The sequence below is a fragment of the Bubalus kerabau genome, chromosome 5 (assembly GCF_029407905.1).
Source record: "Bubalus kerabau isolate K-KA32 ecotype Philippines breed swamp buffalo chromosome 5, PCC_UOA_SB_1v2, whole genome shotgun sequence".
Taxonomy (NCBI): Eukaryota; Metazoa; Chordata; class Mammalia; order Artiodactyla; family Bovidae; genus Bubalus; species Bubalus kerabau.
Genome location: NC_073628.1, coordinates 83,523,484 through 83,594,905, shown reverse-complemented (window position 1 = coordinate 83,594,905; position 71,422 = coordinate 83,523,484). Strand labels below are relative to the sequence as shown.

Below are 71,422 nucleotides of genomic sequence, written 5' to 3'. Positions count from 1 at the left end.
AAATTACTCTCATTTTTATCCAATATAACCAAATTAAGGCTAGCTTGTTTGCAAAATAGATCTGTTCTCACTAATTTTGGTCTGATGATTTATATAACCATAATTCATCATAGACTTTTTATTTTGTTGAAACATTTATAGTCTCAGACTGAATTTTTAAAATAAAACAAGGATGGGAAACTCACACCAAAGGCTTATCACAGATTTTTCCTAACAAATCTAGGTGAATTCTTCCCTTTTTAAGGTCTCAAAAATTCCTTGAGATTTTTGTACCTGTTAGTGAGATAACCTTCCTAACTCAATCGATAAACTTACTGGAAACCTAAGAGTTTCAAATCTCTGGAGGAGTCAGATAGAGAGAAAATATAATTGTTTTGCTTATAACATATAATTTTACCAAATTATTGTCATAATTAGTTTGAGAGGAAGGTTTTCCCTACTCCTGGAAAACACAGGTTTAAAACCTGTAATTTTTCAGATAGAAACCATAAAAGTTATAAACATATTCGCTGGTTCATTCAGTCCTTTGTTAACTTTTGTGAAGTCATCAGGTTTTCCATTATAACACCAGGACATATCAGAATGTTAAGAACTCCACATAATTTCTAGGATATCTGTATTAGTGATTTTATCATACATTATAACATTAGTGGATTTATTACTCATTTGATAATCTTTTCCATGTAATTTAACCAACCAAATAAACACAGTTTAATATCTCTATTTGGGATGTTTCAGGGGCCCTCTGAAGCACCCCAAAGTTAGCTAGAGGTCAAAAGAATTTCAAAAGAATTCGATTTAGGGAGTTTTATCGAAAAGACAGCATATTTAAAAGCAGAGACATTACTTTGCCAACAAAGGTTCGTCTAGTCAAGGCTATGGTTTTTCCTGTGGTCATGTATGGATGTGAGAGTTGGACTGTGAAGAAGGCTGAGCACCGAAGAATTGATGCTTTTGAACTGTGGTGTTGGAGAAGACTCTTGAGAGTCCCTTGGACTGCAAGGAGATCCAACCAGTCCATTCTGAAGGAGATCAGCCCTGGGATTTCTCTGGAAGGAATGATGCTGAAGCTGAAACTCCAGTACTTTGGCCACCCATGCGAAGAGTTGACTCATTGGAAAAGTCTCTGATGCTGGGAGGGATTGGGGGCAGGAGGAGAAGGGGACGACAGAGGATGAGATGGCTGGATGGCATCACTGACTCGATGGATGTGAGTCTGAGTGAACTCTGGGAGTTGGTGATGGACAGGGAGGCCTGGCGTGCTGCGATTCATGGGGTCGCAAAGAGTCGGACACGACTGAGCAACTGATCTGATCTGATAGAAAAGATCAATTAAAAGGGTTTAGAACATTTGGTCAGATTTAGCCAATGTTGATGGGTGTATCGTTTAGCTTGTTGATGTGTCACAATGGGCGTAAATACCAAGGCTCAAGGTCTAGTGAAAGTCAGCTCTGCCATATTGCACCTAGTTGGCTCTAACTAGTTTTCTTATGTTGTAGCCATGCGTTCCGGGAAACAAACTCACTCAGAAGGACAATGCAGATAGTGGAGTTCAGTTTATTACACCGGTGGCCCAAGGCAGAGTATCCTCTTAGCCAAGTTTTTGTGAAAACCTTATATACCCTATGGAGAAGGAAATGGCAACCCACTCCAGTATTCTTGCCTGGAAAATCCCATGGATGGAAGAGCCTGGTAGGCTACAGTCCATGGGGTCGCAAAGAGTCCGGACATGACTGAACGACTTTACTTCACTTTTTTTTTCACTTTATATACCCTAAGTGTACTTGCTCAAACCCACCTCCCCAAATTCCTTGAAACTAGTCTGGACAAGGTCAAAGAGAGATACGATCAAAGTTAACCCATGATTCATGTGTTACAAGACTAGATAAACAGTGGACATTTATCAATAGGACTGTGGTCATATCCCGATAAACATAATGAAATTTACGACTTTGTTCTGTTACAGAGATAACTAGCATATTCTTTTAGGCAACGGATAGTCCAAGTACAAGTCCTGAGGCTCTTTTATCCAGGGGGTCTGGTTTCCCATTGGTATGCTGCTTCTATAGACATGGGGCACAAAGTTCAGAGTCCATTGGGAGGGTGACCATGTGTGTAGCCTAATGTTCGCAGCCTGGCCTAAGATGGAGTCCAGCTCTGTCTGTTTCCTCCTTCACTTATGGCTGTGTAATTCCTAACAAAATCCATTTATCTAACTAATTGTAATCCAATTCTAGAAAATCCTGATCATGCATAACACTTTTTAGTATTTTTTCATATATATATATATATATATTTTTTTTTTTTTTACTGAAAACACATTTCCTACTTTAGCAATGAAGAACTAACTTTTATATTAGCATTTTATAGATTGGTGAGCATAAATACCAGTGATAATTTCTAAAACCCCTGCTTTCTTAGAACATTTTAGGATGGCACCAAACATTATTCATTTATAGTCCCAAATCTCTTTGTTTCTCTGTAAAAGGAAATTAGCGTTTAGTAGTAAATGTTTCAAAATCTTATTTTATTTGGAAATTACCTAACTATGCTACAGACTTCCAACACTTTGTTTAGCGCAACCCTTAGAAATTCAAGTTATGTCCATCTGGAGAGACTATTTTAGACAGATATTTCTAAAGAATAATTATTCTTAATAGAGTTTATCCAAAAGCTCATATCTCATTTACATTTTTTTTAGAAGTTTCTTCACTCGAGGTAGTTTCCTTGTTGACAAACTTGTAACAGATATGATAATATTTAACTTATATTAAACCTAGGTACAATGAGAATATTCTACTTAATTACTCTAAGACATGTTTATAATTAGATAGGTCAACAAACAAACATTAATATCATACCCAGCTGTGGATGTGACCGGTGATAGAAGCAAGGTCCGATGCTGTAAAGAGCAATATTGCATAGGAACCTGGAATGTCAGGTCCATGAATCAAGGCAAATTGGAAGTGGTCAAACAAGAGATGGCAAGAGTGAATGTCGACATTCTAGGAATCGGAGAACTCAAATGGACTGGAATGGGTGAATTTAACTCAGATGACCATTATATCTACTACTGCAGGCAGGAATCCCTCAGTAGAAATGGAGGGGCCATCATGGTCAACAAAAGAGTCCGAAAGGCAGTACTTGGATGCAATCTCAAAAACGACAGAATGATCTCTGTTCGTTTCCAAGGCAAACCATTCAATGTCACAGTTATCCAAGTCTATGTCCCAACCAATAATGCTGAAGAAGCTGAAGTTGAACAGTTCTATGAAGACCTACAAGACCTTTTAGAACTAACACCCAAAAAAGATGTCTTTTTCATTATAGGGGACTGGAATGCAAAAGTAGGAAGTCAAGAAACACCTGGAGTAACAGGCAAATTTGGCCTTGGAATACAGAATGAAGCAGGGCAAAGACCGACAGTTTTGCCAAGAAAATGTACTGGTCATAACAAACACCCTCTTCCAACAACACAAGAGAAGACTCTATACATGGACATCACCAGATGGTCAACACCGAAATCGGATTGATTATATTCTTTGCAGCCAAAGATGGAGAAGCTTTATACAGTCAGCAAAAACAAGACCAGGAGCTGACTGTGGCTCAGATCATGAACTCCTTATTGCCAAATTCAGACTGAAATTGAAGAAAGTAGGGAAAACCACTAGACCATTCAGGTATGACCTAAATCAAATCCCTTATGATTATACAGTGGAAGTGAGAAATAGATTTAAGGGCCTAGATCTGATAGATAGAGTGCCTGATGAACTATGGACTGAGGTTCGTGACATTGTACAGGAGACAGGGATCAAGACCATCCCCATGGAAAAGAAATGCAAAAAAGCAAAATGGCTGTCTGGGGAGGCCTTACAAATAGCTGTGAAAAGAAGAGAAGCGAAAAGCAAAGGAGAAAAGGAAAAATATAAACATCTGAATGCAGAGTTCCAAAGAACAGCAAGAAGAGATAAGAAAGCCTTCTTCAGCGATCAATGCAAAGAAATAGAGGAAAACAACAGAATGGGAAAGACTAGGGATCTCTTCAAGAAAATCAGAGATACCAAGGGAACATTTCATGCAAAGATGGGCTCGATAAAGGACAGAAATGGTATGGACCTAACAGAAGCAGAAGATATTAAGAAGAGATGGCAAGAATACACAGAAGAACTATACAAAAAAGATCTTCACGACCCAGATAATCACGATGGTGTGATCACTGACCTAGAGCCAGACATCCTGGAATGTGAAGTCAAGTGGGCCTTAGAAAGCATCACTACGAACAAAGCTAGTGGAGGTGATGGAATTTCAGTTGAGCTCTTCCAAATCCTGAAAGATGATGCTGTGAAAGTGCTGCACTCAATATGCCAGCAAATTTGGAAAATTCAGCAGTGGCCACAGGACTGGAAAAGGTCAGTTTTCATTCCAATCCCAAAGAAAGGCAATGCCAAAGAATGTTCCAACTACCGCACAATTGCACTCATCTCACACGCTAGTAAAGTAATGCTCAAAATTCTCCAAGCCAGGCTTCAGCAATACATGAACCGTGAACTTCCTGATGTTCAAGCTGGTTTTAGAAAAGGCAGAGGAACCAGAGATCAAATTGCCAACATCCGCTGGATCATGGAAAAAGCAAGAAAGTTCCAGAAAAACATCTATTTCTGCTTTATTGACTATGCCAAAGCCTTTGACTGTGTGGATCACAATCAACTGTGGAAAATTCTGAAAGAGATGGGAATACCAGACCACCTGACCTTCCTCTTGAGAAATTTGTATGCAGGTCAGGAAGCAACAGTTAGAACTGGACATGGAACAACAGACTGGTTCCAAATAGGAAAAGGAGTACATGAAGGCTGTATATTGTCACCCTGTTTATTTAACTTATATGCAGAGTACATCATGAGAAACGCTGGACTGGAAGAAACACAAGCTGGAATCAAGATTGCCGGGAGAAATATCAATAACCTCAGATATGCAGATGACACCACCCTTATGGCAGAAAGTGAAGAGGAACTCAGAAGCCTCTTGATGAAAGTGAAAGCAGAGACTGAAAAAGTTGGCTTAAAGCTCAACATTCAGAAAATGAAGATCATGGCATCCGGTCCCACCACTTCATGGGAAATAGATGGGGAAACAGTGGAAACAGTGTCAGACTTTATTTTTCTGGGTTCCAAAATCACTGCAGATGGTGACTGCAGCCATGAAATTAAAAGACGCTTACTCCTTGGAAGGAAAGTTATGACCAACCTAGATAGCATATTCAAAAGCAGAGACATTACTTTGCCAACAAAGGTCTGGCTAGTCAAGGCTAGGGTTTTTCCTGTGGTCATGTATGGACGTGAGAGTTGGACTGTGAAGAAGGCTGAGCACCGAAGAACTGATGGTTTTAAACTGTGGTGTTGGAGAAGACTCTTGAGAGTCCCTTGGACTGCAAGGAGATCCAACCAGTCCATTCTGAAGGAGATCAGCCCTAGGATTTCCTTGGAAGGATGATGCTAAAGCTGAAACTCCAGTACTTTGGCCACCTCATGCGAAGAGTTGACTCATTGGAAAAGTCTCTGATGCTGGGAGGGATTGGGGGCAGGAGGAGAAGGGGACGACAGAGGATGAGATGGCTGGATGGCATCACTGACTCAATGGATGTGAGTCTGAGTGGACTCTGGGAGTTGGTGATGGACAAGGAGGCCTGGCGTGCTGCGATTCATGGGGTCGCAAAGAGTCGGAGATGACTGAGTGACTGATCTGATCTGATCTGATTTAATATTGAATATTTCCCAGTGCACATTAACCTGGAATTTATTATTTAATTATTTGATTTGTAAGCACTTACTTTTCTTTAAGCCAATTAAATAGAGCTCATTTATAAATTAACCTCAAAAATATTATCCAGAGACAAAGTCATACCAAGACATATTTAGACAGACACAATGCAAGATCTAGCTTCATTTTCTAAGCTTAGTCATGAATTAGATATTACAATATAAAATTTACTAGTTTATAAAAAACAGTTGGAATAAATAAAACTTTTCAAGGCTGTTTCCCATTTTTCCTCTGTCTCAGGGGTTAGAGATAGTCTAGATAAGTGTTTCTGAGAACAGAGCCAGAGCCCTGGTCTCAAGGCACAGGGAAAGAAAATCAAGTGCTAACAAAATGGCAGCAGGTCTAAACTAAATGGTGGCCAGACAAAGCAAAATGGCCATCAAAAATCACAACACAGAACACAGAGTTAAAACACATATAGACCTGGCAGTCCTCTTCAGACACTCCCTTAAATACAAGAATACAGTCTCTCAGAAAATCTCCTATAAAGACACAGAACTTTAGATCCAAGTACTAACAGAGTAAAGGAACATATCTCAGGTCTTCAAACATTTCAAAGGGAGGAAAGGAAGCCAGGTTGAAAGAAGAGGGAGGAGGCAGGAGAGGAGGGTGAAAGGGGTGGCCTTACAGACATCTCCTGCCACCTGCAGATACCCAGGTGTTATGGGACTTTACCCTGGGCTTCCAGAGAAGGGAGGACTGGAACTCGGCCCTACCAGAAATCTGCCCAGAACAGAACCAGAATTCGAGTTCTCTGCCAAGTGGAGGTGATCAGTCTCCAATCCTCAGCTCAGGCTGAGGCCCTTAGACCAGATTCCTGTGTCCAGGACCAGTGGACTAGAAAAAAGGGGAAAGATAAGAAGGATTAAGGAGAGGAAAGAGAGAGGGCAGGGGAGAGAAGTCAATAAAATCTCTTATTCCTTACTGGTCGGGGCACTCTGGCCAGTTGTACGCATCAGGAGGAGACCAGGGACAAAAGGGTCCCATTTGCAGTCACTGGGTCTGGTCCATTGGCAGGCAAGCTGGCTCCTGAGTACCCCAAGTGGTCAGGATATCAGTCGCAGAGAAGAAGAGTCCCACCAGAGTTGCCATTTGTTACAGGAAGGGGGACCCCTTCCAGGGCCCGAAACTAGGCTCTTGTCTAACACTTGGAAATGAATTGTCCGAGGAGACATATGTGCTGACAAAGCAAGAGATTTTATTGGGAAAGGGCACCTGAGTGGAGAGCAGTAGGGTAAGCTCTGCCACATGGCTCACAGTCTCAGGTTTTATGATGATGGGATTAGTTTCCAGGTTGTCTTTAGCCAATCATTCTGACTCAGAGTCCTTCTTGGTGGTGCACACCTTGTTCAGCCAAGATGGATGCCAGAGAGAAGGATTCTGGGAGGTGGTTGGACATGTGGTGTCTCCTTTTGATCTTTCCTGAACTCTTTTGGTTGGTGGTGGCTTATTAGTTCCTTACCAGGACTTCCTGTCGTAAAACAACTCATGCAAATGGTTACTATGGTGCCTGGCCAGGGTGGGCGGTTTCAATCAGTGTGTTTCCCCTAACATTAGGACAAATGAACCTACTATCCAGAGACAGACCAGGAAGGCCTTGAGACTGAAGAAATGAAGCACGGCCCACTTTGTTGGGACAGCTAGAGAGGAACAGGGGGTGGGACTGTGGGGTTGAGAAGGGAGGAATGGCAGGAACAGCTGAGCCCATCTGACTGGTGGATGAGAGGATCAGAGGAGAGGTGAGGTGGGCAATCTTGGAATCTTAGAGAACACCCCGCTTTCTTTCTGGGCTTCTCTGTCCCTTCAGATGGAGTAAAGGGATAGAGTAGGCACCCAAGAAGACAGGTACCAGACAAGGAGAGTGTATGTCTGTGGTTGAATAGAAGCATCATCCTCTGACCATTCCTGAGGGTGTGTCCTAAGTGGCTGGGTGGTGAGGAGGTCCTGTCCCGTTCTGTCCCATCCCATCCCATCCTATCTCATCTATTCAATACCTGCGCCCAGGGCTTCCCTGGTGACTCAGCTGGTAAAAAAATCTGTCCGCGACGTGGGAGACCTGGGTTTGATCCCTGGGTTGGGACGATCCCCTGGAGAAGGGAACAGCTACCCACTCCAGTATTCTGGCCTGGAGAATTCCATGGATTATATGGTCCATGGAGGTGCAAAGAGTTGGACACAACTGAGTGACTTTCACTTGTTATTTGTTGTTATAAACACTTGCTTCCAAAGGAAATTCACAGGCATCAAACATAATGGTCATGAGAGCCACAGCAGGGGCCACTGCACAAACAAAATGGATCTTTAGTCAGCAAGGTCATCATAAGAAAATAAAATCTGAGTGACTGAGCATCTGTACAATGGACTACTAAGTAGTCACCAAAATCTTATTTTAAATAACTTTCCAGTAACTTTGGAAAATATTTATTGTATATCTAGCAGAGAAATTTCAAAACCATATGTGTATCATTCATTTCCAATGATGGAAAAGGTCTGTATGCACAGAAAATAATGTGTAAGGAAATGTACCAAAAATGCCTGCAAGAAACGATCCTTAGGAAGTATGACTATGGGTGATTTTGACTTCTTACTTTTATTTTTTTGTATTTTCCAACTTTTTCTCAATATGCATGTATTATTTGCTAATCAGAGAGAGTTACCAATGAGGCAGTTCTTCGCATCAGGTGGCCAAAGTATTAGAATTTCAGCTTCAGCATCAGTCCTTCCAATGAATATTCAGGACTGATTTCCTTTAGGATGGACTGGCTGGATTTCCTTGCAGTCCAAGGGACTCTCAAGAGTCTTCTCCAACACCACAGTTCAAAAGCATCACTTCTCTTAGATTTACTAGTGATGAAAAAGTAAACATCACATTTGTGAAGCTTTTGAAAGCAAGTAGCATGGTCGGGGGATACCTTAGTCAGGTCCTAAGGAGCCTTAGAAGGAAAGTTATGACCAACCTAGACAGCATATTAAAAAGCAGAGACATTACTTTGCCAACAAAGGTCCGTCTAGTCAAGGCTATGGTTTTTCCAGTAGTCATGTATGGATGTGAGAGTTGGACTGTGAAGAAAGCTGAGCTTTTGAACTGTGGTGTTGGAGAAGACTCTTGAGAGTCCCTTGGCCTGTAAGGAGATCCAACCAGTCCATTCTAAAGGAGATCAGTCCTGGGTGTTCATTGGAAGGAATGATGCTAAAGCTGAAACTCCAGTCCTTTGGCCACCTCATGCGAAGAGTTGACTCATTGGAAAAGACCCTGATGCTGGGAGGCGGGGGAAGGAGAAGAAGGGGACGACAGAGGATGAGATGGCTGGATGGCATCACCGACTCGATGGACGTGAGCTTGAGTGAACTCCGGGAGTTGGTGATGGACAGGGAGGCCTGGCGTGCTGCAATTCATGGGGTCGCAAAGAGTCGGACACGACTGAGCGACTGAACTGAAGGAGCCCATCATTTCCTAAACAGAGGAACTGGTTCTGTTTGCGATCCTCGTTAAGAAAGACCAATCGCGTAAACCATGTAAGTTTAAGTAAATAACCAGGGCTTCCCCACCGCCTCCCCGCGCGTGCCGAGACGGTGCGGGCGGTAGCAGGGGAACTCCCAGCACCAACCTAGATAATCCCCGGGCGCACCGAGAAGCCTGGTTTGTAGCCCACGGGCCTCCACGCTCCAGTCTAAAGCCTCACCGGGAGCGTCACATTCGTCCCCTCAAATCAGCAACCTGGAGAGTTTCTCTAGCCTTCGAAAGGCGGCTGACGGACAGCGTCAGAAATAATGTAAGCCGACCTCCCCGCCGGCCTCAGCCTAGGGCCGTGCCCGGGTGCCAGCGGCAATCTCCGCCCGCAGGTGGGGGCGGGGCTCCGGGGACACCCAGGGCGGGGGCGTCCGCGACGCTTAGATCCGGGCTTCGCGCGCTGGGACGGAGCTTCCGCCAACTAATCCCGTGTCAGAAGGCGTGCACACGTCCCCGTCCCGGCCGCGGATTGGTCCCCCTGGCAGGGCGGGGCCGTTTGGAACCCTGCGGCGTCGTAGGTGAGCGTGAGAGAGGCGGGGTTGTAGAATAGAGGCCGGAAGTTGCGAGTGTTTCGCGGGATCTGGCTCCTCGTCGTCCGGCCGGCTACGCTCTCGGTTTTCCACGTTTCTCTCAGGGCCCCTCTGAGCGGACTCCTGCGGCCGCCGGGCAGACGCGGAGCCCGGATAACCATGAGCGTGGGTTTCATCGGCGCCGGCCAGCTGGCCTGCGCCTTGGCGCGGGGCTTCACGGCCGCAGGTAAGCGCCTGAAGGCGGGAGGCGGGTGCGCGGAAGGTCCCCAGCTTAGCTTGTGACCGCCCTCCGCCGCACGAACGTGAGGGAATGAAGAAAGGGGAACTTGCGTCTGCTAGGGAATTAAGGATTCCTGAACCCCTAATAAGGGATTAAGGGGTAGGGGGTCACCAGCGACCGTCTCCACAACGGTCGGAGTGGTGTGCGTTTTGACTCTGCTCTCCCAGGGAAAACATGGGAACCGGGTGGGCCATGATCCCCAATTGAAAAGCCCTGTCTTCTGTAGGCATCCTGTCGGCTCACAAAATAATAGCCAGCTCCCCGGAAATGGACCTGCCCACGGTGTCCGCTCTCAGGGTAGGTGCGGCATGAGGGTTTGGGGAAGGGGGCGGAGACCCAGGAGAAGGGTGGCCTGATGAGCTGAACCCCTGTGCTGTTCCGTGGCCGGCGCTGACCTCCCCGCCAGGAGCATCATTATCCTGCATCTTTCCTCGGGGAGCTCAGGGCGGTGCGAGCAGCCAGGCAGACCGACTTGGGTTCCAATCCAGACACAAGGTTAGTTGAGATTTTGATGTGTGGAAAGCACCTAGCACATAGTAGGTACCCAATAAAATATTCACTTTGCTTCATCCACTAGCTCAGTTAAGGTACTTAGCTGAGGGACTTAAGGTATTTAGCTGCTCTGAGCCTCAGTTTCCACATTTATAAAATGAAGCCCACAGTAGTCACTTTGCTGAGCTATTCTGAGGCATAAATGAGCATGTTGGGAAAGAACCTGGCAAGTTACTTTTTCCTCTTTCTAAACAAAGAATATCCCAAGTCTTCACGCAAAACCTGAGCAGTGTGGGAGCGAATGGCTAACGAGGCAGGCGGCAGGTAACAGGCAGTGTCTGGGCCTGGGATGGCAGGGGTTGTCATCACGGGAGGGCCTTGTTTCTTAGTGTGAAGTCTTAGAGGGGTGTCCTCCATTACACCCCTGGACCACACAGAGACCAGGCACCCTGATGAACAAGTGTCCAGGCTTGGGCTAGAGCCCTGCTTCTGACCATTGGCACCAGCATTTCACCTTTTCCTTTACCTGTGCCATTTTTCAACCACGGAGACATCTTACCTGGCAGAGGGGTGCCTTGGGTGCCAGAGAACTGGTGGGGATGGGGGACAGCGATTTCCTGTTTGCCATGGGGAAGCTTGTCCATGTCCAGCACTCACTTGCCCAGTAGCAACACTGGAAAACTTCGAGGCAATGGGGGTAGGGGCAAACTCTGAGGGGAACAGGGCAGGGAATTCCAGGCTGCCCTTGGCCACGTGAGCTTGGAGGGGTTCAGCTGCTCCTTGAGAGGGCCAGGGCTCGTGAGGCTGCCACACAGTGTGAGCCTGGTGGTCTCCTCCTGCAGAAGATGGGTGTGAACCTGACCCGGAGCAACAAGGAGACAGTCAGGCACAGTGATGTCCTGTTCCTGGCCGTGAAGCCACACATCATCCCCTTCATCCTGGACGAGATCGGGGCTGACGTCCAGGCCAGGCACATCGTGGTGTCCTGTGCGGCTGGCGTCACCATCAGCTCGGTGGAAAAGGTGTCCATCTCAGCCCCGGCGCCCCTGTTGGTGGGAGGAGAGGGTGGGTGCTGGTGGGACTGGCAGTTCACTCGGCCCTCTGCCTCCACCCCAGAAGCTGATGGCATTCCAGCCAGCACCCAAGGTGATCCGCTGCATGACCAACACACCTGTGTTGGTGCGGGAGGGCGCGACAGTGTATGCCACGGGCACCCACGCCCTGGTGGAGGACGGGCAGCTCCTGGAGCAGCTCATGAGCAGCGTGGGCTTCTGCACGGAGGTGGAGGAGGACCTGATCGACGCCGTCACAGGGCTCAGCGGCAGCGGGCCTGCCTATGTGAGGCCCTCATACGCTCCCTCAGCCCTCTGGGGACCCTGGGATGCAAGATGGGCTGGCAGGCAAGCCTGGGCTAGGGGTGTCGCCCCCCCTCTTGGGCGAGGCTGTCTGGTGGAGGAGGTTGACCCTTGGAGCTAGTCGTCAGGAAAAGACCCTAGTGTGTGCCCCTGAGTACCTGCAGCCCCGGGGCTCAGTGAGTGTCTTCACAGGCGTTCATGGCCCTGGACGCGTTGGCCGACGGTGGGGTGAAGATGGGCCTGCCGCGGCGCCTGGCCGTCCGACTGGGGGCCCAGGCCTTGCTGGTTAGTATCTTCTCCCTGCGTGTTCTGGACCCTGGTGTGGGGATGGGATGGGATTCTTAGGGCTCTCTGAGCCAGGGCAGGGCTTGGTGGGGAAGCTGGGATAGGGATTGGGGAGGAGTGGGTGTGGAGAAGCTCATCCCAAGGGGCACCAGCAGTTTTCTCCTCTAATGGCCCTTCCTGCCCTAGGGAGCTGCCAAGATGCTGCTGGACTCAGAACAGCATCCCGGCCAGCTCAAGGACAATGTGTGCTCCCCTGGGGGGGCCACCATCCACGCCCTGCACTTCCTAGAGAGCGGGGGCTTCCGCTCCCTGCTCATCAACGCGGTTGAGGCCTCCTGTATCCGAACACGGTGGGTCGTTCTCCTTTTCCGCCCAGGCCCTCCACTTGGAGCCAGCCCCATGTGGGCTGTCAGTGTCTTACATGATCTGCCTTCTGTGGTCCCATTAGCAGTGCCAGAGTCTGTGCTCTGTTAATAACCCACTTATTAGACTCTGCTAGCTTAAGGGTTTGCAGGTCTTACTTCATGTAATTCTTAACACAGTTATGATAACTGAGGTTTAACTTTGATTTCCAGATGAGGAAGTTGAGGTTTAGAGATAACAGCTTTCCCAAAGTCAAACAGCTAGTAAGTGATGGAGGTAGGATTAGACTTCAAGTCTTTGACCCCCAATTCTGTGATTTTTTTTTTCCCCACTCTCTCTCTCCCTAGCTGATCACAGATACCACTTGAAACTCTGCATCCGTGTAGTAAGCCATACTTAGTTAAATAGCACTTCTGAGAAGCTTAGGGGAGTGTTTGGTTTGGGGTTCTAAGTTCAGGTGGTATCAAGTCAACAAGGGTTGGGGTTAAGTGGATGGGGAGACCTTGTGTATCTAGCTCTAGCTCCTTCAACCTCTTGGGGTTTTGTCTGCAGAGAGCTGCAGTCCATGGCTGACCAAGAGAAGATCTCCCCAGCTGCCCTCAAGAAGACCCTCCTGGACAGAGTGAAGCTGGAATCCCCCACAGTGACCACACTGACCCCAACCAGCTCAGGGAAGCTCCTCACGAGAAGCCCAGTCCCAGGAGGCAAGAAGGACTAAGGCAGCTTGGGTCTGCCCTCCCCTGTGTCAAGAGCCCTTGGCTGCGGGGGCCATGCAGGGCGAGCTGACAGAGGCTCAGTCAGCTTCAGGTCCTCATGATAAACCTCCTTCCGTCTGTTAGACCCAGCAGCGCTGGTTTCCCCTCCTGTCTCGTGTTAGAAGATGCTCTGAAGGGGTGGCTGGAAACCAGGTGCAGCCCTGCAGACCTCACACAGTTGGAGGAGAGGGCGGCTGGAATTCCACTCAGAGCCCCAGCTGCGTAGGCAGGCCTGGAGACCTTCAGTGGCTGATCCCTTCAACTGGGGTCCTCCCACTGGAGCCCACAGCAGGGTCACTTTGTTGCTTAGTCAAGGTGTACGAAACATGACAAGGACTTTTTGAATTGGTAAAAGGGAAAGAAGTGAGTGACTTAGAATTATCACAATCAGAAGTGCACATCTTAGACTGTGTTATAGTTAACTCTTGCTTCACAGGTATACCACTGAAAATGTGTTATTCAATGTTGCTAAGTTTGGCTGCTTTAATAAAGTTTTATTTTTTATTACTTTGCTTTTCTTATGCTTAATCTCAAATCATCATCTTAGATCGAACTCGAGTTTCTTGCCAGGTGTTCCTGGCTTCAGCAGGAGGGCCCTATGTATAGGCAGGAGTAGGGATGAGAAGAAATAAGGGGCCAGGCCCTGACAGCTGAATGGCACTTTGCTCCAGCCCAGCCCCTAGGGTCAGGCGGGCCAATGCTCATTCCCACTTTGTGGGGGCGGGGAGCGGGCGGCATCCCAGACAGAGGAGGAAGCTGCCTGCCTTGCAGTGGGCCAAGCACTGCATTAGATCCAGACCAGTGCCCTCCAAGGGAGGAACTATTCTTTTCCTCACTTTATAGAAGATACTGAGGCCTAGAGGGGATAAGCGACTTAACCCCAGTTGAGTTGCTGGTCAGTCCTGTGGTTTCCCTGTTCAGGCTGTGTGCCTGGTGCTTTTCCCCAGCAGCACCTGCCTGTGGCTTTGGCTTCAGCAGAAGCTCTGAGTTCACGTCTTAATTTCCACCAGTTTTAACTAGGTGATCATGGTGAAGTTACTGAGTATCTCTGACCACAGGATTTCATCCCTGTAAATACAGAGGTCATCCTTCAAAAGGTTCTGGTGAGTATGAAATGAGACCGTGTGGAATGACTTAGCAAAAACATTTAGAACATGTGGACCCTGGTGCTGGTGGAGCTCGTCCTTTGCTCTCCAGTGAAGAGGGAGGGCAGCTGGGCTCCAACTCCGAACCTGTGAGCCCATGGGGCCAAAGTGACAAGTACAACAACACTGGAAACTGTCATCTTGAAGCGCCTCATTATACAGCAGCCCCTTTGCAAACCCTCTACATAAAGTTTCATGGCTTTAGGTGCTAGACTGTTTTAAGAGTAAGAGGTTAAATAAGTGGCCCCTAAAGATGTTAATAGATATTTCACCAAAGAAGATTTACAGATGGCAAATAAGTGTGTGAAGAGATGCTCAACACCATTAGTTATGAAAGTCAAGTGTTAATTGCTCAGTCATGCTCAACTCTGTGACCCCACGGACTGTAGCCCACCATACTCCTCTGTCCATAGACTCTGCAGACAAGCATACTGGAGTGGATTGCCATTTTCAATCAAAGCCCAGTGAGATAACACTTCACACCCACTAGTGTGGCACTTCATTAAAAAGGATAATGACAAATGTTGTCAAGGATATGGAGAAGTTAGAACTCGTGTGTATCTCTGGTGGGGATGTAAAGTGGTGCAGTAACTTTATAAGACAGTTTGGTAGTTTCTCAAAAAGTTAAACATAGAGTGGCCAGGCAATTCCACTTGTAGGTACCAATCTGAGAGAAGAAAATGTATCCACACAAAAGCTTACACATAGATATGGCAGCATTACTCAAAACAGCCAAGAATCGAAAATAAGCCAAATGTCAAAAAACCGATGAAAGGATAAACTGTGTAATACACACAGGGTATTATTAAATAATAAATGGGAAATACACATGCTACAGGCCTTCCCAGGTGGCTCAGTGGTAAAGAATCCACCTGCCAATGCAGGAGACACAGGTTCAATCCCTGGGTGGGAAAGATCGCCTGGAGGACAGCATGGCAACCCACTCCAGTATTCTTGCCTGGGAAATCCCATGGACAGAGAAGCCTGGAGGGCCACAGTCCATGGGATACCAAGGGGTCAGACACAACTGAACCAACTAAGAATGCACGCAAAATCAGATTATGGCGATGGTTGCACAGACCTGTACATTGTTGTCAAATTGTACACTTAAAGTGATGAATTTTATGGTATGTAAGTTATGCTTCGTAAAGCTTTAAAAAAAGGAAATATGTTTCCCTAGTTTAATTAGCTAGGAAGTGGTACCAGGACTCAAGTCCATGTCTGATACCAAATTCTGTCCTTTCTGCACCAAGCCTGCTGACAAGCTGTCTTAGGTGACAGGATACTGTCCCCTCATCTCCTCCACCCCCTGCAGGGTCACCCCCTTCCCAGGCCTAAATCCACCAACATACATTTACTGAGGACCTCCTAACCACCAGGCCCCAGTCATGCCTTGGTATGAGTCCACCTGGCTCAGGTGAGTCCTCACCTGCTCAGGAACCCCCCGCCCTTTGCTTCTGATCTTTGACCAGGTATGTACGGTCAGGACTAGGTTTCACTCAGGATGTCTGTGGCCCCAGTCCTCCAGGGCATGAGTAAAGAGGGCCTCTCTAGGGAAACAGTTCCAGTCACCTTTCTGCAGGGCCTCAGGCCTGCCTCCTCAGTTGCCCGCCTTCTTATAGGGCTGACCGGCCAGGGACGGGAGATGCAGGCAGGCAGAGCCAGGGGCCGGCAGCTCCCAGTGGACACCCTGGCCAGAAGGTCCAGAGCGTGTGGCCTGAGCCACGAGGAGAAAACCCAGATGCCCCCTGCAAGCCTTTTAGGAGTAGGAGCTGGTGTTGGAGGTCAGCACAGCCTTTCAAGAAGCGTGCTGAATGCCCTCTGTGCCGAGTGCCCTGTGAGGCCGGGGTGTGCCCTAGTCAGTGAGACTCAGTTCTTGTTCTGAATTGCACAAGGGCTGAGGACAGATGTGGACACAGGGAGGAGAAGTGGAAAACATGAGAAGGCAGAGGAAGAGGCAGCATGGAGACAGGTAAAGAGTGAGGAAGGGGCCAACCAACCCTCTGCCCACACCAAGCCCTCCCTGTTCCCCCAACTAAACTCTGGGAGCAGCCAGGCCTAGAGCAGGTGCAACCCCATTTCATAACTGGCTTCTCTCAGGACACCAACCCCCAAGCACTCCCGCATCTATTGTCTCAGTTTTGCTCTCCTGTGAAATGGGGGCATGAACCTCTGGCCCAGATGTTAGCAACAGTTACTTTGGGGAAGTGGGATTGAGGTTACTTTCTTGCTTAATTTCTTTCTTTATTTTGCTTTAGATTGTTGCTTACGACAAGCAGGCAGGATCTCCATGGTTGAAAGACTGAAAAATGTTTTCACCAATCCCCACCGGCAGGCCGTTTGTGGGACACAAACATAGCCTCCTTCATCCTTGTTCCCATGTGACCGTCAGTTACTAAGCAACTCTCTGGGGAGGCACACAGGAGAGCCTGCCTGGGCCTCTTCCCTCAGTGTTCCCGTGGTATAGACAGGCCTTCCTCTGTATCTAACTAAGTTCCTAAAGCCTTAACTTGTGCTTGGTTTCACCAATAAACCAGAACGTAGGCAGAATGGATATCGTGTCAATGTGAGATCAGGAGTGTTCTGAAAATAAACTGCACCTCTTTTCAAGGTCCACCCCAGAGTGGATGGTGTGCTACCTTTATGTAAGAGGTGGGAAGGGAACTTTGTTGGTGGTCCAGTGGCTAAGCCTCTGAGCTCCCAATGCAGGAGGCTGGATTTGATCCCTGTTCCGGGAATTAGATCCCATGTACCATAACTAAGAGTTTGCATGCTGCAACTAAGAGTGGTGCAGCCAAATAGATAAATAAATTTTAAAAATGAAAGTGGGGATACAAAATTGGGTGAGGAAATCCTCAAAGGCTACACAGACACCAAGAAGCGGGGTACTGGGGGACAGAGGGAAGGAAGCAGATGGGGGCAGGTGTGGGAGTAAGGTATCTCATTATAATCCTCTCTGTACCGTACTGATTTAGGAATCCTATGAAGATGTCAATAGTCACGAAATACATCCTGCAAACCTTCAGGGGCTGCCAGGCTTCCCCGGCTGTGCAGTGCTCTAGCATGACACATCTCCCCGAGGTGGGCAGTCAGGGCTGGCACTACCGGAGTGCCCCACTCTCGTCTTAAACTGCATCCAGGAACACTCTGGGCATGAGCATGTCCTCCTTGGCAAAGGTAGACAGATGGGTCTTCTGGGCATCAGTCTCTTTCTTCCACCTCAGCCCACCTTCTGGGTCTCGAGCCCTCAGGATGGGCTGGAGCCTGGCTCTAGGCTCCTGTGAAACCTCTGACTCCTCTCTAATGACACCACGTCCGTCGCGTGATAATCATCTGTTTTCCTGTCTGGTTCCCCCGCCAGTTTGGGTGCTTCCAGCGGTCGGGGGCCGGCTGGGCTATAGACCATCCCTCCTGGTCCTAGAGCTTGACATTCAGTAAACGCAGCTGAATGAATGCCTGCAGTCATAATGAATGAACAACATCTCTCCTGCTTAAATATGTTTCGGCTGTATAGCACAGGGAACTATAGTCAATATCTTGTAATAACTTACAGTGGAAAATAATTTTTTAAAATAATATACATGTGTATGTATAACTGAATCACTTTGCTGTGCACCTAAAACGCTGTAAGTCAACTATACTTCAATAATATATATATATATATATATTTAAAAAATGTCAGTTTGGGCTATTTCTTGCTGTGCCTCCTGAGACATCTGGTTTACTGAGGTGAAAGCCCCATGCAGCTCACAGCCTGTCTTTGGATCTGGTAATCCACTGCTTGTTGGGTTACCACTTCCTCTTATTCAATCAGTGAGTGTTTACTGAGCACGTGTGAGATGCTCTGCTCATGCCTGATTGGCTGGGATGTGAGGGACACAGTGAATTTCTATCCTCACCACTCTGTCTTGAGGGCATCTCAGTTAGTGTACCCTGTCCCTCCCCCAGGGCTACCTGAGAGCTTTTTCAGCACGAGGACACCTCAAAGGTATCAGCCATTTCATATTGCTTTGGAGTCCTTTAGGTAAGAGGGAAGCACCTCAGGAATGTTTAAGTAAAAAGGGACAGGAATGGAAATCAATTTCCTAACAGTTTTCAATAGGACTTCCCTGGTGGCTTAGACAGTAAAGAGTCCTCCTACAGTACAGAAGACGCAAGTGATATTGGTTTGATCCCTAGGTCAGGAAGATTGCCTGGAGAAGGGGATGGCAACCCACTCCAGTATTCTTGCTGGAGAACTCCATAGACAGAGGAGCCTGGCAGGCTACAGTCCACGGGGTTGCAAAGAGTAGGGCACGACTGAGAGACTAACACACTTTCTACATGGATAAATGCTCTCTTCCTTGAAAAAAGAACCAGAAATGCACTCAGTGGGCTGCAGCAGTAATACTTTTGATGAGACATCAGAGACTTTTCCTATCAATCGAGGTACGTCAGTAGCGGTGACCTGGAGATGCTGAGAAACCTCTGCACCTCTCAGTTTCCGGTCACCCTGAATCAAAGGTCTGGGTTCTAATCTTCACTGGCCAGATGACCTCATGCAAGTCATTCATCTGCTTTGATTTCAATTGATTATTATCCATTAAAATGGAAAAATAACACTAATGGTCTGCGCTTCTCCCAGGGTGGTCTCTGCTTCGGGTAAAGCCTTAGTGAAGCCTGAGTCACAGCACAGCCCGGTGGCACCTTGGCAGATGACAGCATTGCCCTGACATGGAGGTCTGTGTCCCGCCCCCCACCTCTCACCCCCAACGTCCTCCTCTCCCTCCCACCTTGCCCCTTTCTGCAACCCCACAAGGCAAGGTTTCCCCTTTCCTGAGAAGAGAAGCCTGGTCAACATTTCTTGTCAAGCAGCATTTTATTTATAACCTAAAACAGAAACTTCCTTAATAAACTAACATATTTTCTTCCTAAGTGCCAGGCACTCTATTATATGTGCAATACAAGTGATCTCATTTAATCTTTAAATGAATAATTATGATGTAGTTACTATTTCCCCATCTTACTTATGGTAACACTGAGGTTTAGAGCTGGTATGAACAAAGCCAATGAAGGGAAAAGCCTGGATGCTAGAAACCGAGATCCTTTTTTCTGAAACACTGAACTGTCCTGCCTCAGCCGGGCATGGCTGCCCTCACTGACTGACCTAGATGAGGGGTCTTCCTGCCAGAACACAAGGGATGACCAGAAAACTAGGCTGGGTAGGGATGCAGGCAGGGGATAAAGTCCCTGGCAGGTGCCTGGGAAAGGAACCCAGAACACAGCAGGGTCAGGACTAGCCTCATTACAGCCTTCACTGGGGATGAGGATCTTGTTTTGAGGGTACCAAGCCATTGGGAGACCCTCTCAGAAAAGTAAACATTTTAATTTTTCATTTTAGTATGGAAACTAATCTGTCATTTTGAATTAAGAGAAAGGAAATGAGCAATTAGTTATTTATGGCTTCCTTTTCCAAAGCCATTGCCCACCTCTCCCCCAGAAGGCTCCCCTTGCCCAACACACGTAGGCCTGTCCCCAGGAAGCCCCGCCATACCCCCCTGTTCACACCACCTCCTCTCCTGCAGATGCCTCCCGTCCCCCCGGGTCTTCTGCCCCATCTCCTTCCCCTGCTCCCAGGCTTCATGGGTCCTTAGCATCCTGGACCCCACTCTGTTCGTACTTCGCTTATGAACACACTACTTTGCTTGTTAGTGGTGCTATTGAGCTGACAAGGTGCTGTCACCCATCACGTCCAATAGGATTCTCACAGGATCTTGGGAGGCAGGTAGGGAGGTTATGGGCACCCCCATCTCAAACAGTAAGAGCTAAGGCAACGGGGGACTCCGAGGCCAGAATTGCAGCTATTGGATTCCACGTCCTCTTTCCAGTTTTCCCCCACTCATTTCACAGACGGGTTCTCAGCGACAGTAGGTAGGTGGCTCCTAAAGATATCCTTTACAAGGTAGGCCCAGGAGGAAGCTTGTCCTGGCTGCCCAGACCCGTCCCAACCGCTCAGCTACCTAGGAGAGGCTCCCAGCGCCACTAGAGGGCGCCAGACGCCAGCCGCTGAGCACCCAGGCTGTGTGATTCCTGCTGTAAAAGCCGGAGCGCCTGTGCCCTGGGGAAAAACCGGTCAGAGGCACGGATTCAGCTTGGTGCGTTGCGTGCTGGCTGCAGTATATGATTTCGTGTATTCACGTAACAAAGCAGCTTAGTATTGGTACGGAGGGAAGCATCTGCATCTTCTGCTGGGCAGCCTTAGCCCTCTTCCCCAGAGAAATGTTTAGAAAAGAAACTTTCTTTTTCTAAACATTTCTTTCAAGGCTCAGTAACTCATTCCTTTACCTACCAAATACTAATCTGTTGTATGAATGCATCACAGTTTATTCACTTACTGAAGGACAACTTGATTCCTTCCAATTTTGGGCAATTATGAATAAAGTTGCTCTGAACATCTGGGTGGAAGCTTTCATGTTTTCAGTGCATTTGGATAATTAACTAGGAGTGTGATTGCTGTATGACATGATAGGTAGCCTATATTTAGCTTCATAAGAAGCCCATGAAGTGCTTGTACCGTTTTACATTCCAACAACAGTTAATAAATTGAGTTCCTTTTGCTCTGTATCTTCACCAATATTTGGGATTTTCTGTTTATTGGAGTTTAACCACTCGGATAATTGGCGTAGTGGTATCTGCTTTTAAAAGAAATGAATTTTTCATTCTTTCTTACTTTACTTTAGACCTTATTTTTGTATTTATTTGTTTATTTAGTAGTGTAGCTGTAGTGTAGTACCTGAAAACTTTAATCCTAGAACCTGGTTTCTTAGGTTCAAATTCCAACTCTACCTTTTACTCCTTGGTGACATAGGTTAGCTATTTAACATGTGTTTCAGTAACTTTATGGGTTTCCACAGTAAAGAGCTCAGATGCTAAAGAATCCACCTGCAGTGTACAAGACCTGGGTTTGTACCCTGGGTCTGGAAGATCCCCTGGAGAAGGGAATGGCAGCCCACTCCAGTATTCTTTGGTGAATCCACTATACAGAGGTTTTAGTCCATGGGGTCACCAAGAGTTGGACAGGAATAAGTGACTTTCACTTTTTTCAGTAGCCTGAATGATAAGATATACCTCACAGAGTTGTTACAGTAATTAGGTTTAGATTATTCTGGAACATAAAAATAGCAATGAGTATCTGGCCTGTCCTAAACTCTTTTATTATTTAATTGTATAAAATAACTTCATTTTTTGTCGAGAGGAAGCCATTTAGAAGGTAAATAATTCCAAATATAGGTAGAATAATGGTAATTATTTTAATTTTAAATTAATTTTAAGGAAAACTTTCACATACTGAGAACATTCCTCCATTGCTGCAGCATTACCATATTCAGTTATGACTCCACTATTTAAATTGTAATTCAGTCACTTCACAGTTGTAGGTCTTTTCACAAACCTTCAATATATTGAGAAGGGCAGCCTAAAGAGTTCTTATTTATTTAATGAAGGGGAAAAGGATACATTTTAACCCCCACTATTTTGTAATTTTGTTTGATCATGGCTTTGACTTGATGAAACTGAGTTCAGTATAATAAATGAAATTGCAAGTTCAAGGTTTTGATCCTATATTTATTGTTAAATTCTAGCAATCAGAATCCAGCAACACATTAAAAAGATCATACACCATGACCAAGTGGGCTTTATCCCAGGGATGCAACGATTCGTCAATATCTGCAAATCAATGTAACACACCCCAACATTGCAGCTCAACAGACAGGAGGGTCATAGGTCTCTATCATTGAAAGCTGACGTGAGAAATATGTGATGCCAGGTACTCACTAATGGATTTAATTATGATACAAATACCATAATAAGTGAAGGAGTAGGAAATCTCGCGTGTTGCAGTCCATGGAGTCACAAAGAGTCCGACATGACTTAGTGGCTGAACAACAGGAAACTGTATTTTAATAAGTTTTCCTCAGTTTTACTCTGGCTAATGCGCTTGCAAATAGGAATACGCACATATCTGTATGTGTTCAGGGGTCTGGGTGTCTCAGGGGGATCCCAAGCTGATAGCAGTCTGGCATGACTTCTAGCCCCTCACACTGTTACCATTACAAGATTAGTCATTATAATATATACTCTCATATCATTGAGCAAAACATCCAAAAGCTTTGATTTGTTGTCATTGTCGTATTTGTCCTTCATTAAAATGTAGAATTGTAAAGTATGTATTAATAAAAGATATTATCAAGAATGATGAGGGATTATTTTTACTGCTTCGTTTATTCAGAGTTTCTTCATGAATAAACCACAATGTAAAATGATTAGCAGTGCATGTCTACCAGATCAAAAGATTTTCTTTTGTTTATTTTTGCCTTTCTATCAAGAGTTAATAAGCAAGAACTAGGACTTGACGAAAAGGGCCTTAAGAGTCCCCACAGTTTGTATAAACTTCAGACATTTTTAAAAACTAATTTGTCTTGGAGTACAGTTGCTTTACAATGTTGTGTTAGATTCTGCTGCACAGCAAAGTGAATCAGTTACATTTATACACTCATTTTTGACTCTCTCTCTCTCTCTCTCTCTCTCTCTCTCTATATATATATATATATATATATATATCAATTATAGAGTATTGACAGAGGAGCCTGATGGATTACAGTCAATGGGGTCACAAAGATTTGGGCACGACTGATTGACTAAGCACAGCACATAGAGTATTGAATAGAGTTCCCTGTGTTGTATACTAGAGCCTTATTAGTTGTCTACTTTGTATATAAGTGTATAACTATAAATCCCAATCTCCCAATTTATTCCAGACACTTTTTCTTGATCTCCTTGTTCTTTGACCATCTACTTCAGAAGGTGTGTCAATTCCTTCTCTACCATGATGGTATGTGAACATTTTACAACCCAGGAATGTCTTTCTCGAGAACCTGTGAGCCCGCCTTCCTAAAAGTGATCATCTGAAAAATGGGTCCCTTTATCCCAGTCTGTGTAGAAAGGCGGAAGCTTCATTTCCACAAGTGCCAATGACTAAGCACAGATGGGAACCTTGAGGCTGAGGGCCTGTGTTATGTTCTCATTAGCTCACTCAGTGTTTACAAATCCCCCTATCCCAGTCACTTGTTTCAGGGGAGTTGAGTTCAATCTTTCTCCTTCCAGTAGTCTTGACCTTTATCACAATGTCTTGAATAAAGTTTTCCTTGCCTATTTAACTCTTTCCAGTGCAATGTTTTTGGGAGGATCTGTGGCTCCTTTCTACTAACTAAATAGCTAAAGAAAACTCTTACTCTCAAAACCCATAATGATAGGTGCTTCAGTCAGTTAGGGGTGCAGTAACAGAATACCTTGGATGAGGGTGCTTATACAATAATTATTTGTTTCTCATAGTCTGAAGGTTGAGAGTCAGGATTCAGCACGGTCAGGTTCTGGTGAATGTGTCTTCCTTAGATTTTGCCACCTTCTCATTTATCTTCATGTGGCAGAAAGAAAGGACGAGCTTTATTCCTCTTTTTAGAAAGATGATAATGTCATGGGGACTCCACCCTCATGATGTAATTACCTCCCAAAGGCCCCACCTCCTGGGACCATCTCACTGGAGGTTAGGGTTTCAACATATAAATTTATGTGGGGACAGAGAGATTTAGTCCATAACAATAATAGCTCACACTACTTATAGTCAGCAGAATTTAGTTAGGATGTTCGAGGTACTATGCGCTTAACAGAGTGATATTCTCTAAGTTGGTCCCATTTCCTTGTTTTACATAATTTATCCTGTTTAATTATTAGAAATATTCACCAACTTTTATAAATAGTTCTTGAATCAACTGTAGGAAAACTTGCAAATAGTCCAATATGTTGCTTGGTCAAAGAAATACAAATAGACTTGGCAAATTGGAGCTGTAGTAAAACTCAGTGAATTCTCCATCATTGAAATCATTAATAGGACATACCAAATTTAATCACAAATTCTTTTAAAGTTCTTTAACTAACATGAATTGAACGTGCCCCTCTTTTCTCAGAAAACAACTGCAAGTTCATTATCTGATGAATAGACACATTGTAAATGAAATTTGTTAAAATGACTTAATCGTTGATATACCACCATTATCACTTCCAAAATGTTTTCAGGTTTTTGAGACATAAATGATCACATGTGCTTTACAAAACACTCAGTTCCATTTATGACTTCATCAGGATATTTCTACTCTATATCATTTCTGGGGGAAATTTTCTATCATTACCCTAAAAAATTAATTAGTCCATTTTGACAAACATCTTTAGAAATATTTAGAATTGTTTAATAGAAAAGTTGTCTTTAAACACCTACTGTTATTTTCCTAGTTATTAAAATATTTTTAAAGGAGTACTTGGCCCTTAATAAAAATATTAGTCATACCATCCTTCCCCTTTTCCTTCTCACAACCAAAATAACAAAAATATTTAAATTACTGATGTTTTTGAAAATAAATGTCTTCATGATAGAAGTAAAAGTAACCATAGTACAAAGACAGTGATGAGACTTCCTTTGTGGCCCAGGGGTTCAGAATCTGCCTGCCAGTGCAGAGGACATGGATCTGATCCCTGGTCTGGGAAGATCCCACATGCCGCTGAGCAACTAGCCCGTGCACCACAGCTACTCACCCAGGACCCTAGAGCCTGCGAGTTACAGCTACTGAAGCCTGTGCACCTAGAGCCTACGCTCCACAACAAGAGACAGGTCCCTACTCAGGACAGCTAGAGACAAGACAAGCATGACAAGGAAGACCTAGCATAGACAAAAACAAATAAACAAAAATTAAAAAAAAAATTAAAGATAGTGATAAATTGAAAACATGCTTGCAACACACAACAAAAACATTCATTTTTGTGAGAAGAATTTACAGGGATCCAAATAAAGAGTACAAGTGGATACATTAGGTGTGAAACTTAATTTTGTTTATAAGATTAAATCTTAGGCTTTGTTTCTTCTAGGAAAGCCTGGGGATTCAGAAGGAGTAGAAATGGGTAGAGGAGGCTGTACTAGGGGAGGGGTGGGCGCACAGTCAATATTGTAAGACCTTCAGTGGGACCCTTAGCCTAGGGTTAGAGGTCATGCTCCACCAACAGGAAACCTGTCAGCAGTCCTCACCAGAGTTTGATGAGTCTGGGACAGAGGCCTGTCCATGCACTATCCAACCCTCAGGCCTCAGGGCAGATGGGTGAGATGGGGGCCCAGGACAGTCTGGGGACTGTGTCCCACAGAGTCCCAGAGCCCTTGCCATGGGTGCCCACAGGCCAGATCCAGGCCACAAAGCAGCTGAAGTGAAAGTGAAAGTCGCTCAGTAGTGTCTGACTCTTTGCGACCCCATGGACTATACAGTCCATGGCATTCTCCAGGCCAGAATGCTGGATTGGGTAGCCTTTCCCTTCTGCAGGGGTTCTTCCCAACACAAAGCAGTGAACCTCTCCCCAGTCCCTGCCTCCATGACCTATAAGCTGCAGAGGACGATCTGGGCATGGTCCCCAGAGCCCTGGGCAGCTGGAGGATATGACCCTGGCTACTAAGGACAGAGTTTCCCAGCTCCTGTTCTCCATTCATGTTTCCACACTTGGTCCAGCATTGATTGGTTGTCCACCCCCAGGAGGTGGCAGGAGGTTAGGTTGGTGTGCAAGGATCTTACACATCATTTCAGGCTTGCCTCTGTGGTTGGGACTTCTTTCAAAGAGAGTAATTGTTGTGAACTAAAGATTAACCCAGTTGGAAATTGCTACAAGTGTGTCTCTGCAGCTTAAATGAAGAGCCTGAGGCCCGGCTGAGTCCTAGGCGCCAGGACCCAGACAGATGAAAGTTGGATGGGGTCTGGGACTTGGCTCTGAGGTGCTGCCCGCTGAGACCTGCCCCCTCAGCCAGGGCCAGGCACTGGACATAGGACCCCGACTGGGTGCCGGATACCCTGCACGCCCAGGACCCCCTCCTCCTGGCCTGGGCCTGGACCCCAGAGGTAGAGGGTGGTGCCTGGGACCTGATGCTTGCTTTTCAGAACTGAGAGTAGCATTTGTTTGGGGGGGAGGTTTACAGCAACATTAGGGCTTCCCTCTTGGCTCCATCGGTAAAGAACCTGTCTGCAGTGCAGGGGACCTGGGTTTGATTCTTGGGTTGGGAAGGTCCCCTGGAGAAGGAAATGGCAACCCACTCCACTATTCTTGCCTGGAGAATCCCATGGACAGAGGAGCGTGGCAGGCTACAGTCCATGGGGCCGCAAGAGTCAGACTTGACTCAGTGACTAAACCACCACCGCTACCACAAGAACATCATGACCTGACCATGACCTGACCTCAAGAGCAAAGACTCTGACCCCAGAAGTAGCCAGGCCACTCCCTCAGCGTTCCTAGAAAAGTGCTTTGCTGAACGTTTTCTGGGTGCTCAGCTTTTTTTGCTTGTCTGTCTTTTCTCCTTGTGTGGCCCTGCAGTAAGGCTTTCTCTCCTCACTGTGTGTTAGGAGCACAAACTTGTGATCAGTACCAAGATGATATTCTCATCAATAACAGAATCTCTTTATTCTCAATGTGCTAGATTTGTCCCTCCTCACCCCGAAATGTTCACTATCAGCTATACTTGGGGACAGAACATTTTAATTCATATAAATTATTTTCATAATCAGAGAGGAATGTGTGAGCCTGAGATTCAATTTTTGAAATAAAATGGTTACTCTGAAAAGCCAAACTTGTCCATGAAATGACAGTAGCAGTTGGACAGTGGTAGTTGGACTCATCCTGTGCAGAGTCCAGTTAATTCTGAAGGTTCTGTGATGTGTGGTCGCCATGGTAATGTGGTGATACACATTCCGCATTCAGTGTGTTTTCGAGCTGAGAGCTTCATGTATGGTGGCAAAGAGAAATGGGTAACCTGAATTGTTTGGGAGGTAAGTTCCCACTGATCCTCTGAAGGCTGCTCCTTCAAATGGGCTGGTTAATCTTTACTGATGAACTTTCCTCATCTTTTTTTTATTATTTTTCTTTTCCATCACTCTAACTTATCTACAGAGTTATAACTGTGTTTTATAGTTTTGTATTATTCCTTAAATTATATTTTGATTCTCCTGTCAGCTGGCTGCCTTAAATATCTTCCTAGATTTCCAATTTCCCAATGCCAGTTTTGTACACCAGAAACAGATGAAAAGAACTAACAGAGGAGAACCATGATGTCTCCCCAACATCAGACATTATAGTAATGGGAATTACATCTCAACTCTTCTCAAATGCTGCTGCCCAAATCTACAAACACTAGCAGTGTAAATCTAGAGACTTAAAAAGGAAAGAAACTGGAATTTACTGGTGGGATTCCCATGGGTGGATGTGGGCTGGATCATTGTTTGTCTGTTGCCAAGGAGTTTAGTGAGATGGCATAGTGCTATTGGGTTGGTAGGAATAACATTTGGTCACTGAGGGAAGAAGAGCCTGTCTGTTGATCCTCAAGGAGAATCTAGGGTTACGGTCTCCAGGCTGTGAGGATGGAGATGATTTTCAAAAAGAATATGGGGCTCTGTTGTCTTCCACTACAGGGTCTAGAGCATGATGAGAAGTTGATAGAGTCAGAATTTTAGTGGAGAAAGATTGAACTCCTGCCCATTCTTAGCTAGCACTTGGTCCAGGCTGCTCAAATAAGTGTTCAGATCAGCTGTGAGACTTGGAGCATCTCAGACTTAGTTAAGCCACCAAAGGCCAGCACAGAGCCCACCTCCCAAGTTAACTCACATTAACTGCTCATCCAGACTTGCTCAAGTTAAAGGGAAGTTAATTCTTGGTAGAACCATCATGTGGCCTTTGGTTTAGACGGTTCTGAGCTCTGAGCCAACTTGTTGGCCAAACAGACCGCTGGTCACTTAGCACAGTGAACTGGGCTTTGGGAAGGCTGCTCGTGAGACAGTTGAGTGTGTGAAGAAGCTTTGGAGGATGGACAGACTTGGAATCCTGTGGTCTTTCTGAGGGGCTTTGCTCAGAGGAAACTTGTATTTTGGATCAGGAACTGAGATATAGGCATGAGTGGTAGAAGGAGGATTTGAGCTCTTTTTAAGGCTGAGGCATCTTCTTCAGGGCATCAGCTCTTATCCACAGAAAACTAGGGGCAGGATAATTTGAGTTGGAGGTAGGGTTGAGGTCCTGGGTAAGGGGTTTTAGCACAGGTCTCAGGGGTGCAGGCATCTGTGTCCTCAGGGAACCATCTACAATCCTGCCCCAGGTTCACTATTTATTATTGTGTGACCCTTGGAAAATCACTTCCTCTCTCTAAATTTCAACACCATCTAATGTAACATATGGATTACAGCCCACACTTTGTCCACCCTTCCTCTTGAACAGGGCTGAGTGTCCGAAGAGGTGCTAATAGATACTCTCCATGCGCTCTAAAAACTTGTTTTGGTGAAAAAGCTAAGGAATAAGCTTCCATCCCCACTTATTGGAGCCATCAAAATGTCCTCTCTGCTTTCAACCACTACTGAAGGTCCATCTTATTCTTGCCATCATTCAAGGTTGAACACTTAACAGAGAAATTATGAAGCACCAGTCATTTACTTTTGTATTTATTTATTTATCTGTCTGTCTATCATTTATTTATTTGGCTGGATCGGGTCTTAGTTTGGCATGTGGGATCTTCATCACATTGTGCAGATCTTTCGTTGCAGGGCACTGACTCTCTACTTGTGGTGCTTGACCTCAGTAGTTGCAACATGTGGGCTTAATTGCTCAGAGGCATGTGGAACCAGAGTTTGCCCACCAGAAATCAAACCCCATCCCCTGCGTTGAGAGGCAGATTCTTACCCACTGGACTGCCCGGGAAGTCCCTCGTTTATTTTTCTAATATTTTACCTGTATTTAATCATTCTTGGCCTCATAATACTAAAAATAGGCCATGTTAACATTTCTCCAACTCAGGACAGGGAACTGAGGCAAAGAGGGATCCATATGTCTTTCCCAAGTACCTGCTTCTCCTAAATGTGATTTGAATCCAGTCCATCAGGCATGGTAACCATGCTTTGCTGAGCTTCTAGATCTCAGTTAAATAGAGATATTTGCACACACAGCCAGTCTGTTGGATGTTTTCAGTGCACATCAAAATGCAGAACTTCCTAAGTCCACCTTGGATTCAGGAGGCCTTGCGAGGCATCTGGTGAGGAAGGGGACCAGAGGATTGAATTATGGATCAATTATTATTAGTTCCTGGGTGGTCCTCTGCCGGCAACATGTCGACAGCTCTCATCATTTCACAGGAAGTCTCATCCAGGAGGAGAGAAGGAACACCCCTCAAATGTCAAGAAAATCAAGAAGCAGCTGGTTGAAGAGAGTTTCGTTTTGGCCACATAATAGGGTGCACCCTATAACTGACTCAACTGAAGGTACTGTGGAAATTTTCTCATGAAGTTCATTCAAGAATGAAAATTGTAGTATGTTCAGGGCCTGATATTTAAGAAAAAAAAACCACCAGAAATATTAAGCAATGTCCTTTTATTTCATGTGTTCAAATGGAAACTATATCAGTTGGTACTGCTTTAACTATGAAAGGAAAGATGCATTTTAAATTCAACATTTGGTACATGCTTAAAAGTGGAAATGGTCTCTAGCTATGGTTTGGACATTAGCTAATGTTTTAACACTAGCTGTGATGTGTTCCCCCCGAAGTCATGTTTCAGGATTTCTTTAAATCATTAGACTTTATTTAAAGCAGGATTACATTGACATAAAAGTTGTATGGATTAGACAGAAAATTCCAATATCATATCACTTCAGTTTCGGCTATCAAATTCTACTCGCAGATAACATATCTATGCTACATTTTTTACAATTAGTGAGAAAATATATTTTTAGTAATTCAAAGTCTAACATTGTTAGTTCACCTAACATTCACACTGTGTATTGTTATATTCAGTGATATTTTAAATATGCACATTTAAATTATAGGACCATACAGAAATCTACACACTAATGTTCACAGTGTATTATTAGTACTTAAATACTAGAAACAACCCAAAGACCATCATGTGATGAATGGATAAATGAAATGTGGTTATGTACGCAGAATGGAATACTATCCCGCCATAAAAATGAATTCAAGATTGAAATATGCTATAAAATGGATGGACGATTAATACAAACATTTATTATAGTTAGTGAAATAAGGCAGGCACAGAAAGACAAATATTGCATGATTCCACTGGGTTAAGGTACACAGAATAGGCTAACTCATGGAAGCTGGAAATGGAAATTACCAAAGTGAGGAGGCAATGGAGAAGGTGGATTATGACTTAAAGGGTACAGAGGTTATATTGGATCTGATGAAAAAGATGTAGATGGTGTTGATAGGTACATTAAATTGTGAATATAGAAAAATCAAGATTGCCGCAAGAAATATCAATAACCTCAGATATGCAGATGAGACCACCCTTATGGCAGAAACTGAAGAAGAACTAAAGAGTCTCTTGAGGCGAGTGAAAAAGTTGGCTTAAGGCTCAACATTCAGAAACTAAGATCATGGCATCCGGTCCCAGCACTTCCTGGGAAATAGATGGGGAAACAGTGGCTGACTTTATTTTTCTGGGCTCCAAAATCACTGCAGATGGTGATTGCAGCCATGAAATTAAAAGACGCTTACTCCTTGGAAGGAAAGTTATGACCAACCTAGAGAGCATATTAAACAACAGAGACATTACTTTGTCAACAAAGGTCCGTCTAGTCAAGGCTATGGTTTTTCCAGTAGTAATGTATGGATGTGGTAGTTTGAGTATAAAGAAAGCTGAGCACCAAAGACTTGATGCTTTTGAACTTTGGTTTTGGAGAAGACTTTGAACAGTCTCCTGGACTTGAAGGAGATTCGACCATTCCAACCTAAAAGAGATCAGTCCTGGGTGTTCATTGGAAGGACTGATGTTGAAGCAGAAACTCCAATACTTTGGCCACCTTATGTGAAGAGCCGAGCCACTTGAAAAGACCCTGATGCTGGGAAAGATTGAGGGCAGGAGGAAATGGGAATGACAGAAGATGAGACAGTTGGATGGCATCACTGACTCAATGGACATGGGTTTGGGTGGACTCTGGGATTTAGTGATGGACAAGGAGGCCTGGTGTGCTGTGATTCATGGGGGTCACAAAGAGTTGGACACGACTGAGCAACTGAACTGAACTGATGGAACTTTGTAATTCTTAAAAATTATGAGAAGAATAAATACAATTTATTTTTGATGACAATGCTGAGTCCCTAGTATATTTCTGTGAGCCCATGGACAGCAGCACACCAGGCTGACCTGTCTTTCACTATCTTCCTGAGTTTGCTCAAATTCCTGACCATTGAGTTGATAATGCTATCCAGACATCTCATCCTCTGTGGCCCCTTCTTTTCCTCCTGCCCTCAGTCTTTCCCAGCATCAGGGGCTTTTTGAGTGAGCCTGTTCTTTACATCAGGCAGCCAAAGTATTGAAGTTTCAGCATCAGTCCTTCCAATGAATATTCATGATTGATTTCCTTTATGATTAACTGGTTTGATCTCCTTGCTGTCCAAGGAACTCACAAGAGTCTCTTCAGCACCACTATTCTAAAGCATTAATTCTTTGGCACTCAGCCTTCTTAACGGTCCAAGTCTCACAAATGTACATGACTACGGAAGCCTAGTGTGATTTTTAGTGCTTCCCTCTGTCAGACCGAGTTTCAAGGCGATCAGGTTCCCCTTAGCCAGAAAGCTTAAGGCTCTTTGACTCATTTCTGAAACGTTCATCTCCTTTGCCTTCCTCCAGCCATGAGAAAGGTTGGCCAACAGATTTCAGCCCACACTTATTAACCACCCGTATCCACACACTCCCCCGATGTGTCCACATTAACAAGGTCTTCCCAATAAGCATCACAAATGTCCTGACAATTCCTCTATGTCCTCCTAGAGCTCCCTGAGGACCAGCCTGAGGAGCTACCCATTTCAACGCTGGAGGAAGAGGCTCTGCCCAACTCCATAGTAAGTGCCTCCGATTCATCTGAGATAAAAGTGTTGCTCCATGACTGTATTTTCTAGCGGAATTCAGATAAAGGTTGAAAATATTCAAGACAGTTCATATAAACAGTTTTTAATTTGATGGATGAATCTCTCCCAGCAGATAACTTATTCAAAAGGATGTTTTTCAAAAATGACAACATAAATTAAAAACTGGAATCGGGAGCAGTTTCCTCAGCAGAAACTATTCCTTCCTGAAATGAAAGTTTTAATTACTGGTGAAAATGAGCTGGAGTGCTCTTCCAGGAGGAGCTCCAGCCTTTCCCACAGATGTCCTCTATGTGTTCTTTTGGGGCTACGGACTCAACGGCACATTCCCATTTGGTTTTCTGAAAAGAAAAAGAGAACAAAAGCCCTGAATGCACAGTACTCAAGATGCTGACACCCTCACACTGTTTTCTTCTTTCTAATTGCAGGCCTGTGAACAAGCCAGTGAACACGGTAATTATTCAGGGATCATCCCTCTGATGAAAATAATCTAGTTGATAAAGGTGGCAATCTCTTGCCAGCTCTATTTGGAGAGTCGCCCTCACACTGGATTCCTAAAGGGGGTGAAGGCACAGGGTGCAGATAAGAGACTAATCTTCCGGGAAAGAAAATGTCTGTGCTCTATGGTACCTGGAAACCACTACATCATTTAGATGCGTGGGTTTGGGTCCCATGTGTGAGCCCATGCAGTGTGATTCTAAAGCTGTCTGTGTGTGTTTCCTCAGGAGATGTTTCCCTCTTATAAAGCACAAGTCAACTGTGAACTTTCTAAATACTTCTCAACACACTGTGCACTGGCTATAGATTCCCTAATTCTTTCCTCATCTCAGTCATTCCTCAAGTTCGGTTAATATTCATCTTGCTCGAAGGGAGATGGTGCTGAGAAAAATGGACCAAGCTATTGACCTCCTAAGTGGGAAAAGAATAACCTGAGAACCTTGGGGTGGTCCCAGTGTGTCTGCTGTGGACCCGTGACCTGCACTTATCACTCAACCATGGGATCCTCAGTCATGGAGCAAGGGGGTCCCTGCATCTACGTTTATGCCTGGAGGTACTAGAGCTCCAGAGGTCCAGATTGTGCCCATCATTGTAAGATGGGCTCAGTGGTCATGGAACCCAGGGCAAACGTAGGTGGATTATTGCCAACATTGTCACAGTCGTTATTGTGGAAGGCACCTTGGGATTCATATCCTCTTGGTGAGTTCAAAGCTCTGAAAGTTGTGTTCCCTTGTTTAGACAGTACAGGCCACATCTGTTGGTGCTAGTGTCACTGCTTAACCAAGGACAAAAGCAGAGTGTCAACAGAGAGATATTTCATTGTACTGGGTGACATTACCATAAGCCTTACATTGGTTAAACCCTGTAGCACACTTTTAAGGGAAGGTGTCAAATAGATCTCACAGTGGAACTTGACACTCTGCTTGGTGACCTTGACTCTTGCTGTAAACCTCCTGCACACCAGGGTCCAAGAAGGTCAACGTTTACCCCATGCTTTCTCTCCATGATGAACTGTCCGTCTAAATGTATGGCTTCACTGAGTGTGAACAGACACTGACTCAGTGGATGTGGAAATATTATTTGGAAAATGAAGACTAGGAAGAAACATCACATGATAGATTATAGCTATTTGGCAAGGTAGGGTTGAATTCAGTTCTCTTAACAGAGATTGATTATAATGAAGAGCAAAATCTCACAGAAAACTTAGTAAGTGCATCAGCTGAAACTGAATCCTGGGGAGGCAGTGATCTAGGAAGAAATCCAGAAGATAGGTGTGATTTACCAGAAGCTCTAAACAGAAAGGAGGGTCATGGGTCTCTGTCATTGAAAGCTGGCATGCATTGTAATGTTTCACATTTCCCCATTGGTTTGGTTATCACCAGTTACATGCAGCCAATCTCCTTCATTGCCTTCTTGCTTGTCTCCTTGGTTGTACTTCATCCAGCAAAGGGGAGGATTCAAGAGCAGCTCAGTCCATAGTTACTAGCCTCTCTCCTGTACACATTCCACCCCATGTCCCATCCAATAAACACACAAAAAATCTGAGATCTTTGTAAACAGCCTCATCTCTGTCCTCATGGCCTTCTGTTTCCCTCTAGCTCCCCAGGAGCACCTGGTGTTGGAACTGCCCCAGGCCGGGGCTGAGGATCCGCCTCTGCCACCCCTGGAGGTAAGCTCAACTGTCTGTGTCTCACAAAGGCTGCTGCTTCACCTCTTTATGTTTCATTCAGCGAAATACAGTTATAGTCATCTGACAATGTATATTAGCACTTATGCATGCAGTTTGTTGCTGGTGAAATATTGACGTTAAATCTGTTATCAAAACAGAACTGATCCAAAAGGACACTAAAAATAGCATCAATTCCGACTGTAGGTACATTCCTCAGTAGAATTTTTTCCTCCTGGAAACTGAAAGATCTTAAGTGAAAGAGCCCAGCCTTTGCAACAAGGGTCCTCTCTGTTTTCTTTTGGAACGATTGATTTTTTAAAGAGTTTAGGGGGTTAGTTACCTGAGGAAAACAAAAAAATCAGATAACATAAAAGTTACTGCAGAGAACACACGATGCTGCCACCCTCACACTGTTTTCTTCTCTCTAATCACAGGCAGCCGGAGAAGCCAGTGAACGTGGTAAATATTCAGCAACCATACCTCTGCTGAGGAACAGTTTAGCTGATGATTGTGGGGCTCTCTTGCCAGCTAGCTTTGCAGAGTCACCCTGATGCTGGATTCCTAATGAGAGTGAGGGTTGGGGGTTCTGAGAAAAGACTGATCTCACATTAAGAACAATGTCTGTGCTCTATGGTCCCTGGAAACAACCACATCTTTTAGATGATGTGAGTTTGTGTGAATCAGGGTTGGGGGCCCATGTGGAAGCCCCTGTGATGTGATTCTGAAGGTGTGTGTATGTGTGTTTCCTCAGGAGATTTTTCCCCCTTACACGGCACAAGTCAACTGTGAACTTTCTAAACACTTCTCATCACCACTGCCCACTGATTATACATTACCTGATTGTTTCCTCAACTCAGCCATTCCTCAAGTTTCATTAATATTCATTTTCCTCAGATGAAGATGCTGCTGAGAAAAATGGCCCAAGCCCTTGTCGTCCTAAGTGGAAAAACCAAACTGAGAACCTAGGGGGCTTCCAGTATTTCTGGTCTGCAAACCTCACCTGAACTGATCACTCATCCTTGAAATCCTAGTCATGAAACAAGGGGTCCCTGCATCTATGTTTATACCTGGAGGTATTATAAGCTCGAGGTCCAGACCGTGCCCATCATTATAAGGTTGGCACAGTGGTCCCAAAACCAGGGCAAGCAAAGTGGATTAACAGCTACCTTTGGCACAGTCTTTATTGTGAAAGGCACCTCGGGGTTTGCATCCCCTGGTGAACTCACAGATTGTTAGTTTGGCGGCCTTGTGTCGACAATGCTGGTCCTGTCTCTTGGTGCTAGTGTCATGCTTAAACAAGGAATAAAGCAGATTATCATCAGGGAGGTATTTCATTTTACTGGATGATATTACCACAAGCCCTACATTGATTAAACCTGGTAACACACACTCTAGGGAACGTGTCAAATAGATCTCACATTCGATTTCGATAGTTAGCCTCGGACCATGAGTCGTCGTAATCTCCTAAAGCGCTGGATCAGAGACAGTCAGCATTCACCCTTGGTTCCTCTCCATAATGAACTGTCCCATTAAATGTATCGCTTCTCTCATTGTGGACAGCCACTGTCTCAGTGGACATGCAAATATTGTTTGGAAATTGAAGACTGGGAAAAAATATCACATGATTGATAATAGATATTTGTAAAGGCAGGATTGAATTCAGTCCTCTAATAGAGCTTACTTTTAATCAAGAACAAAATCTCATAGAAACTTGGTAATTTCAATAGCTACAACTTTGCATCCTGGGGAGGGAGTGATCTAGGAAGAAATCCTGGGCTGATTTAGCAGATGCTCCAAACAAGCAGGAGGGACATTCATCTCTGTCATTTAAAGCTGGAATGCATTTTAGTGTTTCTTTTTTCCCCACTGTTTAGGTTATCATTAGATCACTTGTTAAAATGCAGAGGCTCTCTTTCATTTCTTTCCCGTTCCTCTCGTTTGTTCTCCTTCATCCAGCAAAGAGGATGATTCAACAGCAGCTTAGTCCATAGCTACTTACCCCCTCATGCATACACTTCAGCCTTTGTCCCTACCAAAAAAAAAAAAAAAAAAAAAAAAAAACGCTGAGTGACTGCTGAGTAGCCTCACCAGTGTCCTAAGAGCTACTCTGTCTCTCTAGCTCCCCAGGAAGACCTGGTGGAGGAACTGTGCTTTCTATAACCAGCTGTCCCACTAAACAGATGGCCCCTGTGAGTATGAGCAGCTACTGGCTCAGTGGGCATGTACACACTATAGAAAATGAATATTGTGAAGAAGCAATAAAGGGGACCAACTAGCATTTTATAATTCTATAATTTGAAAGACTTAAATTCCAAATGGCAATTTAGTTCCTGATCCAGAAAAAATAAAATTATAGTACCTTCACATAAAAAAAGAAAATATTGATAGAAAAATATTATTCCTAATAGCTATTTATAAATGGTAGGAATTCAGTAATATAAAATCTTGTGTATTTGATTTTCTCTAAGACAAGTAATTAGTGAATTAATAGAATAGCATACTTTACCCAGGATTGATTTCAGTCCTCTAACACAGTTTACTTTAAATCAAGTCCAAAGTTTCATAGAAAATATGATGAACAGAGTAGCAGCAACTGTGGATCTCGGAGGAAGAGTGATCTGGGAAAAATCAGGAGACAGTGGCAATTTAGCAGGAGCTCAAATGATGGGCTGCCGTCTGTGGGGTCTCACAGAGTCTGACATGACTGAAGTGACTTAGCAGCAGCAGCAGCAAATGAGCAGGAGGAGTCATGGGTCTCTTTCATTGAACAGTACACCCATTTTAGAGTTTTCCATCTTTTAGATTGAATATTTCATGTTGATTAGATTCCTCTAGCTAGAAAGCCAAAGATGTGTTTTCATTTCCTTCCTCCTCTCCTTTACTTTCCTTCCTCCTCCAAAGAGGATGGAGGAACACAAGTTCAGTCCATGCTTATTAACCTCCCACATCTATACACACCACCCCATGTCCACACGAAGAGAAAAAACCCTGCATGATTCCTCAGCCTCCTCTCTAGCATTCTAACAGCTACTCTGTGTGCCCTAGGTTTCACTGAGGACCTGCCAGTCAACCCAGCTTGTGACAGGACCGAAGAGACTCCATATGTCTCCAAGGAAAGTTCTTTTTTTTTTTTTTTTTTCCCTCTGGTCTGAGATAGAAATACTGTTTCATTTCTTTTTCAGTAGAATTAAGTTATGAGTCTTTGAAGGTGTTTGTTTCAGATAGAGACAGTTCCCTTGGTTGGGATAATGTGGAGTGAGATACTTATTACCAAATCATGATGCCTCAGTCCACAGGATATTAAAATTGTTAGCATCCATTACATCCTGTTGAGTACAGATTTCTCTCTCCTGCAGTCAGATTTCCTCTAAGAAAAGAATTCTGCAGTTTCCAACCCAAACGATCTTGGAAGTTCCATCCTCCAGGCAAAGGTCTTGCCTTTCATCCTGAGTATGTGTGTTCTGATATTGCTGAACTCCACCAGTGTTCCTCATCAGGATCTGTCACTAAATGAACCCAAGAGTGTGCATCTATGTGATCTTATCCTCATAGTGCCTTCTCTTCTGTACTTGCAGGTGGCCCTTTCAGAATGTGAAAATGGTATGTATTCTAGAAGCATTCACTTTGGGAGAAAAACTTTGTAGATGAGAAAGTTGGGGCTTTCTCTCTGGTTTTAGTGTAGAGGCCAAACTGATTCCAAATTCCCACTGGCAATGAGTGTAGGGGCCCTAGTGACAGAAAGTAATGTATAAGTCGAGCAATGTGGCTGATTACTGTAGTTCCAGGAGGAACCTGTATTATGGTTAATAGTGTAGGTTTGTGTCCATGGGACTGGGTGTGTCTCTGTGTGTAATGAATAGTGTGATTCTCCATGTGTCTGTGAATTTTCTGTCTTGTGCTTTCCTCGATATTTGTCACCCTAAACATCACTGTTACTGGTGTCAACTTCCCCCCAGAATTTCCCATCACCGTGTACCATTAATGAGTATGTGCATAAAAATTAAACCAAGTATACACATTCACTGTATCCATTGATTTTATACCAAGTGAACATCCGATACCCTGAAAGACAAATCTCATCACTCCCCAGGAACATGTTGACCCCAGAGTCTTTTTAATTTTTCTTGAATTTCTTCTTGGCTCTGCTGGGTCTTCATTGCTGCACAGGGTTTTCTCTGCTTGTGGAGAGTGAGGGCATCTCTCTAGTTGTGGTGCATAGGTGTATCACTTTAGCAGCTTCTTTTGCTACAGAGCATGGCTTCTAGGGCTCTTGGGCTTCAGTAGTTTTGGAAGGTGGGCTCAGCACTCGTGGCTCCCGGGCTCTAGAACACGGCTCAGTCCTTGGGGTGCACTGACGGGTTTAGTTTCTCCAAAGCATGTGGAATCTTTCCAGACCAGGGATTGAGCTCGTATCTCCTGCGTTAGCATGTAGATTCTTAAGCACTGAGACACCAGTGAAGCCCGATACGATTCTTAAAAAACAAAACTGTGTTTTAGTATCCCCCTCCTGGGTCAATCACACCTTCATTTAGTCATAAATTCCATTTCTTACTAGGTCTTATAACATTTTGAGTGGTCATGATTCCTCTGTCATTCAAGCTGTTTGCTATTAGAGCCTCAGAATGAGTCTTTCCCCCTCAACCAAGGCCCCCAGTACTGGGGAGGCTCCTTCCTTCTGCAGGGATCCCTGGTGGTACCCACATGCCACACCCAGGTCTAGAGGAATCTGAGAAAGGAGGAACCTAAAAGCATAGATGAAGTTCAGGCCAGCTTTGCCTGTTAATCTTTGAAGTGTCCAGTCAGTCCTGTTAATTCAGTGCACTGTGTTGTTCAGCTTGTCTCTAGAACTTCTCCATCCTGCAACAAGAATGTTATACCCATTAAACAGACACTCCCTCTGTCAACCTCCTCCCAGTTCTTGGAACCACCCTTCTACTCTCTGCTTCTCTGAATTTTCCTTTAGAAACCTGAGGTAAATGGAACTGTGCAGTATTTGTCCTTCATTGACTACCTTATTTCACTCTTAGCAGGATCCTTGAGCTTCATTCACAGTGCTGCGAATGACAAGGTATCCTTCATTTTTAAATGCTGAAAGGCTTCCAGTGTATGTGTACACCCCATTTTCTTTTTTTATTTATCTGCCCGTAGACACTGGGCAGTTTTCTTGGATTTTGTGTACAAGATGGCAATGGATATGTGATTGTAGATATCTCCTGGACATTCTCATTTTATCTTCTTTGGACATAAACTCAAAAGAGTGATTTCTGGATCTTATGATCAGTCTCTTAATACTATTTTGAGGGACTTCCAAACTGTTCCATAATGGCTATGTCATTTCACATTCTTACCAACAGGTACAAAAGTTCCAGTTCGCTACTTTATTGCCAAAATCTTTTCTTTTCTTTTTAGAATACACAACCTGAAAGGTGATGTCTCTTTTTGACTTGGTTTCCATTTCACTGATACTTCGTGATGTTGAGGACTATTCCTATGTATATTGATCACTTCTCTGTCTCCTGTGAAAAAATGTCTATTGAAGCCTTTACCCATTTTTAAAAGTCAGTTGTTTGCCTTTTGTTGTTTTGAAGCTGAGTTGTAGGAGTTGCTATATATTCTGGATATTGGCCCCTTATTCAGATGCAAAGTTTGCAGATACTTCCTTTCATTCCATCAGTAGCCTTTCTGTTGATTGTTGAAGAGACCATCTTTTCTTGATTTGGTCATCTTAGAACCCTGGCGAAGATCATTTGGCCTCACGTGTGTGAATTTATTCAAGATTCCCTCCTTATGATTCCTTGGTCTCTCTGCCTGTTTTGCTGCAGGTAGAACACAGCTTTGACTGCTGTGGCATCCTTACCTGTTTTGAATTCAGGAAGCCTGAAGGCCCCATTGTCGTTCTTTGCTCTCAGGATTGTTTTTGCTCTTTGGGTTTCTCTTCGGTTGCATAAATTTCAGTATTTGGGGATTTTTTCTTTCCATGTCTATAAAAATGACATGAGAGTTTGTGAGTGGTTTCAATATATATGTACATCACTTTTAGGAGTATAGGAAGGTCAACAACACTCAGTATTCCAGTCTATGAATATAGTATGGTATTCTGATTACTTGTCTCGTCTTTCTTTCAAAAGCATTCTGTGGTTTTCAGTCCACAAATCTTTCACTTCCTAAGGGGCATTTTCTGTTGCCTTGCTTGGGACCTCCAGAGTCAGGGATGAGAAATATGGGCTCTTGAAGACTGTGAATGTCCCTTCCCTCCCCTCTGTACCTACTCTCTAGTTACTTGTCAAACAGGAACTCTGGGCCATGCCCTTCACCTCTGCCTACAAGTGAGCCCCCTACTGGGGATTTGCTTTGAATCTGAGTGTTCACCTTACTATTTATTGGAATGTTCACAAGCACTCTCCTAGTCCCTGGCCTAGGATCAAGAGCCCCAAGTATCCCTATATATGAATGATCTAATCAGGGCATCAAATTGTCTACAACAGAGAAAAACCTGAAGAGGCAATTAATTACCTTTTCCTCGTCTTTGGAGCTATGAGAGCGGAACTTTCCAACGTAGTAGGCAGTAGTCACGTCTCCCTATCTGTAATTAACATATCGAAACAATAATTAACATATTTTAAAAAAATCACAAAAAACACACATTTGTTGACCACAGTAGCCATATTTCCAGTGTGTCCACAACTGTTGGAATTTCAGCTTTGTAAGCTTGAATGTAAGAGCTATATAGGGCCTGTAGAAGTGTAGTGTTACAATGTGATTCTGTCAGCATCTCTCTCTCATATGAAATTTTGCACTGGGATGGACATCTTGTTGAGAGGCTCTGACTCCACAAACACGGGGGAGGTCTGTGAACCTGGAAGAAAGACCAGGGCAGTGCTGTGTGAGCCAAGCTGAGGAGGAGAAATGGGTGGGTCAACTTGTATAATAACTGTATTATTGCTCCTGGTTGTCTTTCTGCAGACTGCTTCCTGGAAAATATTAGCAACAGTGATGCAGAAGACAACTCAGGTAGGGAACAACTCTCAGGTGGGGTTAACAGGGAGAGGGTTCCAGGACCACTTGAGTTACACTTAACTCTTTGAAGATGAAGCAAGGTGAATATCAACTGAGGAAGTAGAAGGAAATATGTGTAGAATTTTTATTTGTTCTTTTCATATTTTAATGATTTTATAGACCCATGTGATCATGTGCTATATCGTGCTGTGCTTCAAGACATCTCTTTTTATTTGTCCATTTAAAAATCTCCTTTCTGACAAGACTACTCTTTCCTTGCCCTTTCACTGCTAAATGTGAAAGCTTGGCTTCTGGTCAATACCTGCAGGGTTTTATGTACAAGGAACTTTGGCTTTTTGTTTAGATTTTCCTGTGATGACCACATGCTGTGGACACACAATTCTCATGGTCACTTGACACTGGAGACCAAGTTCTGGCAGTGAGTGTCAGGTGGCGGGTGAGACGTGAACCCATCTCCCTCTGCATTTTCAGGACTTGTGGTTTCCCCTCATGTTGGTCCTCACTGTTTGTTCCTTGTATGAAGGGTGCTCTCAGAGTTGGATGAGTCAAAGCTCATGTGCTCTGGTGTCCCTGTCTGGGCTGAGTCTCCTGGAGCTCATCTCTGCACCACACCTCCCCAAGGACGCTGTGTTGCGTGAGAGCAGTCCATGTGCAGCTGCCCCTAGAGACCAGCATATCCACAGATTCTAGAGACTGTGAAGGGGCCGCTGGCTTTCTTTACACATTTGCTCTAGCAGTACTGCTGACCTGGTCTCCTGGGACTGACCAGACCTAGGTCAGAGACTCAGAGCAGCAGGACCCGGGGTGACTGCTCCCCTTAGGACCACTACTCCCTCCAGACCAAAGCTCCAGGTGGTTTTGATCACCGTCTTTGCACACTCCTCAACTCATTTGTTTACCTTTTATTTTTTTGTTTGTTTTGCATTTGAGCTTTGGGATTTTGTGATATATTTTGAGTATGAGTTCCTAATGTGATATATGGTTTGCAATTTTTCTGGAGGTTAACTTTTCATCCTACTGATTGTTGAAGAGACTACCCTTTCCCTATTTTGTTGTCTTAGAACCTTCGTGAATTTCATTTCACATTGAATCCATGAGTTTACTTGTTTCTTTGTTCTTTATTCTGGTATTTAGGGCTATGCATCTATTTCTATGTCAGTATCATACAGCTTTGATTCCAGTAACTTTGTAATGTGTTTTGAAATCAAGAGGTGAGAAACTTTGGTCTTTGTTCTCAAGATCATTTTGTCTGTTTGGAGTTCTTAGTGGTTCCATGCATATTTTTGGAATTGTTTTTTCTATTTCTATGAAAATGACATTAATATTTTGCTTGGTATTGCAATGAATCTTTACTTAGGTTTAGGCACTGCAGAAATGTCAGTAGTACTAAGCCTCCAGTCTCTGAGCATGGAATGTCATGTCAATTCCTCGTCCTTGAGTCACTCTCTCAGTGTGGTGCGTAGTGTTCAGTGTGCTGGTCGTGTCTCTCTGAAGGCCCTGTGTCCCTCCTTCCCTGATCTCAGAGTCAGTGGTGGAGGGATGGGCTTGTGAGGAGACACAGTGTCTCTCCCTCCCTCCTCACCTCTTCTCTGATGATGTTCAGCACAGGTGCCCTGGGCCCTGTATCCATACCTGTCCCCTCAAGAGGAATACCTGCTGGGAATTCCTCTAAGATCTGGGTGTTGACATTGCTGTTTCAGTGTCCCAAAGGCTCATGAGTACCTGGGATGTGTGCATGAGCCCAGGAAATACCTACAAATGAATAATCAAATCAAGCCAGGCGGATGGATGCTCTGCAGAAACTGTTGGGGTACAATTCACAGGCCTACAAGTCCTGTGCTTATCTAGACTTGAGACCAAAGAAAGATCCCAGAGTTGACAGAGATCCCAAAGGTTTAATAGATGGGGTGATTTCCATGTCTGGAGTAAAAGGATCCTGGAGAGACACCCACTGTGGATAGCAGGGGACCGGCAGAAGACAGCAGCTGCAGCATTCGTCACTCGGGGGGGTTGGAAGTCTACCAGTTACAGTGGGGATGAACAGCAGGTTGGCTCCTTGGTTGAATTGGTTACCATGGAAACCAGTGGAGCATCACATCCCTCTCCTAGCCCCTCAGGCTAAAGACTTTCATGGGGCTGAAGTCTTGTCTTTGTTAATCTGTCAGCAAACAGCCATCCTGAAATGGCCAGAAATTGCAGAGGGAAGAGAGAGGAGAGGGAAAACAACAGAGGGGTGGTAACATCCTATATATAGCCTTGCATGCTCAGTCACTCAGTTTTGTCTGACCCTTTGAGATCCCATGGACCCATATCCCACCAGGCTCCTCTGTCCATGTATTCTCCAGGGAAGAATATTAAAGTGATTCACCATATCCTCCAAAGCCTCTTCTCAACCTAGGGATCCAACCCATGTCTCCTCTATTGGCAGGCAGATTCTTTACTACTGAGCCACCTGGGAAGCCCCACATCCTCCCTTGTAACAAAGTACCCTGGCATTCCAAAAACTGTTCTACCACAATCTATCAGAAGTGTTAGAACAAGTGGTACTGATCTCCAGATTCATTCAATCTTCCCTGGTGACTCAGACAGTAAAGAATTCACCTGCAATGCAGGAGACCTGGGTTTGGAACTTGGGTCAGGAAGATCCCCTCAAGAAGGAAATGACCACCCACTCCAGTGTTCTTGCCTGGAGAAATCCATGACAGAGGGGCCTGGTGGGCTACAGTCCATAGGGTCACACATTGTTGAACATGACTCAGTGACTAAGCACATGCACGTGTATAAGCTTATATAGTGGGTGTTGTGTGTTATAGTGTGGTAGCCACTAGCCAGATATGACTGTTATAATTTGCTTAAAGGCATGTTTTACATGTGTCAAAAACACTTGGAATTTCAGGTTGGTTAGCATGAAGGTGAGAAGTCTAATGGGCCTGTAGAAGTGAGAGGTTGGAATTGACTCTTTCAGCATCTCTATCTTTAGGTTTGCAACTGAGATCAGTGTCTTATTGAAGGTCTCTGACTGCACAGAGCACAGATGACTGCCATCTGCTATCCACGGTGAAGTGTCTTTCTAGAATCCTAGGAAGACGTTCAGGGTGATGCTGTGAGAGCCAGCGGGGCCTCAACTGGAGCAGAAGTGGGTGGGTCGCTCATCTAATCACCTTGTTGCTCCTGGTTGTGTTCCTATGGAATGCGTTGTGGAGAGCATTTGGTGCAGTGATGAGGAAGGGGACACGGGCAGGAAACAATATTCAGTTGGGATCTGATGGGAGAGGCTTCCTGGAACTTTAGGGTTAAATACCCTGCTTGGAGCCTAAGGAAGGTGAACATTAAATTAGGAAGAAGGAACTCTGTGTACAGTTCTGACTTACTATTTTCATATTTTCATGATATGATAGAGAAATTGTGTCCCGGACTTGCATCGTGCTCTGTTTATAAACACCTTTTGTTGCTTTACTCTTCAAAAATTATTTTGCCCATACGAGCTGCTCTTTTCTGCTTTTCCACTAGTATGGAAGCCTGGTCTCTGGTCAGCACATCTCGGGTATTGTGCACTGAAGTCTGTTTTCTATTGCATGTTGAACTCTGATGGCCATATCCTAGTGGGCACAAAACTGTCATTGCCACTTGACACTGGAAACCATGTACTTGTAGCGCATGTGAGGTAGTGTGTGAGATGTGAACTCTGTCCTCCTGAGCTTTCAGGACTTGTGACTTCCCCTCATGTTTGCCTTCACTGTTAATTCCTCATGTAGATGTCGCTCCCAGGGGTGGATGAGTCACAGCACACAGGTCCTAGTGTCCCTCTCTGGGCTCGGTCTCCTGGCGCTCAACTCAGCCTCCGCACCAGCCAAGGCTGATGTGCTTCCATGTGAGAAGTCCACGTCCAGCTGCTCCTAGAGAATGGCTGCAGATTCTAGAGTCTGTGAAGGGGCCACGGGGCTTCTTCACACAGTTGCTTTCACAGCCCTGCTGACCTGCTGTCCTGGGATTGAGCAGTCCCAGGGCAGCAGGTCCTGGGGTCACTTCTGCTCTCATAACCCACTGCTGCATCCAGAGAGTCCTGCCCCTTCTTCCCAGTCCCAGGCCTGCCCCATCCTCTGTCCTCTGTCCTTTCCTTACACCTTCCCAGGTTTCATCCCTCCAATTTTCCAAGTCTCAGTGCAAACCTGGAAGCTACCAGGTGTTTATGGAGGACCCTTGCCACATCATTCTGGCTAAATGAAATTGGAAGCATTTGCCTCTGTCCTCTCTAAGGGTTTGGGAAACTTAAGGTGTTGCTGTGAACATTAAGCATCTCCCAGAGACCTCAGGTCACCCCAGTCAACGGGAGAGTCTCTGTTGTGTGGAATTTTTGTCCTTCCCTCCCGCGGGGGTCAAAACCCTCTCAGATCCATGCCAAGTCCTCCCTGGGAGGGATGGATTGGTTAATTCAACAATGGGCTGATTGGAGATGTTGGTCATATACCCATGGTCCTTCTTCCAATGTGCCCCTGTTGGAGAACTCTAGGGTTGGTGGAGGTTCAAGGAGGAAGGAAAGGAGCAGGGACAAGAAGAGAGAAATGAGGAAGGAAGAGAGAGGAAATAGTGGGAGAAAGAGGCAAGCGAGGTCATGGGCAGAGATGCACGGAGACAGTGACCACCTGGAGGAGGAACAGGTGGTCACGGCCTCATTTCTGGTCACATGTAGACAAGTTGAGGGTGGCAACAGGATGTTGGAGGTCAGAGACCCACTTTTTCATTGCAGAGGTGAGACTCTGAGGCCCTGGGAGGTCCTTGAGGCAAGTACACCAGGGGTCCCAAAGCCAGGCTGTGAGGAGCACCAGGGTCCCCTGGTCATATCCTGACTCTAAGTCTCCCATTTGCTTTCCCACAGCCTCTGCATACGACGAATACATGGCAGATGATGAGGATTCAGAGACGGTGAGCAAGAATACTGAGGTCGCATACGACTGCTGCCTTGAGACACCAGACGAGTACATGGCAGATGATGAGGATTCAGAGACGGTGAGCAAGAATGCTGAGGTCATTTATTTCTTCTTTCATATCTTTCAAAAATTTTATCTTTCTCTGATCCATAGACTCTTCCTTGTAACCCTTCCCCATCTCCTCTTTCCAACTTTTTGTGATTAACCTTCTGGAGGACTTGGTCTCTTGTAGGCACTTAGGGTTCTGGAAGCTTATATAAAATCTATGAAATCTGTCTGCAGCCCTCTTCCCCCATTTTGTTAGCGTTGCCCTGGCTCCTGACCGCACGTCTACACCCTTGAACCTGGCTTGGTCACCTGCTGAGTGGCCTGAGCAGGAGTTGAGGCTGTAGTCAGTTGAGGCTGTAGTCAGCAGGTCTGGACCCACACAGCTGAAGGAGCCCCATGAAGTCTGCACTGCCCTGAGCTACTCCATATGATTGCTTTCCTGCTCTGGGACCTGCCTGACTGATCTCTTCCTTCCAGATGTCAGACAACTCTCTAATCAGCTCTTTGGAGAACGGCAAAAATGTGCTCAGTGATGACAAAAAAGACCAGGAGGAAGTGTGAACGTGGGGCCCGAGTTGAAAAGGTGAGGCAGACAAGGGCATGTGTCTCCATCATGACCCCAGCTCACTTGGTGCTTCAGAAACATGAGCAAAAACCCTGGGGTCTGCTGCTGAGTGTGACCACACAAGTGGAGACAAGAGGGTGGTAGCAATCTGCACCGATGAGTGGAGGATGCCCTTAGCACGTCTCCCCAGGGCACAGGTCCCGTCCACAGACACCCCCGAGGCTGCTGGGCTGGCTCCTCCGGCAGCTCTTACATTTGCAGGGAGGCTGGGGAACTGTGGGGCCACCGTGTGCAGGAGTCCAGGAGCTGCTGTTGCAGCGTGTTCCTTTTGAAGATCCCCACTGGGGGCTTCCTCATCTCCCTCTGCAGGACCCAGCTCTGCCCTCCAACCCCCCCAAGGCAGCAAGGGGAACCCCTAGTTCATCACCAGCTGCAGAGAGAGGTTCGGGCGGCCCCACCCTCCCCAGTCCTGGGCTCCCGGGAACAGAGTGAAAGAGACACGGGCGCCCAGAGCTCGTGCAGTCAGGGAGTCACCTGGCAGCTCTGCCTCCCTGTGTGTGCTCCGTGGCCCTGAGGGTCCCAGAGAGCCTGGGGGGTGTCTGAGTCTGGGGTCCCTCAGGATCTGGAACCCTGGGGTCCTGGGTCAGCTCAGGTACCTTTTCTCAACCTGAAGTTAGAGGTTGTGTAGATTCTTCTGTGTATGTGTCCAATTCCAACTTAAGAATCACCAGAAAGCAATTCAGTGCCGTGTGCACTTCAGATGGTGGTGCTGGTGGTAAAGAACCCACCTGCCAGTGCAGGAGACACAGGAGCCTCAGGTTCAACTTCTGGGTAGGGAAGATAGACTGGGGAAGGTAATGGCAACCCACTCCAGTATTCTTGCTTGGAGAATCCAGTGACTGAGGAGCCTGGTGGGCTATCATCCATAGGGTTGCACAGACTCGAACATGACTGAAGTGACTGAGCAGCATACTTGGGATGAGTGGCAGGATTGAACTTACTCATGTTCCTTTTATTTATTTTTTTTCCAATTCTGTCCTTAATAACATATCTTGTTTTATTACTGTTTAAAAAGCAGTGTCTTCTCTCAAATTTTAATGTTGTAATATGCTAAACAAATAAAATGCACCTTTATAGTATAACAACATAATAACAATTTAACATCATAAACCTCAGGAGAGTTTGGCTGGGGGTTAGAAATGATTACTCAGGAAAAGAGAGACCCTATGTGTCTGTCCATTTCCAGTGCTCAGGTCTCAGGAGCAGTTGTATTGAGTGTAGGATGGGTGAACAGGTTCTCCTACCCACTGTGTCATCTGATCCCCGCTCCTCCCAGGGCCTAGAGGGAAGGGGGGCCCAAGCTTTTAGTCCTGAATCCGAGTCCCCTGTTCCTCCACCTGAGTCTCACTGTCCAGGGGCCCATCAGTTGAACATCGCTGGCCAGACGCTCAGGTGCACTTGCTCCTGTGGGGCATTTCTAAACGCTTCCCACTCACAGACAACACCCTCAACAGGGAGCAGCAAGCAGACCCAGCGCCCTGAAGATCGGAGCCCCAAAGCCAAGGCTAGATCCTGGGAAGCCTTCTGGGTCCTGCTCACCCTCCCCAGGGAGCCTTCCTCTGTCTGACTCTGCACCTCCCAGGGACTCCATCACCTGTGTTGTCGTTGCAGGCTCTCAGCTGAATCCCTGAAGACCTGGACCCTAGAGGCGGCGGAGCCCACACAGCACCAGGAGCCTCATTTGGATCAGATTAGGGGAGGCCTCACTGCTTCTTTCCTGAGGGCCCTCATTTAGTACAGCTTCAGTTGTTTTGTTGTATAGATTTTGTATTAGTTTTATCTACAAGTTCTGTATGTATCTGTATGTTCAATGTTTATAGGTAAGGTTTTTCATTAAATTTTTAAAATCTATTTGTTATTTTTACAAAATATTTGCTTGTAAAACACACATGTATAGAATAGCAACCTCAGCAGAGGTAGAACTTAATGAATTGTCGTGAGCCAGTCGCCCTAGCCTCTGCTACTAGGGTCACTGCCCCTTTCACTCAACTCAGTCTTCTTTGAGAAAGGAACTGCAGATTTAGTCCTTACATCTGTCCAGGGTCACCAGCTTCCTCTGCTTCCTTTAAATAGTCCCCCTGGCTTGATTTACTGAAGTGTGTCTGGACTGCTCTTTTCGTTAATCTGAACAAACTGTCGACAAGATAGCTGTGCACTTTCCTGGCAGAGGTCTGACTATCAGGACTCTGAAAGCATCAGAATCTAATTCAGGATGCACGCTTGGGGTCTCCGTACCAGTGAATCCATACAAAGTGTGTTTTGAAACAGACAGAAGAGCCACAGCGTCAGGCCCTGGCTGCGATTCAAAGACTACAGGCTAGTCATCTGCCCTGGGGCCTCGAGAGAACCCTGCTCCTCTGATGTTGCAAAGGAGGCTGCAGAGACCCACGCTGAGCAGAGCCTGGGGCAGATTCAGGGGTCCTACAGCATCAGTCAGGGGCCTTTCAGACTTGATGTTGATCCCATGCAGCTGCTCACCTGCCCATCCTTTATTTTGTATTTTTTAAATTAATTTTTTTGCACAATAGTTAACTTTATAGAGCTGTGTTAGTTTCTACTGTACAGAAAAATGAATCAGCCATATATATATGTATGTGTGGGTATATATATGTGTGTGTGTGTGTATATATACGTATGTGTGTGTGTGTGTGTATATGTATGTGTGTCTGTGTATATATATGTGTGTGTGTGTATATATATGTGTGTGTGTTAGCAAGGCTCCGTGAGTTTAGCTCATAGTGTGACTGGGAGAGTGAATCTCATTAATCTCCATTCCTCACTATTCAACCTAATGCCATATATGTGTGTGTGTATGTGTATATATATATCTATGTGTGTGTGTGTATATATATATATATATCTGTGTGTGTGTATATATATAAATGTGTGTGTCTGTATATGTGTGTGTGTGTGTATATATATCTGTGTGTGCATGTATATATATATATATATAAATGTGTGTGTATCAATGCCAAAGAATGCTCAAACTACCGCACAATTGCACTCATCTCACACGCTAGTAAAGTAATGCTCAAAATTCTCCAAGCCAGGCTTCAGCAATATGTGAACCATGAACTTCCTGATGTTCAAGCTGGTTTTAGAAAAGGCAGAGGAACCAGAGATCAAATTGTCAACATCTGCTGGATCATGGAAAAAGCAAGAGAGTTCCAGAAAAGCATCTATTTCTGCTTTATTGACTATGCCAAAGCCTTTGACTGTGTGGATCACAACAAACTGTGGAATATTCTGAAAGAGATGGGAATACCAGACCGCCTGATCTGCCTCTTGAGAAATTTGTATGCAGGTCAGGAAGCAACAGTTAGAACTGGACATGGAACAACAGACTGGTTCCAAATAGGAAAAGGAGTTCGTCAAGGCTGTATATTGTCACCCTGTTTATTTCACTTATATGCAGAGTACATCATGAGAAACGCTGGACTGGAAGAAACACAAGCTGGAATCAAGATTGCTGAGAGAAATATCAATCACCTCAGATATGCAGATGACACCACCCTTATGGCAGAAAGTGAAGAGGAACTCAAAAGCCTCTTGATGAAAGTGAAAGTGGAGAGTGAAAAAGGTGGCTTAAAGCTCAACATTCAGAAAACGAAGATCATGGCATCCGGTCCCATCAGTTCATGGGAAATAGATGGGGAAATAGTGGAAACAGTGTCAGACTTTATTTTTCTGGACTCCAAAATCACTACAGATGGTGACTGCAGCCAGGAAATTAAAATATGCTTACTCCTTGGAGGGAAAGTTATGGCCAACCTAGATAGCATATTCAAAAGCAGAGACATTACTTTGCCAACAAAGGTTTGTCTAGTCAAGGCTATGGCTTTTCCTGTGGTCATGTATGTATGTGAGAGTTGGACTGTGAAGAAGGCTGAGTGCCGAAGAATTGATGCTTTTGAACTGTGGTGTTGGAGAAGACTCTTGAGAGTCCCTTGGACTGCAAGGAGATCCAACCAGTCCATTCTGAAGGAGATCAGCCCTGGGATTTCTTTGGAAGGAATGATGCCAAAGCTGAAACTCCAGTCCTTTGGCCACCTCATGCGAAGTGTTGACTCATTGGAAAAGACTGATGCTGGGAGGGATTGGGGGCAGGAGGAGAAGGGGACAACAGAGGATGAGATGGCTGAATGGCATCACTGACTCGATGGATGTGAGTCTGAGTGAACTCTGGGAGTTGGTGATGGACAGGGAGGCCTGGCGTGCTGCGATTCATGGGGTCGCAAAGAGTCGGACACGACTGAGCAACTGATCTGATCTGATATATATGTCTCTGTATGTGTATATACATCTGTGTGTGTGTATATATATGTACATACACGCATATATGTGTATATACACACACAGACACACACACATCCCCTCTCTTTTGGGTTTCCTTCCCATTCAGGTTGCCACAGAGCATTAAGGAGAGTTCCCTGTGCTATTCAGTAGGTTATCATTAGTTATTTATTTTCTACATAGTTCTCTATATATGTCAATCGCAGTCTTCCAACTTACCCTATTGCCCCTTTCCCCCTCAGTGTCCAAATGTTTGTTCTCTATGTCTGTGTCTCTATTCCTGCCATGAAAGTGGGTTCATCTCTACCATTTTTCTAGATTCCACGTATATGCACTAATACACAAAATTTGTTTTTCTTTTCCTGACTTACTTCACTCGGTTTGACAGTCTCCAGGTCCCATCCTTTAAAAGATACTTATGAACCACCTCTCAGGCACTGCTTTTTGCTAGACTTGCTACTGAAGATACCAAGTAACTCTGAGACTGGAGATGCGACAACTACATATTTGTAAGGAAATCGTTTAAATATGGAAGGGACATATGTTTTTAAATTCACTAATTTAATGATAAAGGAAATTAACTGCACTTCTTTAGCAATAGACAACACCTACAGATGACTAGACACAAACTCCAAGCTTTTGCTTACCCGAGACCCATGCCAGGATGTCAAGGGCACGTTGGTTAGCAGTGGAGTGAGAACGCTTGATATTTCGCTCAAGACTGGGCAGGGGCCACTGAAGAGTGTGACTCCCTGGGCTGCAGACACTGGGGGATTGTCTCTGTCTTGTGGGCTTTTCCTCCATGAACATCAGCAGGCATCTGAGGGGAAGCTTGTCGCGGGGTGGGGTGGTGTTCCTGGGAAAGGTTTACCTGTATGGCCACCCAAGGGATGCAAATGGTGGGCATTCCTGGAACTGTCCACGAATCCATCTCCTCCCTCTCCTCCACGGAAAGCTTTTGTCTACATGGAAAAGGAATATATATGTCCACATATATTTCCCCCTGAAGTCACGGTAGAAATCTGTAGCACCTGGGGTATGAGAACAGGGAAATTCTACTGCTGGAGGAGGAGCAGGAAGGCATCTTAGGATCAAAGGTAGACCTGCAGGAGGGACAGAAAACCTTGTGACACCTTCGTCCCAAAGCCTAGGTTGACGGGGCTGCCTACAGTCCACAGCTAATCAGAACGTCAGCCAAGACCCAGTGTGACTCCACCACACACTGACAAGCACAGGTACCCGGGGCAGAGCTGCCCTAGGCAGGTTTTCTTGAGCGACAGCACAATGGGAGCCCCAGAGACAAGCAGAGAAAAGATGTTCAAAGATAGAAACACCGGCAATTATCTCACCACAACATGAGGTGTGGCTAGAGTAGTCTGACATCTGTGCAGTGAGAGTTACCCCAGCACAGAAAAACTATGAGCTCAGTCCAAATCCTGAGGCGATGAACACAAATCCCCACACTGAAGGCCTGTCAGAAGGAAAGGAGGACTTCCTTCAAGCAAAAATGGTATTTACCTTGGTACCAGCTTCTTTGGGCTTGTCAGGTGGCTCAGTGGTACAGAATCAGACTGGCAATGCAGGAGACACAGGTTCAATCCCTTGGTAGGAAGATCCCCAGGAGGAGGGCATGGCGACCCACTCCAGTATTATTGCCTGGGAAATCCAAAGGACAGAGGAGCCTAGTGGGCTACAGTCCACAGGGTTGCAAAGAATCAGACACAACTGAGCACACACACATCAGCTGTCTTATTCGACATGTCATTATATATACACACAAACACACACACATGTTAACACAGCCTTTTCTCTGGTACACTTTTTCATACTTAATGCCATGTTTCCTATGAAATAGATTGCTACTTGTCTCTTATTAAGACCTTAGATGCTAGAACATCTTAAAGCTTAAGGATAATAGAATTTCTTTGACTTTTTCCCTAGAATATTTAAATAATAAATTCATAAGTGGAAATAGTTCTGACTTTAAATGAATTTCTATATATAATGTATGGTAAGCAGGCTTTTTCTTTGTTCAAATGTAACATTGCTTTTTAAAAGTATCAAACACTTTTATTTAGTATTAAATTAGCCTTAAATTGTACAATAAGGTCTTTCTCACTAATTTACATGATGATACTTGTTGAATTTTAGATAACATAAAACCAGTTCTTAAAATTACATTAAAGTAAATTTTAAAAAGACAGTGTTGTATGAGTTTAATATGGTCGAATATTCATAGGAGGGGCTTCCCAGGTGGTGCTAGTGGTCAAGAATCTGCTTGCCAATCCAGGAGACTCCAGTTTCTATCCTTGGGTCAGGGAAATCCCCTGGAGAAGGAAATGGCAACCCGTTCCAGCATTCTTGCCTGGAAAATTCCATGGACAGAGGAGCCTGGAGGGCTACAATCCATGGGGCCTCAGAGAGTTGGACCCAACTGAGTGACTAAGCCCATGTGTGCGTGCATACACACACACACATGTTCATAGGACGCTGTATTGAAATAAACCCAGCTTTACTTAGTTTGCAATGGAAAATTCTTTTAAATTTGTCCACAAGATGGTGCTATCACAAAACAAGTTCAAAGAAAATTGTATTCCAAAGTGCTTGTGTTTCTTTCCAACTTAAGACTTTAAATGTAAATATTCTTGTCAATCAGTGACTTCTCTTAAATTATGTTGTATTTCTTGATGTGTTCCATGTCTGTATTTTTTTTTTTTGCCCCTCATAACTACCTCAGAGAATATTAATTAAGTCTATTGCATTGAAACCCATATGCAATAATAGCAAAATAAGATTTCAAAAATAGGAAACAATATACTGCCATTTGTATTCATTATTGTTGTTGACTCGTTTCTTGTTATTTAATAGTGAAGAGATTTCCTGCTCCTGGATCAGTGTCAAACAATGACAAACAGAGCGAGCACTTGGGAAAATAATACACTCAATAAGAAGCTGAAAGGATATTTTTGTTCACTGGGTCAGGTCCCTCTCTTTCCTCACCATCTGGATCTCCATGTGTTGAAAGGTTTGCTTAACCAGCTGAGGCAACAAACAATTAAGGAACTTCTCCAAGATACATAGAAATTGAGAGAAATGCATAACAAAGCATCAATCCCAGATGATTTGATATTCTTCACACTGCTTTTGATGGTCCTGTGTCCAAAACGGTGTGGATACTGGTTAGTACTCTTTCATGACCCTCAAACAACTCAAGACCCTCATGCTTCAGCTTGTCTAGAAGCTGAGTGTAACGTCTGAAGCTTCTTAAGACCCTCAGTGTGTCCTAAGGACAGAGTGATTTGAGGATTTAGAAGCCGAGAATAAATTGTACTAGAAATTGCAGCCGCTAATCCTTATGGCAGAAAGTGAAGAGGAACTCAAAAGCCTCTTGATGAAAGTGAAAGTGGAGAGTGAAAAAGTTGGCTTAAAGCTCAACATTCAGAAAACGAAGATCATGGCATCTGGTCCCATCACTTCATGGGAAAGAGATGGGGAAACAGTGGAAACAGTGTCAGACTTTATTTTTCTGGGCTCCAAAATCACCGCAGGCGGTGACTGCAGCCATGAAATTAAAAGACGCTTACTCCTTGGAAGGAAAGTTATGACCAACCTAGATAGCATATTGAAAAGCAGAGACATTACTTTGCCAACAAAGGTCTGGCTAGTGAAGGCTATGGTTTTTCCAGTGGTCATGTATGAATGTGAGAGTTGGACTGTGAAGACAGCTGAGCTCCGAAGAATTGATGCTTATGAACTGTGGTGGTGGAGAAGACTCTTGAGAGTCCCTTGGACTGCAAGGAGATCCAACCAGTCCATTCTGAAGGAGATCAGCCCCGGGATTTCTTTGGAAAGAATGATGCTAAAGCTGAAACTCCAGTACTTTGGCCACCTCATGCAAAGAGTTGACTCATTGGAAAAGACTCTGATGCTGGGAGGGATTGGGGGCAGGAGGAGAAGGGGACGACAGAGGATGAGATGGCTGGATGGCATCACTGACTCGATGGACGTGAGTTTGAGTGAATTCCGGGAGTTGGTGATGGACAGGGAGGCCTGGCGGTGCTGTGATTCATGGGGTCGCAAAGAGTTAGACACGACTGAGCGACTGAACTGAACTGAATGGTCCACAGGTTAAAAAAAAAAAAAAAAAAAGACACCGTGCACTGTGGGTACACATTTTAGGAACTGTCTTGCACCACCTCAGAGTTAGCACCCATGGGCACTCTGTGAATGTACATGTAGGGAAAATCCCCTGGAGAAAGGGCATGGCCACCCACTCCAGTATTCTTACCTGGAGAATCCCATGGACAGAGGAGCCTGGTGGGCTACAGATCATGGGGTCGCCCAGAGACAGACAGGATTCAGCAACTAACTTCTACTTTCAAATCATTTGTTATATGGATTTTCTAGGTGCAAGGCATTTTACTGCTATCCGGAGAAAATTGCTCTCAGAAATCTAAAAATTTTCAATTGTAAAGTTTAAAAATAAAATAAAATTTAAAAAAAGAGAAAAGAAAAAAAGCAATCTAAAAATTTTCAATGTGAAATTAGGATGGGTACCCCCTTTAGATTTATAACCATACGTGTTAGTCCCATCTTGGTTTATTTATTCATCATAAGACTGATTTTCTTGGTCCCATGTAACCAGAACACCTCTTTCATGGAGGACCCTATGCCCTTCCTTCTATACCGCAAATAGTTTTTCTCTAACCCTGCATCTCATTCTTCATTGTTCTCTGCTTTTGCTTTTGTATATTGACAAAAAACTTCATAAAGAAAAAAAGAAAGATGAATGGAAGATAGATTATCTGAGTCCTTCCGAATCTCAAAAATGACCTTCTCTACCCTCAGAAGACCCTGATAATTTTATTTGGTATAAAATCAAAGTGGAAAATGATTTCCTTTAAACTTGAAAAGCATAGCTCCATTCTAGACAAAGTGTGTCAAAGAGCAAACTGTTGCTGATCTGAACTTCATTTATTTCTAGATGACCTGTTTTAGTTGTGTGTCTGTTCGTTTTTCTTGGTTTCTCTGGGAGCTTTAGGTTGTTGTTTTTATGACTCAAGGCCTAAATCCCAGGGCGTGTCTAGGTGTATGTGGCAGCAGCCATTGGTTACGCTCATTAAGTATCTCCAGCTCTCTCTTCTGAGCCCTTGAGGCAGGTTGTACCACATGACCAGCTATGCACAGTGAGCGTGGGTGAAGGTGTTCTTAGTTTTTGTTCCTCTCCACAGACACGGAGACAATCTAAAGAGAGAAGCCTGGCATGCTGCAATCCATGTGGTCGCAAAGAGTCAGACACAACTGAGCAACTGAACTGAACTGATAATAGGGAGAAAATTTGTTTTTAATTTTCAGAAAATTTTGCTGAAAGAAGAAACCTCATCCCTTAAGGAAATCGAAGGAACAAACACCCCCACAATGAATGCGTCTACCAGAACTCTGTTTCCTATGAAAAACAAGTCTAATGGCAATAGATGAACAGTCAAAACCAATGGGGAAAACATGTATTCATAACCATATGCATTTTTTAATCAATGAAATCCACAAACGGAAAGACTAAACATTTTTGGTATTTTCTTCCTCTGTTCCCAGCCATATAAAAAGTCAGATGGAAACAGTAACAGAAAAATCCAGGGAAATGAAACTGTGGTACAGGGCTATACATTGGTTCACATATTTATTCCAAGTATTCAGAGAAACTATTTCACTGAAGATGTAATTAAAGAAAGAAAGCAGAAAAGGTCATGATAGTTTTCAACAGGACTTTGGGGGTACACAAAAAACTTGATCCATGAAGGTTTAATGGGTATAAAATGGGTTACTATTTATGACTTTGATACAAAAACTATTAGCAACAATTTCACCTTCAGAACTTTAGTTCAGTGGCTTTCTGTGAGGTTTTTGTCTAAACGAAATTCTGTTAAAAGATGGTACAAGCCAATGGATATTTATCTGGAAGTACAACACCCAGATTTTTTTTTTTTTCCTGGAACTGGATATGTACTTTCAGGATCTTGGACCTGAAACATCTACACTGCATCTTTCAGCATACAAACACTTAGAAGATCTGCATGTAGGGCTAGGTCTTCAGAGTTTAGGATTCTCAATAAAATTACCACCCAGAATATCATTCCTAAATTTACATAAACTGAAATTTTCTTTCTGTCTTTTTTTATAAGCTTGTTACCCCCATTATTTGTTTTTTCCTACTGAGATGATTATATTCTGGAAACTTTGTTCCAGCTGGTAAGGACTCTTGTTCTGAGTAAAGAAGAATTGAGTCTATCACAAAATTTCTGGGCTCTCATGATAATCTGTGTTCCCTCTATGAAATTCAAACTATACCATGATTATGAGATTCAAATTTGACTCCATCCTAATTTTAATATCAAAAGAAAACATGCAAATAAAGATTTAAAGATGATGTGAATATCTGAAGTTATTGATACCCTACTGATATTTTTTAAGTGGGTATAATTTTGAGAATTGCTTGCATGGACTTCATGAAAGTAAATTCATATCAAGAAGTATTAAATGATTACAGAAAGCATAAGAGTTACTCTGTGGGAATGCAATAGTGAAAAATAAATGACTTGTTATGGGTTTGCATATGAACAATTTTCTCCTACCAAACTTATTTCCCAATTTCATCATGCAGGTACCAAGGCCAGTAGTTTCCAGCCCTCAAAGCCTTGGCCAAAGCATATCAGTTGGTAAGAAATGGGAACAGAAACAATTGCCATGTTACACGATTGAGGCGCTGGTGCTGGATGACAAATCACCTTTGCACACAGCCAAAATTTCCCACCACTTAGCTTCATCTGCATGCCCAGCACAAAGTAGCTGCCTCTGTAAGTGGGTGCAGTAATCCACACCAGGATATAAGATGTGGCAATTACAACACAGGCAAATCTACAGAAGTGATCAATATTGTGTCCACAAAGCAAATTCCTTACTTACCCTTGATCATCATCTGTATCCCATAGTTTATTCTGCAATGATATTGGGAGAGTATCATCAAAGAATTAATTGATTTTGGACTCAGATGAATATTGTCTTTTACCCATGACACAAAAAGACATTAAATTACTTACCTAAGTTCCTTCAAGGATACATGAATTTAGTAATTGTTTTGGTAGCTATTTTATATCAAAAGATAAGCAAAAGGAGGGTGTTGAGAATTATTGAACAATGTCAGGGAAGTTTGATTCTTTTAATATGGAAAAATGTCTCTGTTAAGTCCAAATAATTATGAAGCAGACAGATCCTGTCATATTGGATAGTTTCTATTTAAGAAAAAGTTTACAAATATTACAGGGACAATTCTGAAATGCTAAGCTTTTGTTCTTGCAGATTCCTAATAATATACATTTAATAGCATATTTACAAGACATGGCTTTGTTGACCAAAATGAAAAGGGAAAGGAAGCAAACCCAAAATTGCCAGATGATAACTTTATGACAACGACAACCTAGAGGGGTGAGGTGGGGTGGGAGGGAGGACCAAGAGGGATGGAACATATGTATGTGCTGTGCTGTGCTGTGTCACTCAGTCCTGTCTGACTCTTTGTGACCCCATGGACTGTAGCCCGCCAGCCTCCTCTGTCCATGGGGATTCTCCAGGCAAGAACACTGGAGTGGATAACCAATCCCTTCTCCAGGGGATCTACCTGACCCAGGAATCAAACCTGGGTCTCCTGCATTACAGGGCGATGCTTTACCTGCTGAGCTACAAGGGAAATGCAGAATATAGGTATAACTATAGCTGATTCATGCTGATGCATGGCAGAAACCAACACAATATTATAAAGCAATCATCCTTCCATTAAAAATAAATAATCTTTTTAAAAGGATGAGTTTATTCAGGAATAGCAGAGGAATTGCAACTTGGGACATGAAATCAATAGCAAATAACAAGCAAGCCTGTTTAGGGCTTGAGGTTAACTGCATTTATGGGCAGAAACATAAAGAAGGGAGAGTTCAGCTAGAATTTTTTAAAATGAAAAACCAGTGGAGACCAGCCTTGCTATTTCCCTACTCAGACAAATCCAGCCTCGCCAGACAAACAAATTCAGTTCAGCTTATTTGTTGAGGCTAACCTTACCTGGATCATTGTTTGTTTCCATGAAGGAAATTTCCTGAGGTTAGTACAAGGCAACACCTGACCCACTCTCCCTCATTTAAGAAATACCAATATTACTGCTGCTGCTGCTGCTGCTAAGTCGCCTCAGTCGTGTCCAACCCTGTGCGACCCTATAGACGGCAGCCCACCAGGCTCCCCTGTCCCTGGGATTCTCCAGGCAAGAACATTGGAGTGGGTTGCCACTTCCTTCTCCAATGCATGAAAGTGAGACGTGAAAGTGAAGTCGCTCAGTCGTGTCTGACTCTTGGCGACCGCATGGACTGCAGCCCACCAGGCTCCCCCGTCCATGGATTTTCCAGGCAAGAGTACTGGAGTGGGGTGCCACCAATATTACTAGTTTTGGGTAAATCACATATTGATAGCAAATCATTTCTCATTTCTTAAGTTTTTGTCTTCCTGAGTGCATATATTTGAGATTTTCCCATTTTTCATTCTCTGGCTCCATTTTAGATTGAAATTCTTTTACAATATCAATATGTCAGCAAAGTCAAGGCAAAAAATGATAGAATGACCTGAAAATGACAAAATAAAATTATTTTATTAAGTAATTTTTAACTTATCTCAGTATCATCTGATAAGTTCTTTCCAAGTGGCACTGCCGCGGCTGCTAAGTCGCTTCAGTCGTGTCCGACTCTGTGTGACCCCATAGACAGCAGCCCACGATGCTCCCACATCCCTGGGATTCTCCAGGCAAGAACACTGGACTGGGTTGCCATTTCCTTCTCCAATGCATGAAAGTGAGAAGTGAAAGTGAAGTCGCTCAGTCGTGTCGGACTCTTAGCGACCCCATGGACTGCAGCCCACCACGCTCCTCCATCCGTGGGATTTTCCAGGCAAGAGGACTGGAGTGGGGTGCCCCGTGGCACTGGTGGGAAAGAAAACCCCTGCCAATGCAGGAGACTTAAGAGACACAGGTTTGATCCCTGGATCAGAAATATCCGCTGGAGGAGGGCATGGCCACCCACTCCAGTATCCTTGCCTGGAGAAGCCCATGGACAGAGGAGCCTGGTGGGCTACAGTCCATGTGGTCACAAAGAATCAGACATGTCTGAGACTCTGAGCACAAGTGAAAAATGAGGATTTCTCACAATAACTTGGAAAAGGCTGAGTACTTCAAAATAAAAGATTTTTCTCCTTTAGTTAGAGATAGTAAATCAAACACAGCTACTTAATTATTTTTAGCAACACGTTTTTCAGTGAAAACTTTAGTCATTTTATAGTCATGTCATAGTGTGCTTTTTCCCAAAAACATTAAAAGTCAATTAATTTCATTAAAAAGTGATCATAAGATAGTCTCTTTTCAAAATCAATTCATTTGTGTTTTAGTTGGCCCCCAAAGCTCTAAAATTGAAGCACTTTTCAAGTAGTGTTTCTCTCAATATTTTTTGTCTATGTTTGAATTCTTAGCTAAAATAATAAATGTTTCCATTATATGTATACACTTGAAATAATATACATCAATAATCGTATTTACAAATCTCAACTTGAGTTCTTACCTTGGGCTTAGTAATAAAAGCATCTCATAGGCCTAATCTTTTGTTAAGTTGAGACTATTCCAAGACATACTCAAGTTTTCTTATTCTATATAAGTATTAATAACATACAAATCAGGGAATGGCAGTCTGTAAATTCAGGAACTTTTCCTTTTGGAATTGTATTTAATTTTAAAGTGCAAAACTATCTAGTGTGTTAGCACATGAAATTAAACCTATTTGTATAAAGAGAAAAAGGAAAGATATGTCTCTGAGTACAACTCTGAATGTCTTTGAAATGTGACTAAATTACAGTGCAATTTCTTAGATTTCTGCTATTACTTAGGAGGACAGACATTTTAACTCTATGGCAACATTTTTATTAATAGATATAAACAGTAGAATAACATTTTATTGACTCTTGAGAGTCCCTTGGACTGCAAGGCGATCCAACCAGTCCATTCTAAAGGAGATCAGCCCTGGGTGTTCTTTGGAAGGAATGATGCTAAAGCTGAAACTCCAGTACTTTGGCCACCTCATGCGAAGAGTTGACTCATTGGAAAAGACTCTGATGCTGGGAGGGATTGGGGGCAGGAGGAAGAGGGGACGACAGAAGATGAGATGGCTGGATGGCATCACGGACTCGATAGACGTGAGTTTGAGTGAACTCTGGGAGATGGTGATGGACAGGGAGGCCTGGCTTCTGCAATTCATGGGGTCGCAAAGAGTCGGACACGACTGAGCGACTGAACTGAACTGAAGATAGTACATAATCTTTAATTATAAGCCAAATAACATTTTTTTCAGAACCACTGGGTATAATCTCATATTGGTCTGCCGCAGTGAAATCTGACCTGTTCCTTCAAATAATATAGATTGGAGAACAACCCTATAAAATGATCAGAGATCAAAATGAAATAATAGTTGTCTAATGCTCCACAGAGTAAGTGTTGTCTGTCTTCAAAATTTCCCAGCAGGTACTACTTAATTTGCTAAATTTTCCCAAAATTTGTCCTTCAAATTCCAGGCCTTGGAATTTGATATCACCATTATCTCATGTTATTCAGATGGAGAACTACTGGCTTATGCATTATTGTCAGCCAGGACCTAATCTGAAGAACTACACAGTGATTTTGACAGAGAAAGTTACAGATAATCATTAACTGTATCAGAACCTTGGAGTAATGACAGATTGGTTAGTGCGAAGTACAGAGGACTTGAAAATAACACAGCAATAACAGATATAAGGAGCTTGCATTATCTTAAGAGCTGAGACTGAGCATACAGGAAGAGACCCCAGGACTGAAACCAGGCTGTTGGTATCGCTACAGTTCACAGAATTGCAGATACTTCTGTGGTACTCCTCTGCTGAACATCTCAGGACAGTCTTCACGGAGGAGTGTACCACTGGAGGCCCTTGATTACACAATCATCCTGGGGGTGCTGAAGGAAGCTCCTGGCCACTGGATGTTTTGACCACCATATATTTTAGGTGATGTTCTGTAAACAAGCCACTCACACTGCAGTGTCATCAGGAGTCTGGTGCTGTGACAGCTGCATGTGCTGCCAAGTTGGTCCCGTAGAAAGAGCAGGCTTTTCTTGGTTTTGCTCTTCTCACTAACATGTCCCAGCTTCCCAGTTGGAACAGTGATAAAGAATCCACCTGCCAATGCAGGAGATTCAGGGGATGCAGACTCAGTCCCTGGATTGGGAAGATCCCCTGGAGGAGGAAATGGAAACCCACTCTAATAGACTTCCCTTGGAAATCCCATGGGTATAGAAGCCTGGCGGGCTCTAGTCTGTGGGGTCACAAAGAGTTACACTTGACTGAGCATGCATGCACATGGGTATTTCCAAATAACCAAAGCAATTGTCGGAGGCAAAAAGAAAACCCAGAGAACTCATCACCATGCTGCTCCTCAAGCCCTACTTCCCTAGTCCATCTTCCTTCTCTTCAGCCTTCTAATGCTGGATTGATAATTTCTTTCAAGTTAGCAATTGATAGCTTAATAGACTGATTACTTCTTTCCTTAAGTATTTAACAACTGTTTATTTACCACTAACTTTCCCAATGATATAACCTTCATGTTTATATTGGTTTTGAAATATTAAAGTGACAGATAAAAATACAATTGTGGCAAATCAAAATATAATTTGCCTACGCAACTCAAGTGTTGCCAAAATAAATGTTTTCATCATCAGCAATAATTTTGTCATTCAACCCAACTTAGGTCTGCTTGCTTGAGGCACAGCAAAGCCATCTATGGACACCAGGCAGTGGTGAAGGAGAGTACAGTGTTTATTGCCAGACACCAAGTAAGGAGAACAGTCAGCTAGTGTTCACAAAACTCAAACTTGTCAGTGGCTTTCAAGGAAGGGTTTTTAAAGGCAAGGAGAAGGCGAGGGTCGTATGCAACTGGCTCATGTACATCCTTCTGGTTGGTTGGGGCTGAGGTAACAGAATGGTTTTCCAGGAATCTCAAGTATCAATTTTCTGGTTCCCACTAGTCTGGGATCTATGTTCTGGTGGTCAGCGTGTAGTCAACTTCTTCCCTTGTGGGGGTTTCAGTATCTGCAAAACAACTCCAAGGTATGGCTCAGAATATGACTAAGAGCTCTTGAGGAATGAAGTGTCCTTGACTCTGTTTTTTTGGCTAAGTTAATACTATTTTGTCTTGCTTGACTGTTTTCCTAGGACATGCAGGATGGTGTGTCTGTCCCTGGGAAGGCCCAGAGGGTGCTGCTCAGTTTCATATCTAGGGTTTTCAGCTGCACTTAGAAGTAACAGAGAGAAAAGTTTCTACTCCATTTCCCTGACCACAAGTCCAGCTTTGCATTTAAAATTGGTTTTCTCTAAGCACTGTTTTTCTGGCCTTTAAATTACTCTTTTGAATCATTATCCTCTAGGTTTTAAAAGCAAGAAACAAACAAACAAAAAAAAATGTTTTTTTTTCTCTTCTGGCACCTACATTGGTGTTTCTTTTTTATTTTTTTCCTTTCCTTTTTTTTTTTTTTGACTTCTTTTTTTCCTCTCTTCATCTCTTTCCCTTTCTACTTTTCCCTCCCTTCCATTTGTTCACTTCCTCCTCTGTCTCTCTGGCTTTCCTGTCCTTCTTTCCTTAAGTAATTTAACAACTGTTTATTTATCACTAACTTTCCCAGTGATATAACCTTCATGTTTATATTGGTTTTGAAATATTAAAGTGACAGATAAAAATACAATTGTGGCAAATCAAAATATAATTTGCCTACACAACTCAAGTTTTGCCAAAATAAATGTTTTCATCATCAGAAATAATTTTATTATTTATTTTAAAGCAATGTAACTGGTAGCAAAATGGCACATAGACAATAGACAGACCCAAATCCCATAGGGTTACAAGAACTAATATTGACTTCATAATTTACTTGCATGTGCAAGTGTAAGTAATTTAAAAAGGCAACCATTTGTTAAAAGGCTTTTATAAGTGTGTTTTTATTTTTTAAATAACAGAAAGACTAATAAACTAATAAACTATCAGCAAGCTGATCTGAATTCTGTTGAATTTCAAATTTGGACTAATGTTCATAGTCAAAATAATTATTTTAAAATTTATGAAACAAATTTTTTATTTTCATAGAAAATATAGTCAGGTCCTACCTAGCATAAAATCCTAGTCTTGGCAACGGTCATAATGCAAAAATACTCAATTTGAGATATTGGAGGAAATAGAAGATTTCATAAAACCTTGCATTTATTCCTAAACACAACTGCAACAGGTAAAGACATGGCAACTCAGAGAAACATCATATTTAAATTTCAATGTGCAAATATGAAACGAGTTCATTAAGTTTATTATTGTTCTCCATTACATATATTAATTCAATTCTGCCTTCAGTTTGAATAATTTATATGGGAATATGTTTATCAAATGTATTTCACCTGTGTTCATAACATATACACATGTATAGGCATACCGTCTTTGTTTTAAGCTATGTTTCTATTTCCTTGTTTAGTTAAAGAGAATTAAATATAGGGTCTCCCTATTTTAGGGGAAATTCTTGGTGGTCATGTTCTTCTAAAATGAAAGTAATATAAAACACTAAACAAAAACAACAACAAAAAGGCATTTCATATACTCAAAGCCAAATTATACAATAGCTATAATCTATAATTTCACATTTTATACTTTAAATTTTATATTCACAGAATTATGGGGAATATTAGATTTTATTTATTTATTACCTTTAATCTTATTTTCTTTTCAATGTATCTGCTTCTTTGTGTAAAGAAATGATACCACGTCTCTTTCTAGTTTTAAATGTTCTACTTTCTGTTGAATTAAAATTCAAAGTAAAATTCAGAAAAAAAAATTTGGAACAAAAATATCTTTTAAAATCTGTCAGTATCTATTTCATGGGAATAACAACACGTTCCGACTACCTCCAAACTAAGCTCTGTGTTTGTCAACCCGTTGCTGAAGGGGACTAACGCAATACAGGTGAGAGCACTGGAGTCACACAGGGTCAACCTTTCTTTTATAACTGTCCAATTCTTTATGGTCTGCATTACATTTAAATGGCAGAAACTACCTTTTCTTGTTGGCCACACCACACAGCTCGCAGGATCTTAGTTCTCTGACCAGAAATAGAACTCAGGCCCTTGGCAGTGAAAGCACAGAGGCCTAACCACTACACCACCAGGGCATTCCCCCAAGCCACCTATTTTTATTGTCTATGTTTTCCACACAATGTTAAAGTACAGTTAAATTAGATAAAACTTTTGATACAGCATTTTTTGGAATATGATTAATGCTAAAGGCATAAATGAGGACTTCTAATTCAAAGAATGTTTTGAAAGTCTTTGTATTCTATAAAAAGCATAATTATACTTCTCTTAAAGTATCTTTCTAATGATATATACTATATAGATATATAAAAAATGTTAAAGCTCAAAATTTTAATGAAAGTCATTACATAACACTTCAGTTTCAATTCTTGGATTAAATTTAAGTAGACAAATGTGTTTCAAGTATGTTCCCTATGTTAGGTATACTCTCAGGAGAACAATATGTTAGGAGAGCAAGAAATATTTGCTTTTATACTTTTCTTGGCATGTAATGTGTGTCAAACATAAAGTTAGGGAACATTTCATGTAGTTAATATTTATTTTAGTTGGTTTTGATTTCTTCAGAGTAATAAAACATGCTATCAACATGGCAAATTCTAAAATGGATATCATATCATATGAACAGGCAACAAAAAGGTTAAAATGACTGAAGAATTCATATTCTAAAGAAAACTATGATTCTTACACAGAAGTCAGCCACATAAAATTGTTTATCTGTGTAAAGAAGACTAGACACAGTATGATGAGCTGTTTTTATAGAACAGCAATGTAATAGGACACATTTAATTTTAAGAGGAACAACCATCTTTTATGTCCATTGGGATGCACCAAACATAGATTTCTAGTTTACTTTCATAAAGCCTTCATACTTTTTAAAAAATTGGTTTCTACAACTTGCATCATTGTCAAACAAGGAAACGTCAAGTTTAAATTTTTGTGTTCTGATTTAGGTTTTCAAAACCATTCCATTGATGTCTTTCAAATATTAATAGCAGGAGTATCAACAAGCAGTACTTCAAATTTCAAAATACGCTATACTTCCAGGAGAATCTATTTTTTTAAATATGAGAGAACTGGATATATTCCAATCTAGTTTATTTCATGCCAGCAATGCTTTTTCTTTCCTAAGAGCTAAAGTTGTTTCAAGCAACATACTTGGAGGGGGGAAAAAACAAACAAACAAACAGCTTATTATTTATTTTTTAAATCAAAGCTGAGTTTCCTCTCAACAGTCCTGAGCCTTGGTGTTGCAGATGCTGTTTTTTTGACTGGGCTCGCTGTTGGGTAGGTAAGCCAGTGGATCTGGTTGGATTAAGTATCTAGTAAAAGAAAGCAAATGACTGCAGTAACAACTAAAGGCAAAGCTCATCCACCTGACGCTCTGGACTGTTACTTAAAGTTTATTTGTTTAGTGTTTATGGTTATCAACACTTGTTTCTGTATAATGTTGGTGGTAGGACTTGCTGATTATTTGGTCTGTAAAGTTTTGCAGTTGTAAAGTTTTGTATTATTTCTATATCTAAAAATGTTGTGAAGATGAATATGGATGAATGATGAATCATTATCATTCGATTACAATCCATCACCACGTTCACCTTATCAAGCATTTATGTTTTATTCTAGTATTTTGTTGATCTATTATTCTTTTTTTTTCTTTTGAACTTTTTATTTTGTATTGTGGTATAGTCAATTAACAACGTTGTGATAGTTTCGAGTGAACAACAAAGGGACTCAGTCATACATATCCTATTCTCCCCGAAACCCAGCTGCCACCCAGGCGGCCACATAACACTGAGCAGAGTTCCATGTGCTATACACTAGGTCCTTGTTGGTTGTCCATTTGAAATATATTGATTTATTATTCTTTATTTTGGCTATTTTTCTATCAAGGAGACCTAAATTCTAGCCATGGATATATCACTTGATTGTTCTTAGTTTTATCATTCATAACTATTAATAATTTGATCAAATTATTTCTATAGTCTTTTAATTTAAATATTCTATGATTCTAAAAAGAAATTAATGATTTCAGAAATGCTATGAAGAACATTGTGCATAGATACCAGTTTAAATTAATTAACCTAATATTCAGGTTGTGCTATATTAAGCAATTAGACAAAAACATTATCCTTAATTCACTCTATCAATAAATAGGTAAATGTTCATCTGCCAAGCTCACACATTTCCATGTTAGAATTTGTTTCAAGAAGGATGGTTTACTTCAGACTGCCTAATGATATGAGTGTCTGTTTCTTGAGCTTCTCTAGACTACAAGCTGGATCTGGGAATATGAAAAGCCATACTCTCTGACCCCTGCAGAGAATTTAATTTATGAAGCAGATAAAAGCATGAAAAAGAAATTCCAAACACCACAGAAAGATGAAAAGAAAAGCAGAAAATGAGGGAATGTTTTATGAGGGGCTTAGGTTGATGTCTCTCCAGGTAGAAGTGGAGTGGAAATACGACTGAAAAAAAAAAAAAAATTCCATCCCAGGGATGGCCTTGGCATGTTCAGAAAATGAGTTTGACTTCAGAGGACTGGTTAGACCAGGAAACAACAGGAGATAAATTCATAAAAGAACCTAGAAAGATGCTAATGAAGAACTTTCAGCTTCAGGATAAGTTTCCATTCCTCTTCTAGAGGCAGTGGGAAGCCATGAGCACTTGGAAGTGAGGTGGAAAGTGAATACATGTAACACAGCTCCTAAAATGTCTTGTTCAGATGCAAATGCAATGAGTATTTCATCACTTTGTAATAATGTTACAAGTCACACAAATACATGGAGAAACTGGGAGCTAAATTGAAGATTTTTTCTTCTCTTAAAGACCAAAAGGAAGATATTCATAAATATGTCCGAATTTACATCCTGGGCCATAAAGCTAGCCTTGGTAAATTCAAAAAAATAGAAATCATTCCAAGCATCTTTTCTGACCACAATGCAGTAAGATTAGATCTCAATTACAGGAGAAAAACTATTAAAAAATCCAACATATGGAGGCTGAACAACACGCTGCTGAATAACCAACAAATCACAGAAGAAATCAAAAAAGAAATCAAAATTTGCATAGAAACGAATGAAAATGAAAACACAACAACCCAAAACCTGTGGGACACGGTAAAAGCAGTCCTAAGGGGAAAGTTCATAGCAATACAGGCACACCTCAAGAAACAAGAAAAAAGTCAAATAAATAACCTAACTCTACACCTAAAGCAACTAGAAAAGGAAGAAATGAAGAACCCCAGGGTTAGTAGAAGGAAAGAAATCTTAAAAATTAGAGCAGAAATAAATGCAAAAGAAACAAAAGAGACCATAGCAAAAATCAACAAAACCAAAAGCTGGTTCTTTGAAAGGATAAATAAAATTGACAAACCATTAGCCAGACTCATCAAGAAACAAAGGGAGAAAAATCAAATCAATAAAATTAGAAATGAAAATGGAGAGATCACAACAGACAACACAGAAATACAAAGGATCATAAGAGACTACTATCAACAATTATATGCCAATAAAATGGACAACGAGGAAGAAATGGACAAATTCTTAGAAAAGTACAACTTTCCAAAACTCAACCAGGAAGAAATAGAAAATCTTAACAGACCCATCACAAGCATGGAAATTGAAACTGTAATAAAAAATCTTCCGGCAAACAAAAGCCCAGGTCCAGAAGGCTTCACAGCTGAATTCTACCAAAAATTTAGAGAAGAGCTAACACCTATCCTGCTCAAACTCTTCCAGAAAATTGCAGAGGATGGTAAACTTCCAAACTCATTCTATGAGGCCACCATCACCCTAATACCAAAACCTGACAAAGATCCCACAAAAAAAGAAAACTACAGGCCAATATCACTGATGAACATAGATGCAAAAATCCTTAACAAAATTCTAGCAATCAGAATCCAACAACACATTAAAAAGATCATACACCATGACCAAGTGGGCTTTATCCCACGGATGCAAGGATTCTTCAATATCCGCAAATCAATCAATGTAATACACCACATTAACAAATTGAAAAATAAAAACCATATGATTATCTCAATAGATGCAGAGAAAGCCTTTGACAAAATTCAACATCCATTTATGATAAAAACTCTCCAGGAAGCAGGAATAGAAGGAACATACCTCAACATAATAAAAGCTATATATGACAAACCCACAGCAAACATTATCCTCAATGGTGAAAAATTGAAAGCATTTCCTCTAAAGTCAGGAACAAGACAAGGGTGCCCACTTTCACCATTACTATTCAACATAGTTTTGGAAGTTTTGGCCACAGCAATCAGAACAGAAAAAGAAATAAAAGGAATCCAAATTGGAAAAGAAGAAGTAAAGCTCTCACTGTTTGCAGATGACATGATCCTCTACATAGAAAACCCTAAAGACTCCACCAGAAAATTACTAGAGCTAATCAATGACTATAGTAAAGTTGCAGGATATAAAATCAACACACAGAAATCCCTTGCATTCCTATACACTAATAATGAGAAAACAGAAAGAGAAATTAAGGAAACAATTCCATTCACCATTGCAACGCAAAGAATAAAATACTTAGGAATATATCTACCTAAAGAATCTAAAGACCTATATATAGAAAACTATAAAACACTGGTGAAAGAAATCAAAGAGGACACTAACAGATGGAGAAATATACCATGTTCATGGATTGGAAGAATCAATATAGTGAAAATGAGTATACTACCCAAAGCAATCTATAGATTCAATGCAATCCCTATCAAGCTACCAACAGCATTCTTCACAGAGCTAGAACAAATAATTTCACAATTTGTATGGAAAAACAAAAAACCTCGAATAGCCAAAGCGATCTTGAGAAAGAAGAATGGAACCGGAGGAATCAACCTACCTGACTTCAGGCTCTACTACAAAGCCACAGTTATCAAGACAGTATGGTACTGGCACAAAGACAGAAATATAGATCAATGGAACAAAATAGAAAGCCCAGAGATAAATCCACGCACATATGGACACCTTATCTTTGACAAAGGAGGCAAGAATATACAATGGATTAAAGACAATCTCTTTAACAAGTGGTGCTGGGAACTCTGGTCAACCACTTGTAAAAGAATGAAACTAGAACACTTTCTAACACCATACACAAAAATAAACTCAAAATGGATTAAAGATCTAAATGTAAGACCAGAAACTATAAAACTCCTAGAGGAGAACATAGGCAAAACACTCTCTGACATACATCACAGCAGGATCCTCTATGACCCACCTCCCAGAATATTGGAAATAAAAGCAAAAATAAACAAATGGGACCTAATTAACCTTAAAAGCTTCTGCACATCAAAGGAAACTATTAGCAAGGTGAAAAGACAGCCTTCAGAATGGGAGAAGATAATAGCAAATGAAGCAACTGACAAACAACTAATCTCAAGAATATACAAGCAACTCCTACAGCTCAACTCCAGAAAAATAAATGACCCAATCAAAAACTGGGCCAAAGAACTAAATAGACATTTCTCCAAAGAAGACATACAGATGGCTAACAAACACATGAAAAGATGCTCAACATCACTCATTATCAGAGAAATGCAAATCAAAACCACTATGAGGTACCATTTCACACCAGTCAGAATGGCTGCGAT

At 43.1% G+C, this 71,422-nt stretch overlaps 3 protein-coding genes and 1 long non-coding RNA gene across 5 annotated transcripts in view; 3 read left to right on the top strand and 1 right to left on the bottom strand.

Moving 5' to 3' along the window:
• LOC129653956 (uncharacterized) overlaps positions 1-1,175 on the bottom strand; it is a 5,009-nt gene extending 3,834 nt beyond the window's left edge. The window contains exon 1 of the long non-coding RNA XR_008715315.1: positions 848-1,175. This is a non-coding gene — a long non-coding RNA (uncharacterized LOC129653956). The remainder of the gene's footprint in view (positions 1-847) is intronic.
• Positions 1,176-3,997: 2,822 nt separating this feature from the next.
• LOC129653955 (uncharacterized) lies at positions 3,998-4,701 on the top strand (the record flags this gene model as incomplete). The annotated part of the gene is made up of 1 exon (XM_055583577.1): positions 3,998-4,701. A coding segment is annotated over exon 1 (681 nt), but the record flags the coding sequence as incomplete, so codon positions are not given.
• A 5,149-nt stretch (positions 4,702-9,850) lies between these two features.
• Positions 9,851-13,895, top strand: PYCR2 (pyrroline-5-carboxylate reductase 2). Of its 2 annotated transcripts, XM_055582012.1 has the most exons (7): positions 9,851-10,084; positions 10,365-10,435; positions 11,473-11,652; positions 11,747-11,968; positions 12,178-12,270; positions 12,457-12,620; positions 13,186-13,895. In XM_055582012.1, the coding sequence occupies exons 1-7, from the start codon at positions 10,018-10,020 to the stop codon at positions 13,349-13,351; spliced, it is 963 nt and encodes a 320-aa protein (XP_055437987.1). In that variant the 5' UTR covers positions 9,851-10,017; the 3' UTR covers positions 13,352-13,895. The 2 variants fall into 2 exon arrangements, with proteins under 2 accessions (XP_055437987.1, XP_055437988.1); XM_055582013.1 differs by lacking the exons at positions 9,851-10,084; positions 10,365-10,435 and adding an exon at positions 10,930-10,954.
• Positions 13,896-27,392: 13,497 nt separating this feature from the next.
• On the top strand, positions 27,393-49,116 carry LOC129654261 (uncharacterized). The gene is made up of 11 exons (XM_055583769.1): positions 27,393-27,417; positions 29,761-29,886; positions 32,416-32,486; positions 32,939-32,963; positions 34,607-34,677; positions 35,112-35,136; positions 37,723-37,823; positions 38,175-38,277; positions 41,641-41,688; positions 46,571-46,701; positions 48,907-49,116. Exons 1-11 carry the CDS (start codon positions 27,393-27,395, stop codon positions 48,916-48,918), a joined length of 738 nt encoding a protein of 245 aa, XP_055439744.1. The 3' UTR covers positions 48,919-49,116.
• Positions 49,117-71,422: the final 22,306 nt, after the last annotated feature.

What these genes read in the sequence shown, in the direction of transcription:
- PYCR2 (XM_055582012.1), top strand. Translation starts at nt 10,018, where the DNA reads ATGAGCGTGGGTTTCATCGGCGCCGGCCAGCTGGCCTGCGCCTTGGCG. An exon ending in GCGGGGCTTCACGGCCGCAG is followed by an intron (nt 10,085 to 10,364) that starts GTAAGCGCCTGA and finishes TGTCTTCTGTAG; the next exon opens with GCATCCTGTCGGCTCACAAA. An exon ending in CCATCAGCTCGGTGGAAAAG is followed by an intron (nt 11,653 to 11,746) that starts GTGTCCATCTCA and finishes CCTCCACCCCAG; the next exon opens with AAGCTGATGGCATTCCAGCC.
- LOC129654261 (XM_055583769.1), top strand. Translation starts at nt 27,393, where the DNA reads ATGGGTAACCTGAATTGTTTGGGAG. An exon ending in TGAACAAGCCAGTGAACACG is followed by an intron (nt 32,964 to 34,606) that starts GTAATTATTCAG and finishes GTTTCCCTCTAG; the next exon opens with CTCCCCAGGAGCACCTGGTG. An exon ending in TGATGCAGAAGACAACTCAG is followed by an intron (nt 41,689 to 46,570) that starts GTAGGGAACAAC and finishes GCTTTCCCACAG; the next exon opens with CCTCTGCATACGACGAATAC.